Here is a 72089-nt window from a genome sequence, read left to right as displayed (position 1 = left end):
AAGATTTCAAAAAAAAAGTAAAGAAAGAAATTTGAAACATACAGAAATGCCTTGAAATGATTTTATTTAAAGAGGAGGATTTCTCTTGAGGGCCAAAAATAGGACCAATCTTTTCACTTCCTTTCTCACTGTCTCAATGGTGGCTATCACTCTTGCATCAATTGCTTGAGGTATGTTAGATGTCTAGAATCTTGAGTAGCTTCTTGGAGACAGATGGTATTGATTTTAACGTTTGTTCCGCCATGTCAGTCTCTCCCCAAATATTGCCATCAGGTTTTGACACGGCACTTTTGAAAACATTAGAATCAGTTTAATCTGTAGCTTAAAAAAAGATTTGATATTGTATTAGAAGAATGACAAATCATGGAAGTTTAAATGAAGTTTAGAAAAAAAATATTTTTCACATTTAACAATATTACACTGTTACCAACTCTGGTAAGAGGCACAGTGGTATGAGGAGGAATGGGTCATAATATAATATTCTCCTATAACACAAGATGTAGTGGGGGAAAAAACCTTCACTGGATTAAGAGATGGGAGGTGTGGGTCTTGTGACTCTGCTGTGTGATCATCTACCTAACTACTCTGGGCCTCTTTTTCCTACCTTCCTCAAATGGTTGTTATGAGGATCAAAAGAGCCCATGCAAAAGTATTTAGAAAAGTAAAAAGTATTTGAGTTCGGTATTATTAAGGACAAACTGGATTTCTTCATTAAAATAAGGGGGTTGGGCTAGATAAATGGTCTCTAAGTTTCTTTCTAGCTATAACAGTCTGTTGATCATCTGTTGTCTAATTGTTTCATAAATGTGAGCCTCTTTTCCCAATTATATTGTAAATTTCTCAGACTTAAAGGCTGTATCTGCATTCTTTTCAGTGGCTACACTAGGATCAGGCAGTCATTAGACTCTTGGTCAATGCGTTTTATTGATTGATTGATTTTTTCCTGCTGCTATGACAGGGGATACTTGAACCCCCATATATGCACTTCTTCTTTCTGATCACTGCTTTTTCTCAGCTCTTGACATTTTTCTAAGGTTGAGGCCTTGCTTTCCTTCAGGGGCAGAGAAGCCTAAAGGAGGCTAAGGAAGCCATGGGTTTAGAATCTTTGCCAGAGAGGCAAATTAGCCAAACTGCCCACAGTCTCCAAGGTGAAGACTGGGGGCTCGTCCAGGTAACAACTGCTTGGCAGCAAGGCAAGCAAACTGGGGTCCCCCAACCCCAGGCTGCCAGCCAGGCTGGCACGAGTCCTTTCTGGCATAACTAGCTGGTTTGGGTAGTTTGGAAAGCCTATGTGTGGGTTGGGCCAGGCAGGGGCCATGTTTCAGTATGAAAACTTGTGATCAATGAGCTTTATATTCCATTGAAACACTGTGCTACTAAGTTATGCTTGAAGGAATTGGAAAAAACAAACTTCAGAAATGGATGATGACTACACATATTCAGCTCAATTAAGAAAAAAGATAGAATTTAATCACCTTCTCAGCATCCTAGCAGAATCCAGGAGACAAAGAGGGAGATTTTTGCCCGAGGTCTCCAGTAGAAAACCCTGGAAGACAGCCTAGGAAACCTCCCCAATACCTTTCTAGGTGTTTAGCCCTTAACTAGAGAATCATTATAACCCCCTTCAATTAGTTTCCTTGACTCAGGGAAATCTGAAAATTCAGAGCCTCCTAAAGGCACTGGAAGAAATTGCCTTCGACAGGTGAGGTTTAGAGCTAGTTAAAAGGTCAAGCAATTTATACTGAAGAGGGAATGCCAAAGACAGGCTGAGTTGGCTGGCACATTCTCCCATCCCATTCTGTCTCCCTGTGAGAATAGTCCCCTGTTTGTAGAAGGCTGGCTCAGGCAAGTTGTGGAGAAGATCTTTTCGGAAGCAGCAGGAAAGTAACTTAATTCTTGCCTGTGCAGAGCCTCTTTGCAAACTCCACTGTCTTTTAGCAGCCTGGTTTTTACATTTCTATTTCTTAGCAACCCTGGAGATCACCACTTGGGCCAGTGCCATGGGCCACCCAAGCTCATGTTTTTGTCTCTGGAGAAATACAGAGCTGACCATCAATAGTTAAAGGTCAGGAAAGTTCCCTAAACAGCCCTTAGCTTCCCTTAATAATCCAACCTGCGACTTTTCATCCGTGGATTCAGAATTGAATGTATTTACAAATACTTCTGTTTTCATCCCTCCTCCCCTTTACCTCTGCTATCTCAAAACAGAAGTAGGAAAGATAAAGAAGAACCTAGGCCCTGAAAGCAAATCCAGATTCTCAAAGGTCAAAGAATGGAATGTTCTGTGTAATGTGTTATTGGTAAATGACAGCATACTTGCATTTTCATAATGTGGGGTATATTAATCCATATTTACATAGTGCTTTAATGTTGATAAAACATTTCACCTGCAACTACCCACTGCATTAGGTAGTGCAAATACTTTCTCTGTTTTACAGATGAGGAAGCCGAGGCTCGGAGAGGTTAAATGATTTGCACATAGTCGTATAAATACTAAATATTGCATGTGGAATGTGAATCCAGGCTTCCTGATTCCAAACAAATTTACAGGATCATAGATTACATGCTAGAAGGGAACTTTAAATCCAACCCCTTCGTTTTATATATACATATGTTTTTTGCAGGGCAATGAGGGTTAAGTGACTTGCCCAGGGTCACACAGCTAGTAAGTGTTAAGTGTCTGAGGTTGGATTTGAACTCAGGTCCTCCTGAATCCAGGCTGGTGCTTTATCCACTGCACCACCTAGCTGCCCCTGTTTTATAAATTTTTAAAAACAATTTAAATTGCGAACTTGCCAGCAACAAACATGAACATTTCTGAACAAAGAGGAAAAAAGATAGTATATGAATCTAAATGTTAATCATGCACTGCTTAATTTTTAATAAGTATATTAAATTGTTTTACAAACTTGCACATGTATAGCCTATATCTGATTGCTTACTGCCTCAGGGAGGGGAGAAGGGATGGAGGGAAGGAGGGATAGAATTTGGAACTTAAAACTTTAAATAAAAATGTTTATTAAAAAAGATAACATGATAGTAACAAAATTTCCCTGCTTATTTGTCTCTTTCTCAACTTCCTCTCCTTTTTCCTGTGTATTTTTAAATGTTTCACTGATACTCTTTTCTGTTTTTATATTGCTGCCAATCCTCTTCCCCTAGATATCTGTCCTCCCTTGTAACAAATTAAGTATAGTCAAGCAAAATTTGCTCCTTGACCATGTTTCATAATGCCTCATTCTCCATCTCTGTTCTATTGCCTCTTCATCCAGGGGTTCAAATCTTTAATTTTACAGGTGTGGAAACTGAGGCCCAGAAAGGTTAGGTGATTTGCCTAAAGACAAGTAGACAATAACTAGAAGAGCCTAGTTTCAAATCCAGGCCTTCTAACTCCAAAACCAGCACTTTGCATTATGCCATTTTTTTTGTTTAACCTCAGAGATAAGCCTGGTACAGGTGGCAAAGCCTACTCCCCAGGGACCAGGATTAGCCCCAGATATGATGCTGCACCTTAGGGATGAGCAAGTCTAAGGGATTAGCTCAGAGATGTCTCCCTAGTGTTCTTTCTATTACAATCATCTGCCTTAAATACCTAAGTCTTGCAATTCATGCTGAGAAGCTAGGCTTCTCAAGTTAACTGGTTTAACCAAAGCGGAGGGCCTTACTTAAAGTTTTTAATAAATGACATTTGGAAATAGAACAATAGTCACAGACCCATTTCATGAACATGACAAGAAGTTTGATCCTTATCTGTGACACATTTATAGTGCCATAGGATCAAAGGGTTGAGGGGAGGGGATGTAGGAGAGAGGATATGTATGTGTTATAGCATCACAAACAGAGCTGGAAGAGGACCTGAGAATTCATCTACTTTAACCCAATTATTTTGCAGATAATGAGCTGAGGTCCAGAAAAGGGCAACTGACTTTCCTGTGATCAGAGTTGGGAGTGAAATCCATGTCCCCTGACTCCCAGTCCAGCATTCTTCCTACTACATCATCCCATGCTTAACAACAATTGGGAGGCATCATGATGTAGCAAAAAGACTGGTGAGCTAAGGGACCTGAGTTTGAATTCTGAATCTACCACCTACCATATATGCTGCCTCTGTGACCTTGGGAGAGGCAGTCTATCTCTGTGACCTCTCTGGGCTTCAGTTTCCACATCTATAAAATGAGGGGTGGGATGAAATGTCTCCTAAGGTCCTTGCTCTTAAATACCTAAGTCTTGCAATTCATGCTGAGAAGCTAGGCTTCTCAAGTTAAGTGGTTTAACCAAAGCAGACGGCTCTAAGGCTCTAAGAACCTCAGGACTGATCAAGGCTAGCTGGTATGTACTAGAAGCCGGAGCAAGACAGGACACCACAGGGACTTGGAGCTGTCAATCACTAGGAAGAGAGAAGCCTGGGTCCTTTGAGGAGTTTTCCCAGCAGGAACCTTAGAGCCCTAGGGCTATGATCATGTGATCCAAGATCTGTGGCCTTAGATGCCTGATACTCTTCTGAAAACATGATTTCAAATCTGACCTTAGACATTTAGAGCTATGTGACCCTGGGCAAGTCACTTAACCCCAGTTGCTGTAAACATCCAGGGCCATTTCCAGTCATTCTGATATACGTCTTGCCACTGGACCCAGATGGTTCTGGAGGAGAGAGTGAGGTTGCTGACCTTGCACAGTCCTCCCTCACTTATATCCAATTCAGTGCAAGTCATGGTATCACTCTGACGTCATGGTCCTCTTTGGGAAAGAAGGACAAACAACAACAATGACAATCCTCTTGGAAAGCAAATCTCATCCTTGGCAAAAGGCAGTGGAGGGGAAGAAAAAGGCAGAGGGGAATCGGGAGGAGCTTCATGCTTGCTTTGAGATGAAATGATTCTTGACATGGTACAGTGACCTAGAGTGCCTCAGTACCAGTGAGAAGAAAACCAATGTGGTGCCAAAGGCCTATCCAATGGTGACTAGCATCAGGGCAATGCACATCACTGCTGCCTCCTTTGTTTTATGTTGCTCTATGAGACAATGCTGTTCGATGAGTGTAGTGACATTTGAAATACAAGACTACTGCAGGCCTTGGTGTGCTATGGCGCCTTAAATGCCACCAAAACAAATAGCCCTCTCACCTGAACTTTCCCCCTCAGGGCAGCTAGACTTTAACAAGCAGCTTGGTTGGGCTAAGCCTTCTGATGGAAAAACTCCTCAGAGGACCTAGGCTTCTCTCTTCCTAGCGATTGACAACTCTGGGCCCCTGTGGAGTCCTGCCTTGCTCTGGCTTCCAGTACACACCAGCTAGCCTTGACCAGTCCTGAGGAAGCTCAGTGCTAGAAGCAGACTCATTCAGCTGGGCCCCAGAGGCCAGTGGGCAGGAGGTGCACAGGGGCAGATTTCTGCGTAGCATGTAGAGAAACTTCTAATGTTTAGAGGTGTCCCCAAGAGGGATACTTGACCTCATGAGGCAGGGAGTTCTCTGTCCCTGCAAACCTTGGGGCAGAGTTGGGGAGGGAACTTCTCTTTGGGTAATGGGCTTGATGAGATGAGCCCAGAGGCCTCTTTCAACTTTGAGATACTATGCATCTGAGAAGAGTGTTTTGGCTCTAATGTAACCTTCCCCATCTATGCCAAAGTCCTGGGTGCTGGAAATACAGGCTGCCTTTTCAGGAGCTGTGGTCTGGTTTTTTGGACCTCTGCTGAATGAACTCTTGGGCCCTGAGTGATAGCAGCAACAACTTTTTAGAGTGCTTTTAAGGTTTTCAAGGGGCATCTAGGTGGTATAGTGGATAAAACACTGGAGTTGAACCTGAGTTCAAATCTTCCCTCAGATACTTACTAGCTATGTGACTCTGGGCAAGTCATTCAGCCCTCTTTGTCTCAGTTTTCGCATCTATAAAATGAGTTGGAGAAGGAAATAGCAGAAAATCCCAAATGGGATCACAAAGAGTTGGACATGACTGAAATGGTTGAACAACAACAAAGTTTACAAAACTACAAGGTTTCTCACAACCTGTTGAAATAGGAATTCTGTGGGGACCAATTTTTAATTGGGGAGTGCTAGCTAAGTGGCTCACCGCAATATTGGGGCAAGGAAGGAAACCGGCAGCTTCCCTCAAAACAGAACAAGATTTATTTTAACAAGAACGAACTTAAAAAAAAAAAACAAACCACCACAAACAGGATCAGTAGGATCAAGGGAAAGGAAATAAAAATGGGGAAAGGGAAATTATAATACCTGAAAAATACTACTGCCCAGGAATCAGCTGAAAATATGCAGCAGAACGCCTGTGGCTTTCCAGCTTCCACCTAGAATGCCCAATTCTCCTCCCCCAAACCTAGAAACACCCCACACAGTCCCAGCCAATGGGATGGCCGCTCTGACAGTCACATGACTGCCCTCACTAGGCTTCCAATCATTATAATTTTGCCAGGCCCATGTAGGCGTTGGCGAGTGGTGATGATGTGAGGTGCCAGAGCCCTGGCAGCAGCTATAACCAGTGGGTGGAGCACCGTGCGGTTTGCAGAGCCCCAGGGCAGTGTGTGCTGAGGCATAAAAACCTCAAATAACAATTAATTCTTTACAATTGTATCATTAATTATATGTGAAATAACGTGTTATTATAATGAAAAATAGTAATACTTAACATTATTATTGTTATCATTATTGTTGTTGTTGTATATTATTATTGTGGATATATTATTATCTTTTGGGATTTCATCAAGTCTGGGGAGAGCTCAGCGAATAGCTTAATTCAATCAATGCAAATCAATATCTTCTATGCAACTTAAAAGGTTTTGAGAGTTGTCTGGGGGCATAGATACATAACTATGGGACTTGAATGGGGGCAGGCAGATGGCCTGTTTAGAGCCACACAGCCAGTATATGTCAGAGGTAGAACTTGATTCCAGGTCTTCATGACTTTAAGCCAGATCTCTATTCATCATTCTGCCTTTCTTATTAATGTTAATGATTATAGGAGAATGTAATCTTCTTAAGTTAGGCATTGTTTTGTTTTTATCTGTATGATCCTAGGTCCAAGTACCTTTGGACCCAAGGTCCAAAGGCATTGCCAGTAGCAAAATGCTTACTAATGAGTTATTTTGTTAAATTGAGTTATTTAATTTTTTATTCTAAAACTGAGTTATTTTAGTCTTTCCATTCCAAAATTAGTAAATCAATAAAACAAATATTCAAATAAACATATTTTTAAATCGTTACATATAAAACAAAGTTTAAATTATTTACAATTTGTGAAAAAGCATGTTAGCTTAAAACAAAGTATATTTCAATATGATTTCTATTGACATCTTTTGTTTCCTTTTATCTTCATTTCTGAATATATCCTTCAGCTACCTTCCCCTCTCTAGTAAACTACCCCTTATAATAAAGATTTTAAAATTAAAGGCGAAAAAAGCAGTCCAGGAAAACAATTGACACAACAGTTGTGTCAATTATATGTAAGTAAATATGCAGCACTCCACACTCATAGTCTCTCTCCTTTTCAGAGATGAAAGGAGGTTCATTTTCCCAGAGGCACCTAGTTGACATATAGAATGAAGTGTTGGGCCTGTGGTCAGAAAGATGTGAGTTGAAATGTAGCCTCATACATTTATTAGTTGTGTGGCCCTGAACAAATCACTTAACTGGCTGCCTCAGTTTCCTCAAACTGTAAAATGAGGCTAACAACAGTACCTAACTCTGAGGATTGTTTCGAGGATCAAATGAAATCTTTGTGAAGTGTTTAACAAAGTGCCAGGCACATGGCAGGTTTTTAACAAATCACTTTCTCTCCCTCTCCCTCTCCCTTTCCCATTCTCTCTCCTCCTCTCCCTTCCCCTCCTTCCTTGCTTCCTTCTTTCCTTCCTTTCTTCCTTCCTACCCTGTTGTAGTCATTGTCCACATTGTTTTCCTGGCTTTCTTGTCTTTACTTAGCATCAGTTCAGGTAAGTTTTCTCATGCTTCTGTGAATTCTTTGTATTCATCATTTCTTATAGTGCAGTAACATTCCATTACATTAATATACTATAATTTTAAAAAAGCTATTCCTTAGTTCACCGACATTGCCTTTGCTTCTAGTTCCTGGATACCACAAAAACTGCTGCTATGAAAATCCTGGTGCATATTGGGCCTTTCTGTTAACTTTTTGGGGGGTATGTGTGTAGCTCTGGGATTTCTGGGTCAAAGGTATGGACATTTTAATCCCTTAAAAAAAAAAACAAACAAACAAGAATAGTTGTAGCAAGTCACTGTTCCACCACCAGCAAATTAACATGTCTGTTTTCTGAAAGCTCCATCAACTCTATCTCCTTTTGTCATCTTTACCACTTTGCTGGATGAGTGTTGAAATGTCAGAGCTGTTTTAATTTATATTTTTCTTTTTGTTTTTGTTTTTGGTTTTTGGTTTTTTTGGGGTTTTTTTGGCGGGGCAATGGGGGTTAAGTGACTTGCCCAGGGTCACACAGCTAGTAATTGTCAAGTGTCTGAGGCCGGATTTGAACTCAGGTACTCCTGAATCCAGGGCCGGTGCTTATCCACTGCGCCACCTAGCCGCCCCAATTTGTATTTTTCTTATTGGTGTTTTAGAACAAATTTCATATGGTTCTGATAGTTTGCAGTTCTTATGAAAATTGTTTACTCATATGCTTTGGCAACTTACTCATTTTGGGGAATGGCTCATTGTCTTATATCTTGGAAATAAGATTCCCTTATGGCAGACACCTAATGAAGTATTTTTTTGTTTTGTTTTGGCTTTTGGCTACCTCCCATTATTCCCAGTTGATGTTTTTACTTCTTATTCTAACTGCACTGATTTTGTTTGGGAGAAAGCTTTTCAGCTTCAGTCAGTCAACCAGTAAACATTTATTAAGCCTCTTTTTTTATGTGCTGGGCACTGTGCTAAGCGCTGAAGATACAAAGAAAGGTAAAAGGTAGTTCCTGTCCTCAAGAAGCTCACAGTTTTAATGGAGAAAAGAATATATAAATATGTATGAACATACAAGCTACATACTAGATAGATTAGAAGTAGCAAATAGGGAAGGAGACTAGAATTAAGAGGGATTGGGGAATGGAATTTTAGCTTTGACTTGAAGGATGGTAAGATGAGGAAAGAGAGCATTCTAGGCATAATGAACAGCTAGGAAGCCGGTGTCACTGGATTACAGAATATATAGGGGAGTATAATGTGTAAGAATACTGGAAAGGTAGGGAGGGGGCCAGGTTATGAAAGGCTTTAAGTACCAGGGGATTTAAAAAAATAATTTTTATCAATATTTTCTGTTTCTTATATCCCATTTCCCCCTCTCCTTTCCCCTCCCTGAGAGCCATCCCATATGACAAATAATGGATTGTGGGGTTTTTATTTGTTATTTAGAGAGTAAAAAAGTCAGCACAACTACTTGATACATTAAGAAAGTCCAAAAACATGTGTACTGTGTAATACTTGTGGACCTCCTACTCCCACAAAAGGATAGGTTGGAAGTCAAAGAATTTTATAATTCATTTTGGAGGTGATCAGGAACTACTGGAGTTTAATGAGTAGGAGGGTGACATGGTCACCCCTACACTTTAGGAAGATCTCTTTGATAGTTGAGTGGAAGACAGGCTGGAATCCATCCAAGGAGAGCCTTGAGTCAGGGAGAGCAACCAGCAGGTTATTATTATAATGGTCCAGGCATGAGGGGAGGAGCATCTGTCCCAAGGTGGCAGCACCGTCAAAATAAAGGTGCATAGGCCCCAAAATATTGTAATGGTAAATTTGTCAGGCCTTAGCAACAGACTGGATATAGAGAGTGAGAGTGAGGAACTGAGGATGACGCCTAGACTGGAAACCTGGGTGACTAGGAGGATGATGGTACCTTTGGCAGAATAACAAAAGTAGGCTGTTATCTTCCATGCAGAAGTATAATTGGCAAAATTTTCACCTGGGGCAAGTAAGTGACAGGTCAGGATGTAGATATTCACCTGGGATTTGGCTTGAGTGGGAAGGGGGAAGAAGTGTACCCTGGGATACACCAAAGTTTATAGGCAGCTGAAGGCATCCCTGCTACAGAGGGGACAAAGCATGCTGCTGATGCTGGGGGCAGAGTTGGACAGGGTGGGAAGAGATACAGTGAAGAAGGTTAGGTAGCCGCCTCTGCTGCCACTAGGGATGGGGCAGACAGGGAAAGAAGCCTTCCCAGGAAGGAGCTCTCAGTTTCTTCTAAATTTTCTACCTTGGGATGAAGCTCTTTCTTAACCACCCCAGTTACATCTCTATTTCTATGTCCTCTTCAGCATTGAATTATGAAGCTGGTATCATTTACATGCTCACTGTCAGTTTGCATATTCTCATGCTCATTTCTCTTTACTACAAATACTCTCATGTTCTCTTTCCTACAAATATCTTTAATAAGCCCAGTGCTTCAGTGGATCTGTTCTCACATGGACGTGGCTGTTCCTTCCAATAATACAGAGTGTAACCCGTTTGTGTTTACAGGTCTGCGCTCCTCTGTAAATTCTCCATGGGGTCCACCTAATATCCTAGGAGGCTCTTTCTAAATCTTTTGATATTCTGTACAGGGTATTAGTACAGGATACCTATATAGCATATAGGGTATACATCAGTTTTCTCATCTTCTTGGTGATATTTTTTACATTGCCCTTTTTGTATGTGTATAGGTGGCACATGTATTTTATCCCCATTGTGTGTATGAGGAAACTGAGGCTCAGGAAGCTAAAGTGACTTGCAGGAGGTTTTAGGGCTAGTAAGTGTCAAAGCAAGAGGTAGAACCTATGTCTCTTCACTCAAGGATCAGTACTCTGTCCACTGTCAGCTTGCCAATTTCTGTACATGATATTCCTTCTCACATCTGCATGACTTCGCATAGACCATTTCTCATGCTTGGAATTTTCTCCCTTCTCACCTCCACCTTGAGCAAACCTTCTCTTCCTTCAAGGCACAGGTCAAGTGCTACTTCCTATAAAATTTGGCTTTTCCTGATTCCCCCAGTTATTACTTTTTATTTTATACACATACACACACACACTATCTATATACACATCACACACATGTGTGTATTGCATTTACTTATCTGCACATTTGGCACATTTGTTTCCTTTTCAATAGAAAGTGAACTCCTTGAGGGCAGTATTTTCATTTTTGTCTTCTGTCCCTGGTGCCTCGCACACTGTAGGCATATAAGTTGTTGTTACTTGTTCAGTTGTTTCAGTCGTGTCAAACTCTTCATGTCCCCATTTGGAGTTTTCTTGGCTCCATTAGCACTATGATCTGATCAATAATCAACAACACAAAAACCCAAAGAAGAGTACAGTGCCCTAGGTAGTCTTTTTTTTCCTTCTCCAGCTCATTTTACAGATGAGGACCTGAGACAAACTGGGTTAAGTGACTTACCTAGGGTCACACAACTAGTAAATCAGATCAAATTTGAACTCAGGTCTTTCTGACTCCAGGCCCAGCACTCTATTTACTGTTCCACCTGGCTGCCTTAAGAATATACCATTATAGGGCAGCTAGGTGGCGCAGTGGATGGAGCACCGGCCCTGGAGTCAGGAGTACCCGAGTTCAAATCCGGCCTCAGACATTTAACACTTACTAGCTGTGTGACCCTAGGCAAGTCACTTAACCCCAATTGCCTCACTTAAAAAAAAAAAGAATATACCATTATCCCTTCCACATCAGAGGGGTTAGGGGCACAGTGTCACTACATCTAGAAAATCTGTATAAAATTTTTGGTTCTCCCTTCGTACCAGAGAAGAAGTCTAATTTTTTTTCTTTTTCTTTTATGGAGTGTTTACAGTACTTTGTTGTAAAATTTGGGTTGATATGCAATTATATAAATATATAAATATATATATATATATATATACATATACATGTATATATGCATTTTTTGAGTTCCTAAACTTTTTCTGCATCTGCTGGCTTTTGCTTTTTATCTGCAGTTTTCACAAAACTCCCTCCAAATTCCCATTTAATTTCTTATGCTGACCCATGATATATTGAAACTACAATGGGAAAATCATGATGTGGAAGAGATAACTGTAAGTACTTATTGAATTATATCATGTGGCTTCTGAGTCACCCCTTTGTCTAACTTCCCTGGCTTTTTTCAAGTCTCAGCTGAAATCCTGCCTTCTATGAGAAGCCTTTCCCAAATCCCCTTCAATGTTAGTGCCTTTCCTCTGTTGATGAGCTTCCACTTAGCCTGCATATAGCTTGTTTGTATGTAGTTGTTTCCTTTATTAGCCTGTGAGTTCTTTGAGAGTTTTTTATCCCCCCCCTTTCTATCTCCAGGCACATAGTAGGCACTTAATAAATGCTCATTGACTTGTCCTGTTGTTGCTCCCGACCTTTTGTACAAATGGCCTGAACTACTATTCAGGAAACTGAAGTCCATGTCTCCGTAGTTTGGGCTTATTTGCATGTGTATCCCTATTGTCACAGCCCTCCTAGACTGGAACCTGGGTGTAAAATATGTGCCTGACACCTTCAACTAGCTAAAGACACTGCCCTCTCCTTTGGGTTTTTGTGTTGTTGATTATTGCTCAGACCATAGTGTTAATGGAGCCAACATCATAGGCTTTATCTGAGTTGGGGCCAAGGAATTCTGTTCCAGGTCCACAGACTGTACTTCTCCATTACCACTCTTCCAAGGTATGTGGCAATAGTGACAGAAGGACTGGGAGAGTTTGGATGGCTCCATGCAAGCCATCCTGATTACAGAAAATACAAATCAAAGTGTGTGCTCTAATGATGTGAGTTCAGTAGCTTATACATTACAAAGGAAGGAAAATATAAGTAATAATTCTCAAAAGAGAAAACCAAACAAACTTAGACTTTCCTACGTGACTTCTTACAATGTGAGCTTTTTGAGGGCAGAGATTGTTTTGTTTTTGTATCACCAAGTACTTAATGTAGAGTCTGGCATATGTAATCTCTTAATATCTGCTTGTTGAAATTAAGATAAGCAAACTAAGTACTGAATTTAGAGCCAAGAGATATGCATCCAAATCATAGCTCTGATACTTTATATCATGATAGTCACATGCTATGCCATAGTTTCTGAAATGGGAATAATCCAATAAGAATACTTCTTTACTCCTCAATTTAAGTATCACTACAGGACTATTATGAGAAAAGCCCTCTATAAACCATAAAGGGCTAGGAAAATATTAGTTGTCATCATTAACATCTTCCTCCTCATTGCTCCACTCTACAAAAGCATCATTCTGGTGATTTCTTATCATCCGGAAGTGACCCTGGGTTCTCCAAGGTTATGCTGTCAGAGTATAACCTTTGGGGCCATCCATCAAACTGGAAAAGCTTTGCGCATGGTCTATCTACAGAATGTGGGTGGTATTCAAGGACCACTATAGCTAAAAACACAGAAACTCATCAACACTAGGGTGGCCATGAAGCGATGAATTATTTTGCTATGGTAACCCCTGAAGCTCAGGAAAAATACACAATGGCTCTCAGTCCTATACAGGCCCTTTCTATGTCTATAATGAAGGCAGCAGTGTGATGGGAAAGAAAAGCAGATAATGCTAAGAATCATTTATTTCTTAGCTGTTATACAAACTTTAAATTGTTGATATCTCAAGTGTGGGATCTTTGTTGAACAACCAGTGACTTGAAATACTACTCGAGGAATTGAACCATATCAATGTTGACATTCTCATTATAAGTACAATGATATAATTATATAAATGCATAAATCATGTAATTATATGATACAATATCTAATTTATGAATATAATTATAGAAATGATTGTATAAATATAATTTATGATTACAAAAATACAAATTATCTAAATATAGAATTTACATGCTTATATAAATGAAACCAGAAGATTTAAGGAAGATACTGTTAAATGGAAGGTTGACGCATAACCTTCCAGAGACAAACACAAGAGTTGAAATGTTTGTTTCATTCTATGCCCAAAGACAAGAAATATAATTTCAGAGGATACAGCCATCTCATAAGGAAAAAGACTACTATGGGAAAAGTGTTCCAGCATTTGTTTACCAAAGATGATATGAGGTAGAGTAATTCTGTGACATATTTGACAAGATCTTCTAAACCAAATCAACACACACACACTGATACTCAGTGACTTCAAAGTCAAAGTGGGAGTAGAGAAGACTGTTGCAAACTCTGTGTGTGTGTGTGTGTGTGTGTGTTGAACAGCACTATGGATGGACCCTGAGTCAGGCTCAGAATTAGAGAGTGGGCTGAAAAATTGTGGGAAATTGTTCAGTGCTTTAAAAAAAGTACAAGCAGTTTCTTGACACATTCAAAATTTTAGCTGACCTCAAGGGCAATTCAAAGACACATAGTGGGTGTAAGTGGACTGTAGAATATTACCAGTTACTTCTGGGGCACAAGAGGTGGCATAAAAGATAGCCAGAAAATATATGGTCAGAAACGGAGCTGAACTGGTTGCGTAAGAATAATGGACATGCAGCCAGAGTGATAACCACATAATGATTTTTAAATTAAAAAAATAAGTCTTTATTTCTTTCATGTTTTTACCATCTTAATTTCTGAATATATTCTTTTCATTTTTCCTACCCAGAGTTATCTCGTATAACCAAAAAAAAAAAAGAAAAGAAAAGAAAAGGAAAAAAGCAGTTCAGCAAAACTTACCATCCCATTAGTCAAGTCCGACAGTATATTCTGTTTTCTACCCCTGTAGTATCTTAACTCTGAAGAGAAGGAGGTGCTTTTTCTGTTGCTTGGCTAAGCTTAGTCATTTTCAGTATGTAGTATTCAGTTTTGATGCCCATTCTTCTTTATGTTTACACTGTTGTTATAGTATATCTTGTTTTCCTGATTCTGATTACTTCACTTTATATTCATTCATATATCTTTCCATGTCTCTCTGTGTTCTTCAAAATCATTGTTTCTTATGGTACAGTAATGCTCCATTATAGTAATGTAATTATAGTGGAACAAAGACTATTTCTCCCGTTGGCAGGTCCTATTTACTCAGTTTTCTTAGACAGAAAGGCCAGTTCGGGCAACAGACCCTATATAATACTTCTCCAACTATTTCAGTGTATGAGGTATCTATTTGTATATTATTCAAACACAAAGAAATGACAATGTGTGTGCAATTGAGCAGGATGTCATTAAGTGTTAACTTTTTCTAAGTATATAATTGGGACATTTTAAAGGTACTGAAACAAGACAGTTGCTGAAAAATTAAAACTACTTTGAGGTACCACCTCATACCTAATATGACAAAAAAAGGAAAGTGATAAATGTTGGAGAAAATGTGGGGAAATCGGAACACGAATGCACTGTTGGTGGAGCTGTGAACTGATCCAACCATTCTGGAGAACAATTTGGAACTATACCAAAAAGGCTTCAAAACTGTGCATACACTTTGACCCAGCAATATTATTACTAGGTCTATATCCCAAAGAGATCATAAAAAAGGGGAAGGACTGACATGTACAAAAATATTTATAGTAGCTCTTTTTGTGATGGCAAAAAATTGGAAATTCAGGGGATGCCCATCAATTGGGGAATGGCTGAACAAGTTGTGGTATATGAATGTAATGGAATACTATTGTGCTACAGGAAATGATGAGCAGGCAGATTTCAGGAAAAACCTGGAAAGATTTATATGAATTGATGCTGAGTGAAATGAGCAGAACGAAGAGAACATTGTACACGGTATCAACAACATTGTGGGATGGATGATCAGCTGTGATAGACTTAAGTCTTCTCAGCAATACAAGACAATGACAAAAAATTTAAGGTAGAAAATGTCCTCCACATCCAGAAAAAGAACTGTGGAATCTGAATGCAGATTGAAGCATATTATTTTCACTTTTGTTGTTGCTTTTTTGTTGTTGTTCTTGTTTATTATTTCTTGCATTTTTTCTTTTTGTTCTGCTCCTTCTCTTATAATATGACTATTGTAGAAATATGTTTAACATGATTGTAATGTATAACCTATAGCAGATTGCCTGCTGGCCTTGGGAGGGGGGAGGGACTGGAGGGTGGGAGAAAAATTTGGAACTCAAAAAATATCTTTACATGTAATTGGAAAAAAAATTTAAAATAAAAAAGACAGTTGCTGGAGCAAGAACAGGCACTTTAAAAGTCACCTGAGAATCCCTTAAGCTGACTTTGATAATTAGTTAACCCTTTTCCTGAGCATAGAAAAGTGGAACTTGTTATGTTATTAAAGAAAGGTAGAGGGGCAGCTAGGTGGTACAGTGGATAGATCACCAGCCCTGGATTCAGGAGGACCTGAGTTCAAATCTGGCCTCAGCTACTTGATACTTACTAGCTGTGTGACCCTGGGCAAGTCACTCAACCCCAATTGCTTCACCAAAAAAAAAAAAAGAGAGAGAAAGAAAGAAAGAAAGAAAGAAAGAAAGAAAGAAAGAAAGAAAGAAAGAAAGAAAAAAAGAAAGGAAAACATATTTATGAAGCATAGGAGAGAATCTGGTGTCACTCTGAGCCAAATGAGGGACAGTTTTAAAAATAAAAGTACTTAAAGCTAAGTTGGCTTATATAGTACCCACAGGGGGAAAATAGAGGAAAGCCTCCTAGCAAATACTACTAGAGACTACTCTGAGTAGATCCTTTGTGGAGCTTTTATGGGAGGACATGGAGAAGAATTCCATAGCATTAGAAAGTATAGGTAGGTTACTACATGTGCTCTTGAAGGGAGTGGACACATTGCTAAAATCAGAGATCCATTGAATTATTATGGCTCCAGAAGGAAAAATGATGCTCTATGAATCATAGTTGTCTTTGCTCCTTGGGTCTCTGTTTCCTCATATGTAAAATGGGATTGAGTGGGGATCAGATGGGATGATCTCCCTCCAACATGATCATTTGGGATATTAACTTTGGGGCTTTGATAACCTCAGTGAAACCTTAATCAGGGTTCCTATTCCTCAGGCAAGTTAGTAGGGCTTTCAAAGAAGGTTGACACTGCCCTGTACTGTAGGAAAAACTCCCAGCCCTACACTTCTTTGGAAATACTATGGAGTTTCATGGTCCTATTTAGCTCTAAACGATTATATAATTACATTTGTGAATGTAATCCTGTAGGGTATTATTCTAATTATAGACCACAATCCTTTTTAGCAGCTTTCAGGGAAATAATTTGTGTAATGAAATGAGGCTTTTCAAGCTGAGAGAAGGAAACCTGCCCACAAATGTCAGGAAATCCTCACCGTACTAAATTCTTCATTCATTCCCACCTGGAATCCCCATTGTTTTTGGTTATTCTCAGGATAAGATGCAGCATGATCTAACCCAGGAGAACCAGTTTTTAGGAGCAGAGGGAAGAGAAGGCATCGTATGTGTATGTACATACATATACACATGCATGCACACATATACACATATACATACATATAAATATTTCATTAAATATTTTCCAATTACATTTAAAATTTTTTAATTCATTTTAAACAATTTTAGTTCCAAATTCTCTCCCTCTCTCACCCCACCCCTTGAGAAGACAAGAAATATGTTATAAATTGTACATGTGAAGTCATACAAAACTTATTTGCATATTAGTTGTGTTACAAAAGGAAACACACGCAAAAAAACCCAAGTAAAGAAAGTTATATATATATATATATATATATATATATATATATATATATATATATATATATATATATATATATATATATACTTCAATCAGCGCTTAGAGTCCAATAGTTCTCTCTCTGGAGGTGGATGGCATTTTTAGAATTGCCTTGGATCATTGTCTTGATCAGAGTATATGCTATCACTTTAAATTGCAGATTCATAGGCCAAACGTTACTGCATACTCCTTCCTCTTCAGTCAACAAGCATTTAATAGGTGATTATTATGTGCCAGAAACTGTATTGGGTTCTGAGGATACAAAGTCAAACAAAATCATGGTCCCTGCCCTTAGGGAGCTCTTATTCTGAGGCTGGAGACAACAGGCCAATAATTCTGCACAGACAAGGTACATAAATATAAATGGGAGGGAATCTTAGAGAGAAGGTACTGGGTAGCGGGAGGGGTAGGGGAAGGTCTCTTGCAGAAAGTGGGGTTTGAAGTTAGTCTTGAAGGAAGCCAAGAAAGCTAAGAATCAGAGGTGGGGGAAAAGAAAATTCTACACATTAGAGATAACCAGTGAAAATGCATAGGTAGTTGGGAGATGAAGTATTGTGTATGAGGAATAGCAAAGCAGCCACTTTTATTGGATTGTAATGTGCATGGATAGGAGGAAAATGTAATACTAGACAGGTAAGAAGGGGGATCTGTTGTGAAGGGCTTTAAATGCTGAGCAAAGGATTTGATATTTGATCCTGGAGGTGATAGGGAGCTACGGGAATTTATTGAGTGAAAGGATGATATAGTCAGATTTGTGCTTTAGGAAAAACACTTTGGTATCTGAGAGGAGGATGGGGGAGATGAGTCAGGGAGACCAATTAGAAGGTTGTTGAAATAATCTGGGTGAGAGGTGATGAAAGCCTATGTAGGTGGAGAGAAGGGGATGTGTATACTAGAGAGGTTGTGAAGGTAAAAATGATAAGATTTGGCAATAAATTGGAAACGTGGGGTGAATATGAATGAGGAGTCAAGGATGAGTCCAAGGGAATAGAGGATGGTGGTACCCTTGACAGTAACAAGAAAATTTGGAAAAGGTAGAGGTTTGGGAGGAAAGATAAGTACTGTTTTGGGTATGTTGAGTTTGAGATGCTGATGGGGCATCCAGTTTGAGATATCCTACAGAGATCTGGAAGTGAGAGACTGGAACTCAGGAGAGAGACTAAGACTGGTTATATATATGGAATTATCTTCCTAGAGATGATAATTTAGATTGTACTATTTATTCATTCATCCATTCATTTATCCATGCATCCTTTCAAGGGTTTGACTCCTCTTTTTAAATGCTTAAAATTGATAATCACTGTAGGAGGTATAGAGAGGTATCAGTCATGGTCCCTCACTTTAGGGAACTTATAAATGGCTTGAAGAGGCAAGATATACCCAAAGGAAGAGTTAAAGGAGTGTTTAAGAGAACAATTTTGGATATGCTTATTGTTGTATCTGACTTTTCATGACCCCATTTGGGGTTTTCTTGGCAAAGTTACTGGAGTGGGTTGCCATTTTCTTCTCCAAATCATTTTGTAAATTAAGAAACTGACATAACAGGGGTAAGTGACTTGCCCAGGATCACACAGCTAGTAAGTGTCTGAGGCCAGATTTGAACTCAGGAAGATGAGTCTTCCTGACTCCAGGCCTGGAACTCTATCTACTGTACCACCTAGCTGCCCTAGCTGGAATATGTTACATATATAGGAAACCAGGTTGGTGAGGTATTTGGACAACATAGCTTACTGGGGATAGTTGAGACACAGATGATATTTGGTTTGAGAGAAAGTGGTTTTAGACCTCTCTTTGGAACTCCAGTGGTAAAGAATTGAAACTAATGAAGTTACTGGGAGGCAGATTTTGGCTAATTTTCACAAGGGGTTACCAATCAGAACTGCCCCAGGATGGTACAGTCTGCTTCACAAAGCAATGAGCCCAAGGTGTCACTAGAGGTTTCCAAGTAAAGGCTGGCTGGATCCCTGTTCTACAGAGGATTCATGCATTGGGTAGAAATTTGGACTAGATTTCTCCCTAGGTCCTTTCCAGCTCTATGATTTTATGATAAAGTTGCAAATGAAAGATATAGATCATAAGTGTTACGGGAATTCGGAAAGGAGTGAGCCAGGGATCGGCAAACATTATAGTGATCAGAGAAGGCTTTAAGGAGAAGGCAGGGCTTGGTCCAGGCTTTGGAGAATTTTGATTGGCAGAGATGAAAAGACATTGTAGACAAGGGATAACCTATAAACCAAGGCATCAAAGCAAGAATGAGCAAAGTATGTGGATGGAACAATAAAGGAACCAGTCTAGCTAGATCCATGGGTTTAAATTCAATTTAATTCAACAAACACTTATGAGGCCCTGATTCTGTACCAGGTGGGATCTTAGAAGCTGAGGCTCCAAAGACAAAAATGAGTCTCAAGGATTTTAATGTCTTCTGCTGAGCTGTTGAGTAATGAGAAATCAGAGTGAAGCCAGAAAGCCTTGAATGCTAGACTGAGCAGCTCTGTTATGGCCAAAATATTCCTAATGCCTTCTGAGTCAAGAAACTCAAAGAATAATTCTATCACTGACCTCCCAAGAAAATAAATGAGCTTTCTTCTCAACCTTTCCCAGAATAGAGGAAGAAAAACCAATGTAGACACTTAATTTCTGGTTGCTTTTAATTAACCAATCACTTGGTAAACATGTATTAAGTGCCTACTATGTGCCAGGCACTGTGTTAAGAAAACAGGATATAAAAAGAGGCAAAAGGAAGTTCCTGCCCTCAAAGGAGCTTACAATCTAATGGAGGAGACACTATGCAAACACATATATGCAAAGCAAACTGTAACAGGATAAAGAGGAAATAATTAACAGCAGGAAGGTGTTGGAATTGAGGAATTAGAGAAGGCTTCCTGTAGAAGGTGGGATTTTCATTGGGATTTAGAAGCTAGGGAGGTCAATAGTCAGGATGGAGAAGGGAGAGAGCACTTCAGGTATAGGCTACAGCCAGAAGGAATGCAGGGAAATGGAGATGGAGTCTTGTTTCTGGAACAGCCAGGAGGTCTCTGTCACTGGATCAGAGTATGTGTTGGGGAGTAAGATGTAAGAAGACTGGAAATGTATGAAGGGCTCTGAATGTTGAATAGAGCATTTTGTAATTTCTCCTGTAGGCAATAGGAAGTCACCAGAGTTTTATAAGTGTGTGTGTGTGTGTGTGTGTGTGTGTGTGTGTGTGTGTGTGTGTGTGTATGAGAGAGAGAGAGAGAGAGAGAGAGAGAGAGAGAGAGAGAGAGAGAGAGAGAGAGAGAGAGAGAGAGAGAGACTGGACCAGCATTTTAAATAAATCACTTTAGTGACTGAATGGAAGCTGGATTGGAGTGAGGAGAGACTTGAGGCAGGCATCTAGAGACTAATTTGGATAGCATACTTAAGGAGAACCAATGGCAGCTGATGGGAGGACTACAGTCTTTACTACCACTGCCAATATTGCTGAGTATGGGGCAGGGGCAGCCAAAAGGATTAGAGAGGGCTAGAGTATCCAGCCCTGAGGTTTGGAAATGGGATTAGCTTTGGAACACATTAGAGGAGAGAGAAATAGCAACCAGGGGAGATATTTCTTTGACTAGATGGCACAGAGTTGGAGAGAATGAAGGTTTTCCATTTCCAAGGTTAAATGATACTTTTGGATCAAAACCCTAAAGGATGCTGGGTACATGGAAACCACTAAAGTCTGTTCAGAATGTTGGGAATGTTGAATCTTGAAATATAGAAGAGAGTCATAAATTTAGAACTGGAGGAAATCTGAGAGGTTATCTAGTCCAATGTTTCTCTTTTTCAGAAAAGTATTTTATTTTCCAGTTACATGTAGAGATAGTTTCAACATTTGTTTTTACAAGATTTCTAGTTTCAAATTTTTCTCCTTCGCTCCCCTCCCTTCCCCCCTCCCCAAGACAGCAAGCAATCTGATATAGGTCATATATGTACAATCACATTAAACATATTTCTGCATTGGTCATGCTGTGAAAGAAGATTCAGAGCAAAAAGGAAAAACCTCAAAGAAGAAAAACAAACAAAAAAATAGAAACAGTATAGTTCAATCTGCATCTAGATTCCATAGTTCTTTTTTTCTGGACTTGGAGAGCATTTTCCATTATGAGTCCCTTGGAACCATCTTGGACAATTGTATTGCTAAGAAGAGTCAAGTCTATCACAGTTGATCAACACACAATGTTGTTGATACTGTGTATAATGTTCTCCTGGTTCTGCTCATCTCACTCAACATCAGTTCATGTAAGTCCTTCCAGGTTTTTCTGAAATCTGCCCGCTCATCATTTCTTACATCACAATAGTATTCCATTACATTCATATACCACGACTTGTTCAGCCACTCCTCAACTGATGGGCATCCCCTCAATGTCCAATTCCTTGCCACCACAGAAAGCCAGCAGCTATAAATATCCTTGTATATGTGGATCCTTTTCCCTTTTTTATGATCTCCCTGGGAAAAAGGCTTAATAGTAGTATTTCTGGGTCAAAGGGTATGCACAGCTTTATAGCCCTTTGGGCATAGTTCCAAATTGCTCTCCAGCATGGTTGGATCAGTTCACAACTCCGCCAACAATGCATCTCCAATGCTTCTTTTTTTTTTTTTTTTGAGGGGCAATTGGGGTTAAGTGACTTGCCCAGGGTCACACAGCTAGTAAGTGTTAAGTGTCTGAGGTCGGATTTGAACTCAGGTACTCCTGAATCCAGGGCTGATGCTCTTACCACTGTGCCACCTAGCTGCCCCTCCAATGCTTCTTAAACTCTGCTTTGTGACCTATTGAATGTGAAAAATCTGTCAACAGTAAGATTATGTATACCTATTTTATATACCTATATCCCTGGGGATTGTTAAAAATTTGGGGGGCAAAAAGTAGTGGCGAGTGGAAAATGTTTAAGAAGCCCTAGCCTAGTCCAATCCCCTAATTTTATAGATGAGAAAAATTAAGCTCAGAGAAATAAAGTGAATTAACCATGGTCACACAGGCCATAAGTGGAGAGGGGGAGAAATCCAACCTGAGACCTCTGCCTCTAAATTCTAAGGCTCTCTCTTTCCCCTGTGTCTACTTATAGTCAAGGAATTATACATTCATTTTATCCAACTCGTTAATTTTACAGATTGGGAAACTGAGATCAAGAGAGGGAAAATGAGTCACTTATGAAAATAAGGGACTTGGTGAGATGATCTCCACATTTCCTAAATCAAGAGCTGCTCCTCCATAGGAGAATTGTAGGAAGGGGTCCCATTACTCCTTGGGCCACAGAAAGACAAGAGTATACACCTTGATGTTATCTTAAGGCTTGACCAGTTCAGCTTGTCTTAGTAACTTGCTGGAGAACCAAGGATTTATTCAAACCTTTCAGAGACTCCTATAATGTCAGAGGTAGGAGGAACTTCAGAGATGATATAATTCAAACCTTTAATTTTTTACAGAGTAGGAAATATAAGCCAAAGGGTGGCATGGGGACTTATCCAAGGTCACATTATGAGGAAATGGCAAAGTCAAGACTAGAACCCAAGTCTCCTCCTTCCCTTTAGGAATACTTATATCATTCCCAACCCTGTAATGACAATAGTGATAATCACAATGATTAATAGCTGGGATTTCTATTGTGCTATACAATTTGCAAGTCTCTTCATATGTGTGTATATATACATATATATACACACACTTCACATACACACATGTACATATGTGTATATGTATCCATACACACATACACATATAATTTGATCCTTACAGTGAGCCTGTGAACTAGTTATTTTAGCCAGGTCCTGATTAATGTGAATAAAGAATCCTGAGAAATGGCCACTTTTATTAGAATTCACACTATTTTAAATCATAATTATGTAAAAGATGGCAATTCAAATGGAAACATGCAGTGCAAATTCAAATAACATAGCTCTTTTGGGGGTCTGGACCCATAATTTAATTGGTATTGGGAACCCTGAGGGAGTAATCTTCTACCAGTGCAGATCAGCACCTGCCATGCAATGTCTAGACTCAGAGTTGTCTGGGGAAATACTGAAAGAGTAAGCCCTTGCCTAGAGTCAGTCAGCCTGGATGATAGACAACCATGAGTACTGTTGTCTGGAGTTAGGATGACCTACCTGGGTTCAAATGTGGCCTCAGACACTTATTATGTGACTCTAGGCAAGTGTCTTAATTTATTTGCCTCAGTTTCCTCAGTTGTAAAATAGACATAATAGAATCAATTGAGATAATATCTGTAAAGTGCTTAGCATACATAGTATGTACTTAATGCTTATTTCCCTTCCTTCCTTCCTTCCTTCCTTCCTTCCTTCCTTCCTTCCTTCCTTCCTTCCTTCCTTCCTTCCTTCCTTCCTTCCTTCCTTCCTTCCTTCCTTCCTTCCTTCCTTCCTTCCTTCCTTCCTTCTAGTTTGGAGGAACATTATAGCTCTTTCAGTCTCCTACTATGAATATACTGCAATCTTCAGTTGAAGTATTATCTTTAAGTTTACATTAAACTCTGTTTTCCATATACTGGGCGTGCTATGATTCCTAAGCCTCTTTCCTGCTATTGTTTTCCTTAGCTAATTTTTTCAGTCAATGGACAAGAAGCCCTTTCCCTTAGCAAACCTGCAAAAGAAGGTGACAGAAGTCCAGGCTAAGATCCTATCTGCTATTCAAAGCCTTTTTAGAATTCTTCTGTATGACTCTGCTCTGAATGAAATTTTTCCATTAGCTTCTTTCTCCTCTTATTGCCTATTAGAGTGAATAGTGGCATGCTGGAAAGCATGCTACACTTGGAGTTTGAGGATCTGGGTTTAAATCCTGACTCTGCCAGAATTTAAGCACTGTGTGATCACATCAATTTCTTCATCTCTAAAATGAGGAGTTTAGGTCATATGACTTCTAAGGTCTCTTTCAGCTTTGATTATATGACATTATGATATTCTAAGTTCCTAAGTTCAACTATAAGCTGATTTCTGACCACAAATCCATTTTAATTCTTATCTCCTACCACACGCACAAGGCTAGGCAAATATCGATAGGCATCTACTTCCTTAAATGGAAAAAGAATTGAATGATACTACCCATGAGGAAATTATATTAACCTCCCTTGATAATGCTTCTCTGTTTCATGAAAATAGGAATGAATGTGTATTCTGGACAAGGTAGAAAAAAGCTGGTGACCCTTGTTTCTCTTCCTCCCAGAAATACATCACAGTTTGGTCTGTCCTAGGTCTTTCTACATATAGGTGAGGAATCTCAATTCCCTTCCATCTCTGACAGTCAGTGATTTGTGATTTTATAGTCTTTGGCCTCTTTTGCTCCCCCCCCTCCATTTTTCCCCTTTTCCTTTTTCAAAGGGTCTAAAAATTCACCCAAAGACAGAAAGTTTTATTCTTTTGTCTTGCTAGAGAAAGGTGCTGAATGTCAGAGATGTTCCTGAGCTCCTCTCTGGGAGGATTTAGCTTTTAGAAGGAAAAGAAGGGATACTGGTCAGTAGAAAAACAATGGAAAATGAATGGGTTGTGGGTTTTTTTTTTTTTTAAATAATGAGGGCTATTTTCCATTTTCCAGCAATTTACATAAATCTCATCCAACTGTCTGGTCCTCTTGATACACTGCCTTTGGTCACACCCATCACACAGTTTATTATGGTCTGTATTCAATTTCTTCCTGTCTTATTTAACAGTAAATTCCATTGCCTTCTCAGTCAATGAAACACCCTGACACCTAATCGTTACCCTCTCCTCTTCTCGTGAATCCCCCTGTAACACCTCCAAGATCATTCCCAACCAGAGAAATAAATCAAGCTTTCACTTCTTTGCAGTGGAGGGCCTGAGCCTTTGCTAAGTTTGGTTATGAGCTCTGATGAGCTCTCGTTTTCCATTATCTTATAAAATTCACCAGAGTAGATTGCATGTGGTTTGGCCCCATCCTTTGTTGGTGTGGAGGGTCATTGTACCAGTTTATAGGTTGAAGTTATAGCTGCATCATCACCATTACCACGCAGGTTATTGATATACTAGCTTTGGTTTATGAAAATAATAACCCCAAAGTAGAGAACTCTTGATGACTTATGTGGTGATTTATTTTCAATAGCCCTGTGTAGTAGGAAGTGTAGGCATTATTATCCCCATTTTACTGTTGGGGAAATTGAGTTTCAAAGAAGTAAAATGATTTGCTCAGGGTCAAATGGCTAGTAACTGGCAGAGCCAGTATTCAAACTCAGGTATCCTCTAGTGCTCTTTCCACTACATCTTCCTCTCTAAATAACATGCCCAGTTCACAGCCTGTATCACAGGTTCTTTGAGCTGTTTTTTCCAGTATTGGGAATAGGCTCACACTGAGTCATCTGTACTTTTTCATTAGTTTATTGACTTTTTTCTTCCTAATACAACAACCACTTATTTATTGCCTACTGTATACATAATGGCAGTCCCTTCTAATCCCCTTGGTGCTCTAAGGCATGCTTTTTTTTTTTTAAGTGAGGCAATTGGGGTTAAGTGACTTGCCCAGGGTCACACAGCTAGTAAGTGTTAAGTGTCTGAGGCTGGATTTGAACTCAGGTACTCCTGACTCCAGGGCCGGTGCTCTATCCACTGCGCTATCTAGCTGCCCCTTAAGGCATGCTTTTGAAAGATAATTACTTTGAGTTAGGGATGAGCAACACCTGAGTCCTGCTGCCCTGGGACGTGGATGACTATTTTGGAGAGCTTGAACCATTCAATCACCTGCCTTTAATCCTCCCTCAACCTCCTATCTATCCATTAACAATCTGCCTTGGTTCATTCTCCAATCACTGGAATACTCCCACCTTCTCTTACTCTTCTCACCCCAGTGATACTAAATCCTGGACTTCTGAGGAACAAAATTCTCCAACCCTGCTGCCTAACTCCCTCATCCCCATCCACTTCAACATTCCTCTCTCAGTGTCTCACCCCAGATCTGCTAACACCCTTTCCTGTGCTCTGAAACCCCCACATTGTAACCAATAAACTTCCTTTCATTGTAGGCTTTTTCCTCTCTGTTCTTTTCATCTTCTGGTACTCACAGAGACTTGGCTCCAGTGGATGACACTGTATCCTTGGACACCCTTTCCAGTACTGACTGTACTTTTGTATTCCCTGATTCACTGGCCCTCATGGGGAAGTCAGAATACTTCCTGGTCCTCGTTGCTATATTGAGACTTCCTCTACCATCATCACTCAGCAGCCTCTCCTCCTTTAACCAAATTTATCACCCAGTCTAGAGGCTGGTATCAGCCTGCTATCTATTATCTACTAATTCCCAAGATATTCTTTTGCCTTTCTTAATTAGTTCAGTGACTGGCTCATAGTCTCCCTCTCCAACTCAATGTCCACATTTATGCTGGAGGACTTTGTTATACATATTAGAGTTTCCTCAAATATCCTAACTTCTCAGCTCCTTAATTGCTCAGCTTCTATGTCCCATTCCTCTGCTCTACCTCACACAAGGGATGGTTGCTCCCTTTATCTTGCCACCACCCACAACTGTTCCACTTCTGAGTCCATAAACAATAAAATTCCTTTATGCAATCATAATCTTTTATCTTTACATCTCTCCCTATGTCTTACCATCTTACAATTGTAAACCCATTCTTTCTCCCCATGACCACTCATTCCTTCACCCCTGAGCACTTTCCCAAGGCCACCACTCCTGCCTTTTCTATATTCTTCTCCCTTCCTAAGTTTTGTAAATCAGTTTAACTCTACACTGTCCTGTAAGGCTCAAATTTGTCCATTTCCTGCCTTGTGCTTTGCCAAACCCCAGTCTGAGATTACTCCCACCATCTCTCTCCTCTGTTCTTTTTTTTTTTTTTAGAGAAATTACTTTTAATGACAATTTTTTTTGGGGGGTGAGCCAATTGGGGTTAAGTGACTTGCCCAGGGTCAGACAGCTAGTAAGTGTTATGTGTCTGAGGCTGGATTTGAACTCAGGTCCTCCTGACTCCAGGGCCGGTGCTCTATCCACTGCGCCACCCAGCTGCCCCTCCTTTGTTCTTACTCAAAAAGGAAGTCATGAAGCTGTTGATTGGATTCATTACAAATTTATGTTATCTAATCTGAACTGGGCCCTCAGTGTAGCATGGCAATCTTTCTTCACTTCCCTAATTAATTATTTATCTAATTACAAAGGCTGTTGTGAACATTGTCTTCTCTCCTCAAGCTTCTCACCCTTTCAGAGGGGAACTTTCCTTTCTATTTCATCACTGCCCCAGTGAATAAGAAAGGCAAGACTCAAGCTCAGCCTTTCTGACTCCCAGTAGATTGGTCCATTAACCAAAAAAGTTTTCATTCATTGTTTACCATATATTCAACACTGTGTTCAGCACTCCGGAGAGGCACAAGGGAAGAAAACACAGTTTATCCCTAGCTGCAAGGGGGCAATTCATCTGTATGGAGCAGAATCAAGTACAAGAAACGATTAGGCAGCAATGCAAGACAGTATAGACCTAAACGTTCAAATGCATAGTATGGGATCTGAATTACTGAGGGAACTCAGAGAAGAGTGACACATGGAGACTGGTGGATCTGGGGAGGCTTCCTGGAGGAGGTGGAGTTGTAGCCTTTGAAAGCTGGATGAAGGAAACAAATGGAATATCCTGAGCAAAGCCAGCTGGCTTCTGTGGGGATCCATATCTTTTCTAGCCTAAGGTCCTCTGACTTTTCCCCATCATAGAAGCTTAGAGTTGTAAGTACCCTCAGGTATTAGCTAGTCTAACCTGTACCTGAACAAGAATCTCCCTCCATAATATACTGAATGATAACTGACATTTCTGATATTCTTTAAGGTGTACAAAGTGTTTCATTAGCTGAGACAGCCTACAGCCCTGGGAGAAAGGAATTGTGGATATTGTGATCGATGTTTTCCAATGAGGAAACTGAGGCTCCAGAAAACTTCATTGAATCATTAAATAGACATTCATTAAGTGTATACTATGTGCTGGGCTTTACACTAGCAGATAAAAACAGTCTCTACCATTAAGGAGTTTATATCCTAACACAGACAAGTAAATGTAAAGTATCTGCAAAGTCATTTCCAAAGGTGATCCCCTAGAAGGGCAGCTAGGTGGCGTAGAGGATAAAGCACTGGCCCTGGATTCAGGAGGACCTGAGTTCAAATCCAGCCTCAGACACTTGACACTTAACTAGCTCTGTGACCTTGGGCAAGTCACTTAATCCTCATTGCCCTGCAAAAAAAAAAAAAAAGTGAGTCACTAGGGTCCAACCCATGAATGAAGGTCTCCAGGGAGGGGGAACCTACTATCTCCCTAGGCAGGCTATTCCACATAGGGATAGGTCTGATTATTAGGAAGCTCTAAATCTTATGATCAAATAAAGGCCACAAATGGCTGGCTATTCTTGGGAATGATAATGCCCCCAAAAACCAAAGGCATCCTCTGGAGGGCACTTTCCTTGTCTATTCTAGGCCTGAGGGTCCGTATACACTTTGTCTTCTAAGAAAAAGACAGACCCCAGGGACACCAACACCCATTGATCATGTGCGCAAAGAGTTGTTTGGGGGAAAAGATTCAGACAATGTCTGGATGCAGTGATTTCACAGAGGAAGAAAATGCTGTTTGGGACTACTCATTTAACTGTGAGTCTCCCCTGTAATGTGGTCCCTTGGGGAAAAGCCTTCCCAGCCTCTAGCACTGCCTGCCTTGGGTTTACAATCAATAGCTATTACTTCCCAGCCTGATAGATGTGAGAAGAAACTGTCCCGGTCCACATGAGTCTCACTTTTTTCCACAGACCTCCCAGTGCACACAAGGGTACTCTGGCCACTTTATGGGTTGAATTGTAAACTGCTTTTCCAAGTAGTATTTAGATTACTCCTGCTATAGGCCCTTATTGAACTCATCACTTTGTTTGCTCTCAGTGAGATACCATTTGGGCTGTGTTTGTTTCTCTTGAGTTATCAGAAACTTTCAGAAAAAATAGTTGTCATACGTGCATTTTTATTACCTAGAGGAAAAGAGTGGAGAGCTCTGGGCAGAGCTGCTTGGCATGGAATGGGACTGAGGAAGCTGTAGAGCACCAACACAAAGCCAGGACAAAGTGGTCACCAGGGCTCAGTGCCCAGCAGAGGGTCATCAGAATGGTGAGGAGGGCAAATCCAGAGGATGGCCATTTGAAGGAAACAAGAATGATTATTCTGCAGAAGAGAAGGCTGTTGGGAAGTAGAGGCTCCATCAATGGAAAGAACATTGGCTGTGGAATCAAAGGATCTGGGTTCAAATACCCCCTCCCATACTTATGACTTGTGTGACCCTCGGCAAGTAAGTAAACCTCCATGGGCCTCAGTTTCCCCCTCTGAGGGCCCCCTTGGGTCCCTTCCAGCTCTGAATCCATGAACAAGGTGGCTTTCCCTCATGGATTTGAAGAACTCTAAATTGGAAGGGATATTGTACTTGTTCTCTTTTTTCTTTAAGTACGGAACTAGGAGCAATGAGTGGAGGATGCAGAGAAGACTGAGGCTTGTGTTAGGAAGGCAAAAGCAAAAACTCTGAAATGGCTATTGAGAGGCGTGCTGGAGGCAGCTCATACAAGCCAGAGAGAGTAGCTGGTTTAGTTTTCAGCTGTAGCATTTACACCCTGGAAAACAGCAAACACCCCAAATCAGTGTTTGATTGATGTTTGGTTGATTGTCTAGATTTGAGAAAGGGGTAGAGAAAATGTGATTATTATAGGTTAAATGTATAAGTGTGTCCTGTGTATTTTTTTAAACAAGAATTTATATAGGTCTACTATATAGCCAGCAAGGTGGTGCAGTGGATAGAGAGCCAGGCCTGGAGTCAGGAAGACTCACTTGTGTGAGTGCAAATCTGGCCTCAGACACTATCTGAGTGACCCTGGGCAAGTCACTTAACCCTGTAAGCTTCAGTTTCCTCATCTGTAAAATGAACTGAAGAAGGAAATGGCAAACCACTGCAGTATGTTTGCTAAGAAATGGGGTCACAAAGAGTTGGATAGAACTGAAAAATGACTGAACAACAATATATAAACACAGACAGGCATTGTGATAAGCACTTTACAAATAAATATTATCTCATTTAATCCTCATAATATCCCTGGGAGTTAATTAACCTTATTTTACAGTTGAGAAAACTTAGGCAAAGGTTAAGTGATTCGTCTAGGGTTGTACAACTAGTAAAGTATCCAAAGTCATATTTGAACTCAGGTCATCCTGACTTTGGGCCTACTGCTGTATTCGCTAAGCCATCTATCTGTTTAAATGAGCTCTGGAGAGCCAGTTGTTAAACATTTACCAGCACATAGCTATAACTCTCCACAGATGGAAAGGGCCTCCTAAAGGTGGTGGGATTCTCAGTACTAGAGATCTGAATGACTCTTTTTTGGGGAGAGATTTTGTGGGGGACTATGGTTCAGGTATGGGTTGGATGACTTCTGAGTTACCTTCTTTATCTGTGATTTAGTATAAAGAGAGAATTTTTTTGAGGGGCTGCTATTGGAAAGTAATTTAATTTTAAGGGAGTGGGTGTTGGTGGTAGTGAGAGCATAACTTTTTTCTTTTTTATGTCAGAACAAAGTTAGTGATTTGAAGCCGGGGTAAGGGAATCATTCAAATGAAGAGAGTAGGGATTTCACTGGAAATTGAAGCAGATGTTGAGTTGAAATCACCATCTGGGGCCATTCACTGGGGTTTGAGAGGAGTGGTGTTGACCATCCATAGATTCAAGAAGAAGTATGTGTTACTGGAAAAGTCATCTTACCTCACTATGTCTGTTTCCATATCTGTTAAATGGAGAGAACAATGAGCACTTCCTTGTTTGGGGGATCTTTCCCTAGTCCCTCAGAACCATTTCAGAGATGCAGCAAATTCAAGGGCCCAGGAAACAATGAAGCTGCCCTGAGTATGGCGAAGCTCACAGGAATGTTTGGGTAGAGCCCCAGCCTCTCCTCTGCAGAGCCCCAGAACCTGTGATTCATGAGGTTTTTAACCCTTTGTGGAAAATGACTCATTCTTGAGGATTGTATTATTAGTTAATACCTATGTCATCTCTCAGGCAAGTCTGTCATAAATCATGATGGGAGCTACAAACACCACATGGGATTTGTCCCGTGTGAAAGTTGGTAGAAGCATGTCCAAGTGGGATCTGTCTACAAACTCAAAGTTCTTGCAAAGAGGGTTGTACTCTGGGGCCCCAGCTCATTGACACCTTCTACTCATTAAGCACTTCTTAGATTTTTTAACCCCTTTCACTAACAGTATTCACATTGTGTGAGCCATCACTTCCATTTAGTTAGCACAGATCAAGGCTATTAGAGGGGTCCTCTTTCCCCAGTCTTGTACATAAGAGATAATCCCCTTCAGTTGTGTTTGCTGTCCTTGGTGCTTCCCTGCAGACCAGAAACTCAGTTCTGGACTTTCTGGGAAGGGTCTCTATAAGAAATCTTAAATCTCAGCAGATTTGGATCTCCACTTTTCTAGCTCTTTGTTCCCTGAGACTCATGGTTTGACTTTATTGTGTATAAGAAATCAAGGAGTTATACTGAGATATTGCTTCTTTAAATATCTCCTGTGAATAGAGCACCAGTCCTAGAGTCAGGAGGACCTGAGTTTAAATTTGACTGTAGATATTTACTAGCATGCATCATCCTGTGCAAGTCATTTAACCCTGATTCCCTCAACAAACAAACCTCTCCTGTAATTGCTTTCTACCTGTTTCTCACGTAGATCCTTCTGCAGTCCACTAAGAGCAGCATCTATTTCTGTTAACATTCATACCATCCTCCCCTTTTTAACAAAGCAAAACAAATCAGAAACCATACCAACCAAATGAGTGCTCCATTATTAACCTGAGCCAGACACAGCCTAGGCAGGATAATTAAAAGTAATCAAAATGACTGATTGAACAAAATATAATGATTTGGGCATTCCTGTTAATTTAGCTCTTTCTAAGCAAATTTAGCTTAAATGCTAACAAATAAGACGCCCCTCCCAGGATAAATTCATTGCTTCTAAACTCACCATCATGCTGCCAACTCAAGCCTAGATTAACACCACCTCCCTCAGCCTCCTCTCCCTTCTGGAGGGCAGAGTACCAAACTCCTCCCAATGCCTTCCTTTACAGAAGCCAGAAACTGGACTGTAAGATTATTTTACTTTGTATCAGCTGCTCTGCCTGATTTCTCTTCCATGGAACAAGATGCCCTTGGGCTGGATACCCCAAGGTGTCTCTTCCTTCCTCTCTCTCCCTACTTTCCTGTCTGCTTTTGTTTGTTGTCTCTCTTTCAATTGTAAGCTTTGTGAGGGCAAGGACTGTTTCCCTTTTATGAATTATATCCCCAACATTTATCATAGTATCTGGCACAGTTTTTGTCATGCTGTTGTTGTCAGTTATGTCTGACTCTCCATGACACCATTTGGGGTTTTCTTGGCAAAGACACCAGAGCTCTTTGCCATTTTCTTCTCCAGCTCATTTTATAGATAAGGAAACTGAGGCAAATAAGGTTAAGGGACTTGCCCAGGGTCACACAGCTAGTAAGTGTCTGAGGCAGTATTTGAACTCAGGTCTTCATGATTCCAAGAGTGTCACTCTATGCACAATGCTACTACCTGAGTATTGTTTTCACACTATCCATAAGCTTCCCCTTTTGTTTTTGGTTTTCTTGGGCATAGGGTTTTATCCCTTTGTAGTTCCTCTCTTCAGAAATATGGAGCAGTTGATAAGTGTCAATAGTGGCAGAGAGCTCAGTGAAATTGAGAATAGTGAAAAGGTCATCAGATTCAGTAGGTAAAGGAGTTTTGGTAAGCTTGGAGGGATCAATTTTGGTAAAATGATGGGATTGTAAAGCAGACTACAAGGGTATGAGAAGTGAATGGATCATGAGGAAATTATAGGCACGAAGTGTGGATGTCTCTTTTTAGGAGTTTGGCAGTGAGAAGGAGGAGATATAGGACGATGGCTTGAAGTAATGGAAGGGTCAGATGAAGGATTTTTAAGGGATGAGGGAGACCTGAGCATATTTGAAGGCAAGAGGAAGGAAACAGTTGAGAGAAAGACTGAAGATGAGGAGAGAGAGAATGATTATTAGGTCAAGCTCCTGGATAGGATATAAGGGAGGTGACTATAGCACCTTGGTATGGAAAAGGACTACCTTTCCCTTTGTTTCTTTAGAAACTAGAAATGAAGACAAGAATAAGGAGAGATATAGAGGGGTTTTGAGTTGTGTAATAGGGAAAATCAGGGGACTCACAACATATGGTCTCAATTTTCTCATTAAAATAGGAGGCAAGGTTATCTTTAACATAAAACAATGTATAGTAATTTGAGGAGAGAAAAGGTTCAGGAAATCTGCTGAGGGGAGCACAAGAGGGAGCTAATCAAGGCAGAATGAAGGGATTGCTGTATAGCAGTAGTGAATGGCCAGTTGATTTTAGATACTGGGAATTTTCAGTGGACCCGATTGGCACTGTTGTATGACTTTCTCTAACAATGTTCAGCAGCGTATGAGTAGGGTCATAGAAAGTAGATGATAAATGATTGTGGTAGTTATGGGGCAGGGTGGTCTATAAGGGATGATCTAATGTTTAGACTTGGCAGAGGGAGAATAGCATTTGAACAGAGACAAGGTATATAAAAATAAAAGATGTATAATTGAAATGATTAACTAGGCAGGGGTACTTACCTTGGTATCTGTGATTAAAAACATTTGATAACTGCACTTTTAACATAATTGGTTTCTTTTATAATATTTTTGTGTTTACTTGATTTGATGTTTTGTTTTTGTTTTTTGCGGGGGCAATGAGGGTTAAGTGACTTGCCCAGGGTCACACAGTTAGTGTCAAGTGTCTGAGGCCAGGTTTGAACTCAGGTCCTTCTGAATCCAGGGCTGGTGCTTTTATCCACTGCACCACCTAGCTGCCCCTACTTGATTAAAAAAAATATTGTGTGACCCTGGGCAAGTCCCTTAACCCTCAAAACAAACATATATATATATATATATATATATATATATATATACATACATACATACATATACATATATTCTGAAGAGTCCATAGGCTTTACCAGACTGTCATGGTTGGGGTAGAGGAGTGGGAGAGACTGTTGGGATTCATGATGCACAAAAAGGTTGAGAAGCTTTGTTATAAAATCAGAACTGTGAAGAGAGAAAAATCAGAAGAATTAGCAGGTGATATTAACCTTAGAAAGGTCTTCTCTCTTCCTGTGACATATATCTAAGATGTGAGAAAGACCATCCCAGCACTTTAAAAAAAATGGTTGACTAATACCTACTTCTGGAAATCAATGTGGACACAAATGATACTGCAAAAAGGAAAGTAGAAAGTATTAATTAAAGACCTTAGGGTCTTGCACCTTAAAGATGTATGTGGTGTTTTCATCACTGCTGTTCATGAATGGCAAATGATTCAGAAGAAAAAAAGGTTTCAAAAGTGGACAGGTAGCTAACCATATTGTATCTGAGAAAAGATGTATTTGACCATAGCTTAAAAAATAAGAATACAAGGCTCCTGGCTAGGAATGGAGTGCATCTAAGGAGGGCTAGTAAGAATGTGTTTAGGGGCAGCTAGATGGCGCAGTGGATAGAGCACTGGCCCTGGATTCAGGAGTACCTGAGTTCAAATCCGGCCTCAGACACTTAACACTTACTAGCTGTGTGACCCTGGGCAAGTCACTTAACCCCAATTGCCTCACTAAAAAAAAAAAAAAAAAAAGAATGTGTTTGATTTGAATCTTGCAAATCTAACCAAAGCTGCAAAGGGAAGGAAGGGAGAAAACTATTCATGTATATTCACCAAACTAGACAGAAACTTACAGTATATGAAGAAAAATAGCATTTATAATGGCCAGAAATCCAAAGAAAATAAAATCCAAAGAATGAATTAGTAACAAAACTCATGACCTTCATGTCTATATATGAATATATAAAGAATGGGTATCAAATGAGATGAATTAGAGATACAAGGAGTCAAATTCATTATCCTATATCACTGAATGAGACCCATCACTCAAATGTGTGTCTGCAAGTGTATCCTTTAGTAAAAGAAACAGTCTATATAAAAGGAAGGGTTTGGTAGCTTTGCACATTAGAAAATAAACACATGTGATGATGAAAAACTCAGAGAGGAGAAACATGATATAGAGTATTCAGTTTAAGGCCAAATAGAAGCCATATTGTCATCAGAAGACATTGCAGAACTACTTGGACAGAAAGAGGAAATAGATAATCACATAATCATAGAATTTTAGACCTGGAACAACTCTGAACAGTCATTTAGTCCAAATTGTACTGTAAAAGAAAACACTGCAATGTACCTGACAAATGTTTGTGAAGATGCTGTTTAAAGACCTTCAGTAAGAGGAAACCCACTGCCTCCCAAAGCAGACTATTCTACTTATGAATAGTTTAATTGTTAAAAGTTTTTCCTGATATCAGACCTAAATGTACCTTTTTGAAATGTCTACCTATTGCTCTTGGAGTCAGACAGAAAAAGTCTAATTCTCTCTTCCATGTGACTGGCTTTCAAACACTTGAACATAACTATTATGCCCTTTTCTTAGTTCTTTCAATTGATCCTCATATGTCATGGACTTAAGACATTTCATCATCCTGGTTGCCCTCCTCTAGACACTTTCCAGTTTAATAATATTGTTCTTTTTTCTTCTTCCCTTATTTTGATCATTCATTCATTCGTTTGTTTATAACACTCATTTCTTAAAATTTTGAGTTTCTAATTCTCCTATCCCTTCCACACCCATTAAGAAGGCAAGCAATATAATATTAACATGTCATCCAAAGTCATCCAAAACATATTTCTATATTAGCAATGCTGAAAAACAACAGCAAAAAAGTCTTTTTAACAAAGCGGTTAATTGTCTTTATACTTTTATTGCATCACTTTCACTTCTTTTCCCATTTTTTTGTCTACCTCTCTGATTTTGAAAATCATCTTTAGCTTCCCCCAGGAATTCTCATTGGGCTTGTGTCCAATTTACACTATTTCCTTTGAGGCTTTGCTTATAGCTATTATGACATCATTGTCTTCTGAGTTTGAATCTTAAGCTTCCCCATCACCACAGTAGCTTTTTATGGTCAGATTCTTTTGTTCGTTCATTTTCCAGCCTATTTCTTGACTTTGAACTTTATGTTAAAGTTGGTCCCTGCTCCCAGGTTGAGCATAGTGTTGGGGGTGAGGAATGTCCTAAGCCTCAGGCTGTTTTCAGAGCTAGTTTTAGGGCTTTGGAAGTTTTAGGAGTTTCCAAGATGGTGTGATCCAGGAACAGGTATAGTCTTTTCAGTTCTGTGCTCTGGTCCTTATCCAGGAAGGGCCCCTGGTCCCTTGTAGACACAAGCATTATTGCTCCTCAGGGACCCTGCTCCTTTGCAATAGCGATACTCTTCCTCAGGCCCCTGTTCTCTTGGGACTAAAGGTAATATTGCTTCCTAGGGCCTCTGATTTTTGTACTCAAAAGCACTCCTTTCTCATCTGGAATTGAGACACAGAAGTGGGTTTGGGCAATGGAGTTGCCAAGCAGTGCCTGGTCCTGCACCCAATACTAGCATAGGGGTCCCCTATAATCTCTTTCTGACTACTTGCTGGATCCTGTTACTGTCCCTGGGCTGAGAGATCCTGAAGCTGCTGCTGCTTTGAAAGCCCACAGCTGGTTTTCCTGCCAGCTAGACTGCAGGCAAGCCCTTACCCTACTGTTATTGACATTTCCTTCCTACCTCCTAAGTTGCCTTGGGCTGAAAAAATGTCTCACCCTGACCTTTTATTGTTTTTATGCTCTAGAACTCTATTTGAGGCATTATTCTAAAGTTGTTTGGAGGGGAATGTTGGCAGAGCTCAGCTATAGTGCTTCCTCTACTCCAGTGTCTTGGCTCCACCCCAACAATATTGTTCTTAAACACTCCAGATATGATCTGATCAGGCCAGAGTGTAGTGGAACAACCACTTTCTTATTGTAGGAAGCAATATCTCTCTTATTATTTTCTTTTGGTGAAGCAATTGGCGTTAAGTGATTTGCTCAGGGTCACACAGCTAGTAAATGTCAAGGGTCAGAGTTTGGATTTGAACTCAGGTCCTCCTGAATCCAGGGCCAGTGCTCTATCTACTGTGCCACCTAGCTGCCCCAGCAATATCTCTCTTAATGCAGCTTATTATATTATTATATTAGCTTTCTTTTGACTATCATATCATACTACTGACTCATATTGACCTAAACCCCAAGGTATTTTTCAGAAAAACTGCTGTGTAACCATACTGTCATCTTCCTCCATTTATGTGGTTATTTTTTTGAACCCAACTATAAGACTTCACATTTTTCTCTACTGAATTTCTTTTTTTTACATTCAGCTCTCTATTCTATCCCATGAGATCATTTTGGATCCCAGCTCTTAGCTATCCCTCCCAGCTTTGCATCATATGAAAATTTGATAAACATGCCTTCTATGCCCTTATCCAAGACATTGAAAAGAAATGTTAACTAGCACAGGGTCAAACAGAAATCCCTGGAGTACTTCACTTCAGACTCTAGCCATGTTGAGGTTAAACAACTAATGGATCACTCTTCAAGTCGGCCATTTGACCAATTTGAATCAATTGAATTGTAGTGTCAATTAGCTTAAGTCATTCCAGCTTGTCCACAAGGACACTATCTGGTACTTTATCAAATGCTTTACTAAAATCTAGTTAAATTAGATCTACAGAATTCCCCTGAAGTATCAGTCTAATAATTCTGTCTAAAAAGGAAACAAGCTTAGCCTGGCATGGCCTGTTCTTGATGAAAACATATTAATGCTTTCTATTCACTGCTTCCTTTTCTTAAGGATTAACTCTCTAACAATCCATCCTTCCATTCTAGAATTTTACTGAAGATCAGTCAAGCTCACTGACCTATAGTTTGCTGATTCTTTTGGTATCTTTTTTTTTAATTGGCACATTTGCTTTTCTCTGGCCCAATGGTAATTCCATTCTCCATGATTTTTCAAATTCCTTGAAGCCCAACCATCACAAAGGAAATGAGAACATTTCTTTTAGTCCCCGAGGGTGTAGTTCACCTAGGTCAGGTGATTTGGGTTTGTCAAGGGCATCCAGGTACTTCCTTCCTTTACCCTTTCTTGTCTTAAATATTAATTCCCTATCAGACCTTTTCCTTCTATTTTTTTTTCCATGGCAAAGGTCATTCTTTTTGGCAGAGAAATGAAAATAATTAGGTGGTTCTTCCTTATTTCTGCTCTCAGTTATAATCATCCCATCTTCTCCAGGAAGTGGTCCTGTCTCTTCTTTGATTTTCCTTACCCTCCTTCCAATGTAGCTACCCCACATTTTTGTTGTCCTTAGTTTTCCCTCATGGCTTTAGTACTCTTGAAACTATTATTATAGGACCATGACCATGACCTTGTATTCATCCTTTGTTATTTGCCCTTGCTTCCATCTTCTACACCTATGCGTGTGTGTATATATGTTGATGTCTGTGTCTGTGTCTATGTCTATGTCTATGTCTATGTGTATGTGTATACATATATAAGTGTGGCAGCTAGGTGTCACTGTGCATAAAGTGCTGGGCTTAGAGTCAGAAAGACTTCTTGTCCTGAGTTCAAATCTGGCCTCAGACACTTTCAAGCTTTGTGACCCTGGGCAAGTCACTTCACCCTGTTTGCCTTAGTTCTCTTGTATGTAAAATAAACTGGAGAAGGAAATGGCAAACCACTCCAGTATCTTTGTCAAGAAAACCTCAAGTGAGGTCATGAAGAGTCATAGACAACTGAAGAATGGACAACAACAAACATGTATGTGTATATGTTTATATATATATATATTCATATATATACATGTATATTTGCATGTGAGTATACATATATGTGTGTATTAATATACATATATACTCTAAGTTTATTGATGAGTTCCCTGTGTATTTAGATCCATTTCTTCAGATCATGCCCTTTGTGCTTTCTGAATTGTTGAGTTTCCCATTCCTCTTGAAGTTCTGGAAATATAATACAAGGTTGGCACAAAAGCCTGACAATAGTAGTGATGGGAGAATTCAATATCCAGACATCTGCTAGAGCTCTCTCTGCTAAAAATAGAGCACTTAATAACTTCTTGGACTTCATTAATGATCTTTTTTTCTTTGAAAGGTGAAGGAGGCTAGGTGTGGTAGTGTATGCTTATAACTCCTACTGCTGGGGAGGCTGAGGCCTGTGGATCACTTGAGTTTGAGAGTTCTGAACTTCAGAAGGGCTAAAGCCTATCAAGTGCCCACAAAATATGGTGAGCATTGGGAGTAGAGGGCTACCAGACTCCCTAAGGAGGGCTGAATAAGCCCAGGTGAGAAAAAGGGAGCAGGTCAATGCTTCTGTGCTAATAAGTATTGAGATTGGGCCCATGAGTGGCTGCTATACTTAACAAATCTGAGTGAGATTCAGAGGCTTAGTCAAAAGAAAGAATAAGATGAAGAAAGAAAGAGAAGTAAAGTAAAACAACAAGGGAAAATTATGTATATGATTCTTACCAACAGGATGGCACAGATATACATAGGCTCTAGATTAGGGACCCAGCCTTTGGGGAGGGGGAGTGAGCCATTTTAGCAGTGGACCCTTTCTCAGAATGTTTCTAAATGCATAAAATCAAATACATCAGATTACAAAGAAAATCAGTCATATTAAATGTAGTTTATCTATCATCTATCTATCTATCTATCTATCTATCTATCTATCTATCTATCTATCTATCTATCATCTATCTATCTATCATCTATCATCTATCTATCGTCTATCTATCTATCTATCTATCTATCTATCTATCTATCTATCTATCTATCTATCTATCTATCTATCTGTCTGTCTGTCTGTCTGTCTGTCTGTCTGTCTGTCTGTCTGTCTATCTATCTATCTATCTAATCTATCAATCTGTTCTTGGCTCCTGATGTACACATCACCTTGGGCTGTTCTGGGGATGGTGCTAGGACTCTGATAGGAAATTTGAAATCATCAAGACCTCCCCTGGGCAAGTTGAGGGGGGTGGGATGGACGAGGCCAGAGTCCTTTTCCTCCTCTCACTCCCAATCAGTTTCTTCTCAAGGACTTGGTTCTCTCTCCTTTCTTCTGCCATACATTTGAGGTTCTGAATGAGCTCAATATTTTCTATGTGACCCACAAGGGTTGACCAAATGTCTTCAACTAATCCATATACACTTCTTCCAGTTCATCTAGTGACTTTCTTTTTTTAGGCTATACATTATGATCATGTAATGTGTAATATTTCCACATTAGTCATGTTGTAAGAGAAGAATCAGAACAAAAGGAAAAAAAACACAAGAAAGAAGAAACAACAACAGCAACAAAAACAACAACAACAAAAGTGAAAATAGTATGTTTCCATCTGCATTCAGACTCCATAGTTCTTTTTCTGGATGTGGAGAGCATTTTCCATCATGAGTCTTTTGGCATTGTCTTGAATTATTGTATTGCTGAGAAGAGCTAAGTCTATCACAGTTGATCACCACACAATGTTGCTGATACTGTGTACAATGTTCTCCTGGTTTTGATTGCTTCACTCAGCATCACTTCACGAAAGTCTTTTCTTGTTTTTCTGAAATCTGCCTGCTCATCATTTATTACAGCACAATAGTATTCCATTATATTCATATACAACTTGTTTAGCCATTCCCTGATTGATGGGCATCCCCTCAATTTCCAATTCTTTGCCACCAGAAAAAAGCAGCTATTCCTGTGGGTTTTGTACATGTGAGTTCTCTTTCCTTTTTATGATCTCTTTGAGATACAGACCAGTAGTGATATTGCTGGGTCAAAGGGTATGCAGTTTTATAGTCTTTTGGGCATGGTTCCAAATTGCTCTCCAGAATGGTTGGATCAGTTTACAATTCCACCAACAATGCATTAGTGTTCCAATTTTCCCACATCTTCTCCAACATTTGTCATTTTCAATTTTTGTCACATTAGCCAGTTGGATAGCTGTGAGGTGATATCTCAGAGTAGTTTTAATTTACATTTCTCTAATCAGTAGTGATTGAGAACATTTTTTCATGACTATGGATCGCTTTAAATTCTTCATCTGAAAACTGCCTGTTCATATTCTTTGACCATTTCTCAATTTGGGAATGACATGTATTCTTATATATTTGATTCAGTTCTCTATATATTTTAGAAATAAGGCCTTTATCAGAAGCACTGGCTGTAAAAATTATTTCCCAGCTTTCCGTTTTCTTTCTAATCTTGGTTGCATTTGTTTTGTTTGTGCAAAACATTTTAAATTTAATGTAATCAAAATGATCCATTTTGTATTTCATAATGCTCTCCTTCTCATCTTTATTAATAAATTATTCCCCTCTCCATAGATCTGACAAGCAAACTATTCCTTCCTTTTCTAATTTGCTTATGGTATCACCCTTTATGTCTAGATCATGTACCCATTTTGACTTTAATTTGGTGTACAGTGTAAGATGTTGGTCTATGCCTAGTTTCTGCCATACTAATTTGTGAGTTTTTGTCAAATAGTAAGTTCTTATCCCAGAGGCTAAGTCTTTGGGTTTATCAAACAGTAGATTGCTATATTCATTTACTGCTGTGTTTTGTGTGCCTAACCTATTTCACTGATCCACCACTCTATTTCTTAGCCAGTACCAAATAGTTCTGATGTTTGCTTCTTTATAATATAGTTTTAGATTTGGTACAACTAGGCTACATTGCTTTGCATTTTTTTCCAATAATTCCCTTGATATTCATCCAGTAACTTTCAAGGACATGTAAATTGACCAAAGACTTTCCTTACAGCCTATAATAGATTGATTCAGTAGAAAAGTATTCTCACCTGGTTAAGGTATTAGGGCATGGCATCTAGACACTTAAAGTGGGATGGGATGATTTACCCAATTGACTTCCACTTTTACAGAGGTTAGAGGAGGAATACAAAAACCTGGAACAGTGCTATGAGAATAATGAAAAGACTGCTCAAGGTAGCAGGGATGATGAAAATTGAAGTAGTCGCTCCATTCTTATTTTGATCCTGTCTTCTTTCCTAAGGAGAATGACTTTGGGTAGTAAAGGACAAAAGTAATATAGCTTCTAGGGAGTTGATAGCGAAGCTAAGTAAAGAGGTAATAAAAAGGCACCCAACTGTAGTGATGAATTCAATTCACTTGGTCCTGATAAACTACAAGATCCTATAAGATACTATGAGAATACTATAAGAATTAGTAGATGTGATTGCTGAGCCATTTTCAGTGATCTTTGAAGGGGCATAGATAATGAGATAGGCACTACAAAGAGTAGGGCCTGAAGAGTACTCTCTTCATGTAACAGATAACAACAACAACAACTTATATATGTATGTGTATACATATATATATGTGTGTGTACATATATATGTGTATACATATATATGTGTGTGTATACATATATATGTGTGTATACATATATATATACAGATAACAACTTATATATGTGTGTATATATATATCAGATTTAGTGCCTACCCTGAAAGACATGAATGACCAAAATGATATACCTTGATTTTACTAAAATAAACTGAAAGATGAAATCCCCATATTACAAATTCAACTACAAAATATCCTTGAGAATTCAACAGATACACTGTACAACTGAAAAATACCTTGCTCATATTTTATATTATATATATATACATAGACACACATTTACATGTATATATGTGCATATATATATAAATCTATATGTACGTGTATATGTACTTATGCAACCATGCTTTGAACAGGACATATATAAAGCTGACCTTCCTGCTTCCAGTGACATGTGACTCAGTGCTAAACGAAGTTTTAGGGGACAACAAACTCCCTTTCTTCTTCTAGTTGGTCATGCATGTGACTGTGCTTGGGTTCTTTGAGATGATAAAATAATCTCTTTATTGGCCATTGACCAGGAAGTGCTAATGATTTAGTGAATCTTTAAAATGAATTGATGTTGTCCTGATCTATTTCTCTTCCTTAACTTTCCAGGGAGCATCATGTGGCTGTGGAACATCTTGTGAAGGAGAAGGGGAAGGGCAGCACACTCTACCCCTCACTCAGTTCATCATGTAGGCCATGAATAAGTGATATCTAAAGTCCATACTCTGCTTAGGTGAGCCCAAGCCTGGGTTTGGGGACACCTCTTCTGTATTTGTTCTTTCCTGATCTTAAGTGAACATGTATCTATCCAGAGATTGATGTGTCCGCATTTCAAGGTCACCTTGTAATTCCTTGGTCTTTTGGTCAGAGCCAACTAGTGGCAAGAGGATGGTTCCCAGACAACTACTCTAATAATTCTTAGAGAAAATGACCAGTAGCATGACAATGAACCTAATACCTGGCCTGGCTTGTGAGAAGATATAGACTCAGAGGGAGATAGCGCAGAGCTAAGGTGAAAGGGAAAATGCCTAATCAGTTGTTTGATTGAAATGCATCATGTTTAGATGGTTTTAAGTATCAGCCTCCTGGCAGAGTATAACAATAGTTAATACTGCCATTTGTTTATTTTATTCAAATCCTTTGGTCAATACATGCCTGTATTTTGTGTAAAGTATTTCTTTTGTTTGTGGGAAATAGATACTTGTCCCGTTACCTGATTCATATTGTACATCGAGTACTTTTGTATCCTCTTCGGGGCCCCAAACCTGGTCTACAAGTTTTCCTTGGGGTGCCAGGGTTGAGATATAATAACCTAACGTGTGAAAATGTAGTAGAACTCATTTTCTTACAGGCCTGGACCCAGTCCAGATCAAGTATATAGGTCTAGAACAGAAAGGCCCTTTAGTGGAAAGCTAGAGGGAGAGGGAGAGGAAGAAAGAGAGGGAAAGGGAGAGGGAGATGGAGAGAGGGAGATTGTCCCAGGCCCTGCTGGGCTTACTAGTGGTACTAAATGTTAGACTTTTATATGTATGGGTTGTTTCCCCCATTAGAATGGAAGCTTTTTGAAATGATGGATTGTTTTGCTTTTGTCTTTGTATTCCCAACATATAGCCATACTTGGCACATAATAATCATTTAATAAATGCTTACTGATTGATTGTTTGGCTGGAGATGTTTGTGGCCCAACCAGTAAGTTTGGGGCTATTATTTATATTCTATCTTCCCATCCTCCCATACAGATTCCCAACTGGACAGTTTAGCAATAAGGATTCATGGGACTGCCAATGACTAGCATTGTGATACTGGACAAGTGACTTATCCTCCCAGGGATCACTTAGTCCAACATCCTCTTTTTATGGATGAAGAAACTGAGGTTTAAAGGTTCCTTCTGGATCTGACATTCTACAGTCTGTGTTTCTTTGGTGCCTCCCTCCCCAAACTGGTGCCTAGTTAATTGTAGTGATCCCCTTTGTCTGTTGTAAATCTGGAATAGGGAAACAGCCTACATGGTACCATGGAGACGTGCTAATTAAATTAATGTTCTCCTTATAAAAGGTTGAGGCATATTTTGGTGGAGTGCAGGGGGATATTTGCATTGAATCATAATGAGGTCTATATTTGATTTTGAGCAAATATTGACTAAGGTCCCACAGGGAGCTCAAGGAGCTATATTAGGTAAGGGCCACATCTTTAATAATGGGATTTGTGTACATAATTCCTCCAGCCAATCTCCTGAAAATTCACCCTGAGTTCTTCTTAATAGAAAACCTAGGATACTGAAGAAGGCCCTTTACTAATTGCTTTTTAATTAATTAATTTTTTTAACTAATTGAGAAATAGTTGACTATAATGGGAAATCCACTAGATTCAAACCTGGGTTTTGTGTTACTTGCTATTTGTATGTCCTTTGGCAATCTTTCTGAGATTTAGTTTCCTCATTTGAAAAATGGGAGGGCTGGAGTCTATGGCCACTGAGGTACTATCCCCCTGTAGATCTGTGATTCTTTAACCCTGGGAGGTCAAAGGTTGGCCTTAGGTTTTGAGATTCAAGTGGGACAAACTGCTCCCTCTTTGCCCAACTAGAGGATTTACATTTGACTGTCAACTGTCTACAAGTTTAATTTTTGCCTCATTTTGCTTGGGGCTAACTTTTCTTTTCCATACAGAAGTGTGATCTATTATGTGCAACTCTCACTACTGAGAGAGAAATAGGGTATACCCCTTGCCACCAAAATCTGCCACTTGGTGCCCCATAGTTCTCCGATGGAAATCACTGGCCTGATTCAAGGACAATCACTAAGCCTTACAACAGGAGTAGGCCCTGGTGCTCCTCAGGCAAGGACACACAATACTTGGGCCAATAAAATAAGAATGACAAGCAAGGGAGACATAGTAGTGAGGCATATGGCCTTGCTACGGGGCTGTCACCTTCGCTGTCCCCTTAGGGGTTAGAGGCTAGGGATACTCCCCTAGAAACTGAAGCATTAAAAATGTACTTATATTTTGGTGGAATGATTCAGTGCAAAATAAAATCAGCCTCCATCAAAACCAATTTTGAAAAATGAGGAGAAAAGCCCCCTTTGCAAGCATCAAAATGTATTGACTTTCCAGAGAGAAAAATAGGAAGAGAGACACACAGACTGAGAAAGAGAGTCAAAGACAGAGGACGGCATGGGGGAAAAGAGAGAGATGAGAAGAAGAAAAAGATGGGGGAGAAAGAGAAATTCAGGGGAGGGGGAAGGAAGATGAGACAAGGGGGGAGGAAGGTGAGAGAGACAGACAGAGATGCAGAGAGACAGGAGAGAAATGAGGAGAAAAAGACAAGGAAGATGAGGATGAAGAGAAATTCAGGGGAGAGGGGTAGGAAGAGGAGGCAAGGAGGGAGAGAGGCAGAGATGGCAAGAGAGGGACAGAATGAGACACAGAGATGGGGGGGACAGGAGTGAGAGATGGGAAGGAGAAAGATGAGGGAGTTGGGGGAGAAAAAGAAATTTAGCGGAAAGGGAATCAGCAAAAGGAGGAAAGAAGGGAAGGAGGAAGGGAGAGACCGATGGAGACACACACAAAGACAGAGAGAGAAAGAGAGAGAGAGAGAAGCCCACCAGCAGTGAGCTCAACCCTGGTGTCCAGATGAGGAACTAATTCGCCTCAAATGTCTTGCCTCAAATATCTGCCCAGAGCACTTGTTGTCCATGTCACACACTCCAGTACTTAATGGCATTTAATTAAGCACTTGATAACTCACTGTTCTCTAATTGTTTCACGCTTCTAAGACAGTAGAGCCCTGTGTGCCTAACCAGGCCCTGAGCTCTTCCTGGGCAGCCCTGAGCCTTCTGCTTTCTTGTTCCTTCACAGATGAGGCCAGATTGCAGTGAGGCACACAGTAGGTGTTCAGGAAAAACACGCTGATCCATTCCAATCCTCCAGGGATAACCAGCTGCCTGCTTTGTTTAAGTTCACAGTGGTGGCCTTGGGTTCTTGATGTCTGTCCTCCATTGTACTTTTTCTTCTTATTTTCCTCGTTCAGGATTTGGGGGATCCTGTTCTGTCTCCCTGTGGTTGTACTGAGAGACAATTACAGTGTAGTCTGGGCTTTTTTTCAGAAGGTGTTTGTCCTGCGGTTGTTTCTTCTTCCTCCTACAGATGGGTACAGGAACTCCAAGGAGGCTGGCCAGTCATGGGGCTGTGGGCTGTGAAGGCTGATAGATGGTTTAGCATTTGGCCGCAGCTCACTTCATTTAAGGCTAATGGTTCTGTGACAGGTTTGGGCAAAGTGGAAAATGCACTTGGCTTCTGCTTGGGCTGGTTGGTTTCCCCTACTTTGTGCTTGCTGGGATCTGCTTTCCACCAATGCTACTCAGTGCCTGTGGGAAAGGAAAGGAGAAGAAAAGGGAGAGGAGAAGCCAGGAAAAGAGGGGAGAAGGAAAACAAGAGAAAGAAAAATTTCAGTTTCATTGTACCTTTATTTTTACATTTACTTTGAAACATTTTTATCTAATGTATGTAGAACCCTGTTAGGTATTAGTAGCAATAGGATGTTTAGATAAGACATATATAAATATATATGTGTGTGTGTGGTATGGCATATACATACATATATACATACACATGTATGCATACATGTGTGTATGTATGTGATATTCAGGGAGAACTAACACCTCTGGTGTGAGGGCTTGCTGAACCATTTTCAAAGCTGTTCATCCACCTTTGGTATCTACCTTTCAACCAACTCTTACTTGTTGCTCTATGTGAAGTGGCCACACTTGGGTTAAATAGTCCTGGCAGGCAGGCCAAACCAGATTGAGGGTAACCAACAGGCCTCAAACCTGTCTGTGACTTAGAAGAATGTCTCCTCCCACCCCTTTACTACCTCCTCCCCCAAGGGAATAGTCGAACAAGAACAATTTGTTCCAACTGCCATGAAAATGGCTGAAGCAGGGACTGTGGAGCACTTAGAGCTTGGTCAGATATTCTGGGCCATTGTTGTTTATTATCTTCCTTGAAAAAAGATTAACTAGGTCCCTTCTAGAAAAGGGATTCAATGTACAAAGTAGATATCTGATATAGGACAGCTATTTATTTCCTCCAACACAAAAGAAATAGTTAAAATATAACACTCATAAGTTTGTATTAATAATACACGAAACAATAATCCATCACCTATTCTTCTCTTCCAGGAGGCAAAGAGAGCTTTGTAGGAACTGCTGAACAGGTATTTCACTTAGAACTTTAACCTGCACTGTCTATACAACTCATAATTCCCTGACATTCCAGCTCATGGTTTTGAACTTTTCCTAGTCCTTTTAGCTGTTGCATTCTTCTGGCAATTTCTCTTGACAATGCTGCATGTTCTCCTCTAAGAAACAGAAGAGTCACAGGAAATACTGGCACCTACTTAGATATTTGTGACCTCTCAAACTCATGACATACCCACCAAGAAGGGAAACACCCATCTCTCAGCATCATGGTTTGGTGACCATTGTGCAAGGAAAGAAACACAAAGCAGAAGAGGCAGGAGGAGATCTGAGATCCCATCTCAGGTTTGCATGGGCAAGCCCATGTATGTTCTCATATGGCTTGTACTGGCAAGCCCACATGTGTCCTCAGACTGCAGACTGCCATAATCAGTGCAGGTAGAAAGGGAAGTCTGAAGGAGAACTGGCATTGGCTGTGTTCCAACAAAGAGGTATCATTGAAAGAGATTGGGAGCCATGCCTCCTCATTCCTAGCCCACAGAAAGGGTGGATCTTCTGATCCAGTCACTAGTTTTCTTTGACTCACCCTCAGTCAAAGGAAAGTCAGGCACTACATCTCATTTAGCAAGGGCCTAGAGCCCAGGGGCCAGAACATATGATTGGTTCCATGAGATGTGCTCCAGCCCATCCACAATACACTCCATGGGCCAGAGTATAGGTCTCTGTTGGAAGGGACCAGAGTGCATGCCTGCTTCCATGAGAAATGTTCCAGCCCTGCTCTGGCTAAATATATAAATAGCTATAAGACATGATAAAATGTGATCCAGACATTAAAAGAGAATACAATCTTGGGGGAACGGATTGGTTTGTTTTTGTCTTTGTATGCCCAGCATCAAGCACAATACCTAGAGCCAAAGATAACACCAAGCTTTCTCAAGGACAAAGAAGGAAAATAAGAGATTGAAGAAAAACATTTTTTAAAAAGATCGGTGCCAGTTATTGCAAATCACCCATCTCTTCTCCATTTTGTTTTGGCTTTATAGACACAAACTGAAGAAAAAAAGTCACTGTTTATAGTTTTTCCAAGACCAAAGGTCTCCATCCCACAAAGATCAGCATCTAAGCTGGGTCTCTTCCTGGGGAGGCTCTGAATTGGCTAAAACTCATGAGCACAGATGATGCAAACTCCCTGTTCCTGGCTCTACCACCTGGACAGTTTGTGTGAGGGAGAGCCTACAGAGTTGTTTCACACCTCGCAGGGAGAGACTGTGTTTAGACATAATTCTAGAATTCTATGAAACAGTTCTCCCAAAGATTCTTTAAACTAAACTGAATTCTGTCGAGGCAGTGTGGGTAGAATGGATACAGAGCTGGCTTCTGAGTTAGGAAAGCTGGAGTTCAAATCTGCCTTGACACACATGATGTGATAGTGTGACCCTGGGCAAGTCACTTAATATTTTACAGCCCCAGGCCACTCTATAAGGTTATAAATTGCAAAGAAAGTTCTAAATCTGAACTGATAAAGGAAATTCTGTAAGGGAAATTTTGTACACTGATAAAAACCACCATTTGGGTTAAAAAAAAATTCCCCAGAGGTGGGTTTAGTGTGAACCAGCATGGGGCCTCTAATGCCTAACACATAGCCTAGACTCAATAAATGCTTGTTGAGGAGGCAGGGAAGTAGTGCAGTGGATAAAGCACTGGCCCTGGTTTCAGGAGGACCTGAGTTCAAATCTGGCCTCAAACACTTGACACTTACTAGCTGTCTGACCCTGGGCAAGTCACTTAACCCTCATTGCCATGCCAAAAAAATAAAAATAAATGCTTGTTGAATTGAACTTAATTGACTCATAAAGTCATGAGGCCAAGATGAATTTCATTTGATGGACTTTTGCCTTATCATTAAAAGGAAATTGTGGGAGGCAGCTAGGTGGCGCAGTGGATAGAGCACTGGCCCTGGATTCAGGAGGACCTGAGTTTAAATTCAGCCTCAGACACTTGACACTTACTAGCTGTGTGACCCTGGGCAAGTCACTTAACCCCAATTGCCTCACCAAAAAAAAAGGAAATTGTGATGTTATTAATTCCTAAATTTAGATTGTTAATATGTTTATCTTAGTATGGAAGTGAGTATAAGAGCCTCCATATGACAAGAGAACAGGATTTGGGCCTGGAAGGGACCTCAGAGATGATCTCATCTGATTCACTGGTTTTACAGAGGGGAAAACTGAGGCCTAGAGTAGCATGGTATAATGGAAAGATCCTTGAAAGCTAACGGATTTTCTTGTTGTTCAGTCCTGTACAACTCTCTGACTCCTTTTGGGGGTTTTCTTGATAAACAAACACACTGAAGTGGTTTGCCATTTCCTTCAGCTCATTTGACAGATGAGGAAATGGAGGCAAACAGGGTGAAGTGACTTGCCCAGAGTCACATAACTGGTAAGTTTCTGAGGCAAAATTTGAACTCAAGTCCTCCTGACTCCAGGCAAGACATTCTATGCATTGCACTGCCACTTAGCCACCCTGATAATTAACTGTGTGTAAGTCATTTAATCTCTGAGGCAGTTTCCTCCATTGTAACGTAGAATAATGATGTTTTCACTAATAATGATAGTAGCAGTTGATTTTTAGATAGCTCATTAAGGATTGCAAAATGCTTTGCCTACATTGATGCTCAGAATCTTTCTGCTATTGTTATCTCCATTAAGTGTTGGGAATATTGACAACAACAATAACAATAGCTAACATTTATATATAGCTTATTATGTGCCAGGTGCTGTGCTAAGCACTTTACAATCATCTCCGTTGATCCTCACAACAAACCTGGGAGGTAGGTGCTATTATTATCCCCATTTCACAGATAAGGAAACTGAAGAAGAGGTTAAGTGATGACTGGGAATTCATAGCTAGGAAATGTCTGAGGCTGAATCTGAACTCAAGTCTTCTTGACTCTTGGCCTGGCTCTCTATTCACTGTGCCACCTAGCTGAGATGATGATGAAGAGGAGGAGGAGGAGGACGGTGGTGATGATGGTGACGATAACTACAACTAACATTTATAAAGCACTTAGTATGTGCTAGGCATTGTGGTAAATACTTTACAATGATCTCATTTGATCCTTGCAACAATCCTGGGAGGCAGGTGCCATTATTATGCCCATCTTACAAATGAGGAAACTGAGGCAAAGAGAAGTTCAGCAACTTGTCCAGGGTCACACAGGTAGTGCCTGAGGTCAGATTGAACCCAGGTCTTCCTGACTCCCAGCCTGGCACTCTATTCACTTTGCCACTTAGCTAAGAAAGAATAGTTTCTTCCCTCTAAGATCTTAGAGCCTAATAGGAGAATACAACTTATGTACAAACAAGTATGATACCGGGTAAAATGGGGAATGTGATAAAGGTAAAGGGGAAGTCAAGATGAACGAAAATTTGAAGGGGAGATGAACACTTTGAACTTGGGGTGGGTTAGAGAAGGTTTCATGGAGGAGGAAGTAGTAAGCAAAGTAAACCTTGAAGGAAAAGGATGATTTCTCTAGGTGGAGAGGTGGAGGTAGCAGTGCCTTCCAGGGACCCCTTGGGGTATTCCAAGTGTATAAGTGAAGATGAAAAGACAGGAAAAGTTGGGGAATAAGTAGTGGCCTAGTTTGGCTGGAACATGCTGTTGATGAAAGGGAAAAACAGGAAACAAGGCAGAGCAAGTGGCCAAACGGTGGGAGACTCAAGACCAGGCTGAGATTACATTTTCTACTCTGGGCAGAAGGGAGCTTCTGAAGGGTTTCATCAGGGGTGTGACATGATCAGACCTAGACATCAAAAAGATTATTGTGTGGCCATGTGAAGGATTTGATTGGAGAGAGTCCACACTGGCAGCAGGAAGACAAGTTATCCAGGGGACAATTACACTAGTCCAGGCAGGAGGAAACAAAGACTTGAACTTCTTTCTTTCTTTCTCCTTTCTTTCCTTCTTTCCTTCTTTCCTTCTTTCCTTCCTTCCTTCCTTCCTTCCTTCCTTCCTTCCTTCCTTCCTTCCTTCCTTCCTTCCTCCCTCCCTCCCTCCCTCCCTTTTCTTTTTCTTTCTTTCTGTCTTTTTCTTTCATTCTTTCATTCCTTCCTTCTCTCCCTCCCTCCCTCCTTCCTTTCTTCCTTCCTTCCTTCTTTCCTTCCTTCCTTCCTTCTCTCTTCAAGGTTGGAGGGGAGGAAGTCATGGCTCCCAGTGTCCCAAACATTGTCTGCAGGATTCGTAAAACTTGCCTTTCCTGAATCCCCTACCTGGCTGTTCCTCTCCAATGGGAATAAGCCTCCATCTAGCACCTATCCCACCCCATCCCCTAATAGAATCATGCCTGAGTCACATTACTCTGGGTGCATTTGGCTGCCTTTTTACACCTGCTAGGGCAATCTTCTGCCCAGGTTGGGGCAGGAGTAGTGGAGGGTGGGGTGGGAGGGGGAGGCTCTCCTATATCACCTACTCAGCAGCCCTTTAAAAGCTGTCACTTATGGGGTTAGCAGTGTAATTTCTGTGATCTCTGAAATTGAAAGGGCACAAATGTATTTTCTCTATTGCTACCTTCTTGGGGGCAATTTCTCTTTTATCATATTGGTAAACTTTCTTTCTGAGAATTGCTGTCAGCAGGCAGCCAGAGCCCATCAGTGAAACATTACTGTCACGAATGAAGATAGAGCATCTATTTTTCGCTGCCCAGTAAGGAACGGAAGGAGGGGAAGCGTCTGCCTCACAAGGAAATTGCTCCAGCCTGAGCGGTTTGGCAGCTCAAGGCTCAGGGGACCACATTGTGATTCTGCTCAGTGCTCAAAGCACCCGTGTGATCATTAATTTTTCAAGGTATTTTAATTAAGATGCTGGATCAGAGATTGTACTGTGGCAGTGGCCAGGAGTGGGGGGGTGGGGTGGGGAAAGGAGTGATTCTCTGTAGGCCTCAGTGCTTGGCTTGACTGTCCAAATGCATGCTCACTGGGCTCATTCTGACCCGTCCACACTTCTGACCATTCCCATTTCACTTGACTGGAATGCTCTCCTTTCCAGGTCCTCAACACCATTCACTGAGGTCTAGCTTAGCTCCTATGTCCTCTGTGCCTTCCTGGACTTGTCTGGTCCGCACTGATCTCTTACTTCTTTGGATGATGTAGTAGAGAAAAGACTGTATCTGAAGTTAGAAGTCCTGGGTTCAAATTCTATCTCCATCACTTACCACCTCTATGAGCGTCTTTATCTGTGAAATGAAAGGATGGGGAGGCTCCTTCCAGCTCTCCATCCATGATCACTATGATCCTCTGAATGCCTATAGCACTTAGCATTTATGCTGCATAATCCAGTACTCTAGTGGTTTTGTGTGTGTTTCACTTCCCTAACTAGATCAAGTGAGAAAGCATAATGAGAAATAACATCAAAAAAAAGAAAGACCATCTAAATAGTGTTCTAAGTACACAAATCACTCCCCATGCCTTATTTTATATGATCTTCAAATAACTGTGTGTTAGTCACTATAGATATTGTTATTTCCATTGTGTGGATGAAGACGTTTAGATATAGAAAGCTGGTGACTTGTCCATGGTCACTCAGCTAGTAAATATGTTGGTGATGGACTTCAAACCTAGGTCTCTCTACTACCTCTAGGTCCAGTGTTCTTTGTACTATAGTCGTGACTCCCATTTAGTGGTTCTCAAACTCTTGTGGGTTGGTGCCAATGGTGTAAAAGGTTTGTGCTAAAAATGCTTTAATAGTACCATAAGCAGTAAAGAATTTCAGAAAAATATGGGTAGCATATTAACTTACCCTGGGGTTTCATAACATATTTGATTTTGTTAAAAGGGCTTCACAGAAGAAAAAACCATTGGAAACCACTGTACTAAACTGTTTTTCCATATATGTAAAACTTAAAAGCATTATGAAATGTAAGCCATTAGTGGTTTTACTTTTAATCACAAATTATTATTAGACTGTGGGCCTGACCTCTTTGGTCATGTTTCCCCATCTGTAAAATAAAAGGGGATTCTCTAAAAGCTCTTTCATTTGTGATTTCCAACAGCAGGATTTTGTTTTTTTCCCCCTTTTCCTGTTCTTAATGCACCTAGCAGAGTGTTGAGCACACATTAGGTGCTCAATAACTATTTATCAATCAGTTCTCTGACAGTATTGAGTACACAGTGGATGCTCAATGAACACATTAATTGGTTCATTGAGAGGGCACAGATGGGGCAGGAGATAGCTTCTATTTTAGGGAGAAGAAGAAGAGTCTGGTACTGGGGATGGGGAAAGTGAGTCATCATTTTCCATGGGATGGCTTCTATGAACCAATTCAACCTCTTCTGTACAATAGAGTCAAACCACAGGCCACAAGGAAGGGCCGTTCATGGCTAAAGTTTTTCTTTGACTATCTAATATGTATTAGTTGTGTCTTTCCAAACAGACTGAGAGAGATAGATCTTGCATTTATAAGGATTTTGTCGCTTTTTCCTTTCTTCTCTCTCTCTCTCTCTCTCTCTCTCTCTCTCTCTCTCTCTCTCTCTCTCTCTCTCTCTTATTTTTTTTTGTGGGGCATTGGGGGTTAATTGACTTGCCCAGGGTCACACAGCTATTAAGTGTCAAGTGTCTGAGGCCAGATTTGAACTCAGGTCCTCCTCCTGAATCCAGGGCCAGTGCTTTATCCACTGAGCCGCCTAGCTGCCCCATCCTTTCTTCTCTACATTCCCTAGCATAGAACCAAAACTCAGTTAATAACAATAGATAGCATTTACATAGTGCTTTAAGGTTTTCAAAGTATTATTAACTCATTTGATTCTTACAACATCTCTGAGAGGTAAGTGCTATTATTATCCCCATTTCATAGATGAGGAAATGAAGGTAGAGAGAGGTTAAATAGCTTCCACTGAGTCACATAGCTCACAAGTGTCTGAAATGGGATTTGAACTCAGTTCTTGCTCACTCCAAGTCCAACACCCTGTCCATTATGTTTCCTAGCTGCCAAATAATAGCTACCTCCCTAGGTTGCTGAATAAATTTTACAATTGAGCTGCTGAAAAGACCAGTCAGTTAAATTGGTCAATAAGTATTTATTATACACTGACTGCTGTTGGGCAGCTAGGTGTCACAATGGATAGAGTACTGGGCCTGGATTCAGAAAGGCTTATCTTTGTAAGTCCAAATCTGGTCTCAGATACTTACTAGTTTTGTGACCCTGGGCAAGCCACTTAATCTTGTTTGCCTCAGTTTCCTCACCTGTAAAATGAGCTGGAGAAGGAAATGGCAAACCAAGCCAGTATCTTTGCCAAGAAAACCCCAAATGGGATCATAAAGAATCAGACACAAGTGAAAAAAACTAAACAACAACAAAATGCACCTACTATATTCCAGGCATTGTACTAAACTCTGGGGAAGGTAACACTCATGACCCTCCATCAGAAGAGTATATGTCAAAAACAATCCAAGTCTTTTTTTCTAGGTACAATCATTTCCCTTTTAGAGGTCTTTCAAGAAGCAGTCTAGAATAATTTGAATAATCACCCCCCAAAAAATTGAATAACCCAAACTAGCCTCCCCAGAAGAGGAAGAGTAAGAGAGAGCTAACATTCTGCCCACCAAGACTCATTTGAGAGGTCCTGACATGAACAGAAAGCAAGTTACTTGTGGTCTCACCATGGGAATGAGAGATATATATTCAAATGATTCAAGAAGTAATCATTGTCATAGCCAACTGAAATGACCCTTTGTGTGTAGGAAGGTGGACTTTGGTTCCTGGGTGTGAAAGAACACTCACTAGCTCCCTGTATTGCTCAGGCTGCAAGTGCAATAGCCAACCACAGGTCTGATTCCAATACTCATGGACATGGAAACTTTAAGCCTTTCTGTTTTTCTGACTTGGGACCATTCACCCCTTCTTAAGAAGCATGGTAGCTCCTTAGTCTTATATGCTAGACAGTGTAGATACTCACTAGGTGGTAGCCCTACTGCAACAGCAGCTGAGAATTCCTGAATTCAAATGCTGGGGTGTGCTGGAGACAGCTCTAACTCCTTTTGAGAACAATTGTTAAATTTTTCAATGTGAGCATTTACACCTGAAACATCAGCAATCTCTATAAATCAGGGCTCAATTTATTGCATTGTTGATTGTCTAGACTTAGGAAAGTGTTAATAATGCAGATTTAACTCAAAGGTGCGTGCATACATTTCCCCCTTCAAGAGCCAGGTTGTTAAATATTTACCAGCACACCATTGTATTGCTCTAAAACATTGTTTGAGCTCAGCAGAAGTGCAGGAGAAGGTTCAGGGAATGAAATCCTCATTAGACTAGAGACCTGGTGACTGGAGGCTGATGATGACAATGATGACGACTGGCATTTATATAGTGCTTCAAGGTTTGTAAAGTGCTTTACATCCATCATCTCATTTGGGCCTCAGAACACCCCTGCTCAAGTGACCCACTAAGCCTTGGCCTCCCCTTCAGCAGGAATTCCAAGTATGTACCACTACATCTGGCCAACAGAGATTGGAGCAGAGAGTAGTGACCAGAGGAGACCATTAGGAGGTCTTAGCATTAGCACTATATCTGATACCTAGTTGTTGACTGGTTATTGACTGATAGTACCTTTTGATTGAGTGCCTTATATAATGACTGATGCCCACTTTGGCAATTGAGGTGCCCCTGATGTTCAGGCATACCTCATTTTATTTCACCTTTCTTTATTGTGCTTTGTAAGATATTATGGTTTTAAAAAATAAAGGTTTGTGGGAACCTTGCATCAAACAAGTCTATTGGCATTTTTCCAACAGCATGTATCCCCATCATGTCTCTGTGTCACATTTTGGTGATTCTTGTAATATTTTAAACTTTTTCATTATTATTATGTTATAGTGATCTGTGATCAGTGATCTTTGATGTTACTATTATAATTGTTTTAGGGTACCACAAACCATGCCCATATAAGACAGTGACTTAATTGATGATTATGTGTTCTGACTGCTCCACCCAACCAGCCATTCCCTGTTTCTCCCCCTCTCCTCAGGCTTCCCTATTCCAAGACACAACAGTATTGACCTTAGGCCAATTAATAACCCTACAATGGCTTCTAAGTGAAAGGAAGAATCAATTAATGAGGCAAATTTCATTGTCTTATTTTAAGAAATTGCCACAGTCACCCCATCCTTCAGCAACCATCACCCTGATCAGCCAAGCAGCCATCAATATTGAGGCAAGATCCTCCACCAGCAAAAAGATCATGACTCACTAATGGCTCAGATGGTGGTTAGCATTTTTAGCAATAAAGTATTTTTAATTAAAGTATGTACTTTTAAAAGATATAATACTATCGAATACTTAATAGACTACAGGATAGGGTAAACGTTAACTTTTACATGCACTGAGAGACCAAAAAACTTGTATGACTCACTTTATTGCAATATTTACTTTATTGTGGTGGTCTAGAACCAAACCCACAATATCTCAGAGGTGGGTCTATCTGAATTTTTGCCCGTATAACCAAAACTAAGTGATGGACAAAGCTCTCGTGTGGGACTAGACACATATGTATACTTACAAGCCCTATTTTGGGAAATTTACTTTCTAAGTAGATAAAACACTTGTATTAAGCAGAGTATAACACTTTTCACTTGTACTTTAAGAGTTACTAGTTTTCCAATAAACACAATGAGTACAACAATGTAAATGGAAAGTAGAACAACAAAAGAGTTGAAATTGAATGTCCTGAAATTAGAGGGACCAAGTTTAGCCCCAGAATAGGTAAGAGAGACCCCTCTCTCCTTTACAGAGGTTGGAAACTATAGATGTGGAATACTACATATAACATCAGAATCTTTCAATATGTTGGGTGGTTTTGCTGAACTTTTTTTTGTTTTTAAAATTCTTTATACTATAAGTTATGGCTCTCTGAAGAGGGAGGGAAGATGTATTGGAAAATAAAGGTGAAGTAGAAGCAAAAGATGGCAATATAATTTTATTTTTAAAAGAGTTGATAGCTATTTTTTTTAAGAATATGATAGCTTGGAAACTTTTAGCTTGCTTCCTAATGTTCCAACTATTATTTCTCCCTATTGAGAGAAGCTTTAATGTGCTGGATTTGTTACTCACTTCTAAAATAACAGTAGTTTCTCTTATATGATTCTCAGGATAATTATTTGAACTTACCCTGAGTAGGCTACCCACCTTAAAATAAAAGCTACTTCTTAGAATTGTTGAATGTATTCCACAGCTTAGCTCCTTAAAAGACCCACAAGGAGTTCAGAAAGACTATCCATGGGCTTAGTCAGCACCCCCAAAAGCTTCAATGTCAAATTAAAAGTGTTAAAGTACGTTAGAAATAAGTCTTTTTCTCTATATAAGCAAAATAATCCAGTTTCAGACCTTACTAAAGATGAAGATTCACTGCTTCCAGATTTTCTTAGACATGGAAACTCTTAGCTTATATGAAAACATGAAGGCATTACAGACCTGGGATAAATGATGGAAGCAATAATATTTCAGCATCCTTTATCATCTTGGGATCTGGCAAGCTACACTGTATCCTTCAACACTCCCCACTTTGATATGTAAGCTGTCAGGTTCTGCTTTATTTTTTTAAAGTGGTATGTTGATCCTGCTTATCATATAACCACCCATTCAGTAAGCATTTGCTGATAAATGTTGGGAAATGGTCAGGAGACTAAGTACCTCCCCAGCCTCTGAAATTTTATCCTTGAATCTGGGATGCCTTGTGATTGAGGTCACCTGTTTACAATATGGGAGACCAATGTTAGCGGGATAGACTGTAGACATAGGTCCAAAATAAAGCTGAATGCCTGCCATAAAGATCAAACATATAATCTTGGTCTTATTAGCTCTAGCCCACTAGACTAACAAGCCATGGCTTTATAAAGCACATGAGGATACAGTGGGTCTGGCTGAAGAAGTAATGAAATGTATGAAATAAATTCCAGATATCCCCTGTGGAGGTCATAGATTTGGAACTGGAAGATATCTTAGCCATTATCTAGTCCAGCCCCCATATTCTACAGATGAGGAAACTGAGGTTCAAAGAAAGACTTGAGACTTTCTAAAGGTCATACAGTTAGCAAGAGGCAGAACAAATCCTTTACATTATCTGCATCTTCAACATATTTCCTGTTTAACTTATGACAATTGGAGTGATGGCCCCTGCTGGAGAGATACTATAGGAAAGCTCTGCCATGAGGAGAAGGCATCTGAGGGCAAGCCATGTGGCTTGGAAGGTCAGTTCCTAGGCGTCAGGGAATGATGTTTGATGTTTCCGGTTTAGACAGGAGGCTTGTGGGACGAAGAAGGGGAGAGGCTCTCTCTCTTTCCTCAGGACTCGGGTGGAGAAGAGAGCTAGAAATGCACTCTCCCTTTAATAGATAGATGAATCTAGGCCTTCTCATTCTCTTCACCAAATTCTTATTCTCCTTAATAAATGCTTAAAAGTCTAACTCTTGCTAAAAGTTATAATTTATTGGCGACCACTCATTAGAGATTTTAGACAGACTAGCTAGAATTTTAGCCCCTTATAAACTCAAGAAGAAACATGTTGAATATGGATGCAGGTAGGACTAAGGGAGCTAGATCCTTGTAAAGGATATGAGGGAGTCGTTGCTTTCTATAGCTTAGAATTATACTCTGGTCATCTGGTAGTGCTAGATTGTTAAGAGCCTTAAATGTTAGACAAAGACGTCTGGACTTTAGTGAGGGAGCCTAGTTTGGTGGAAATAGCATTGGATTGAGTCAGAAAACCTATATTTGAATCCCTTCTCTGCTACTTATACCCTACCTGCTCTCAGGTAAGCGATTTAACCTCTCTTGCCTTCATTGTCCCCATTTATCAAATGATGGGATTGTGCTAGATAAGCCCTAGGTTCCTTTCTAGCTGGAAAACCTCTGAGCAGCAAGGAGGGTTTTAGTTTTAGTTTTAATTTTGCTCTAGACCCATGATTTCATTGATATAGTGAACTCATTGAGGATACTCTCTACCAACGCATATCCTCAGTCTTTCTATAACTTTGACAACATTGACAGTTGCCTGGGGAAACTGAGATGTTAAGTGACTTTGCTGTAGTCACATAGCCAGTATATATGAGTCAGCTCTTCTGACTCCCAGACTAACTCTCTTCCCTATAGGGAACAAAGCTTAGGGATTTATTCTCTTATAAATTCATTCAATCAATCAACAAGCATTTAGTAATAATTTACTGTGTGCTGGGCACTATGCTAAGTGTTGGTGATACAAAGCAAAAAGAAAGGAGCTCATATTCTAATTAAGAAAACATGCGCATAAATGGGTATAAATTAGTGCTTAATTGTTTCCTTAATGTTTCTCCTGTCTCTTCAACTGGACCAAGGATAGTGACAGTACCTTTCTCTCATCTCCTTGGCAGTGCCTAGCATAGAGCTGGGCATGCTATGAAGACTTCATTGATTGACTGATCTGAAATGGTTACCTCTTATCCTGTGAGCCTGGCCCATACACCAGCAGTTGCCACCAGCATTTCCCTTTCTCACTCTATCAGTATTGTTACGCAGAAATTAAGAAAGCTTCTGTAGAGTGAGGGCATCCATAAGGATACTAGAATCACCGAATCTCAGAGTTTGGAAAGACTCTCAGAGGCTGTCTAGTCTAGGCTGCATCTGACCATGAATGCTCCCTCCATTATCCCTCCAACGTGATTCCCCAGTCTTCTGAAGATGTCTAGTGAGGGGAGCTCAGTATGTCCTCTGAGCGCCAAGAATTCCTGTCCCTTGGAACATTGTCTGGATGGGCTTTGGAAGAAAAAGGGCTCCCATTCTGAGTCAGGGAGAAAAATCAACAATGCACAGATTTCCCTCCTCCCTCTCAGTCCCTTCCAGCTTTCTACTTTATTATCTAATAATACTACTGTGAGCAACAGAGTGGTCTCTCCTTTATTCCCAATCTGAAGTCAGACCAATGTGGATGCAAGAATGAATTAACTTCTCAGCAGAGCAGCGGTAGGGGAGAGGTCTGGTGAACAGAAGGAATAGAGAATGTGAGGCCAGGCCAATGAAAAACCCAATTTTCTCCTCGTCTGGAGGCGCCAGCTTCTCTAGCATGGACTGAATTTCTAACCAGAGCTGAGGCTCCCCTAGAGAGATGGAGCTGAAACTATCTGCAGCAGGCAGACTGGGCAGGGAGACTGCTGCAGTGTTAGGTGGGAGAGAGGGCTTTTTCAGGGTCATTTTCCACCCCAGTGGATGGGCACTGGGGCTTTTTGTCTTCTTTTGGATGACATAGCCCTGGATTCAGTCAGTCAGTAAACAAGTACTTAGTAAGCAATTATTATGTGCCAAGCACTGGACACTGGGAATACAAATAGGCCCATAAGGAAAAACAATCCCTACACTTCCCTCAAGTAGCTTTCATTCTAATGGGGGAAGACAATATAAAAAGGCATCTGAAGGGGGAGGGGAAGAAGAGAGGGAAGAAAATGCTGTGGAAATGAGTCGGCAGTGCATTCTGTAGAGAAATGGATACAGCTTTGGCCTGAGACTCCTCTTTGAATGGGAAGTTCTGTGGGGAACTAGCCAATCAGAAGGTGGGGCCTCGGGAATGGAGACTATTTTGAACATGAGTAGTCTTGAGGAGGAGATTCCAGGGTGAAGATGTTTCCATGGCACGGTAGAGGAAGTCCTGTGGAAATGAGAGAACATGGCAACATGGAGAGGAAGGAAGACTGTTGGAGAGTTTTAGGTCATGTCTGTCACTGAGGCCTTGTTGTTCTGCTTAGTTCATTTGGGACAAAAGCTTTCTTCATGCAAAGCTCCATGCTTAGTGATTGTTAATGAGGATAATCCCATACTTCTGGCAGTGCTTGTCACTGTTTCCAGAGCCTTCACCCACACTCTCTAGGTAGATCCTCAGAACAACTTTGTGAAGTTGGCTAGGGCAAAGTTTCTTAAACTGTGGGTTGCAAGGCCAAATGGGGTCATGTAACTGAATGTGGGAGTTGCGAAAAATTTGGCAACAGGAAAAGATTATGTATACCACCTATTTTATATACCTATGTACCCTGGATTGAGTCAAAATTTCTTAGGCAAAAAGGAGTTGCAAGTGGAAAAAGTTTAAGAAGCCCTGGGCTAGGGCAGTTAATTTTCTCCTCATTTTTCAGATGAAGCACAACTGGCTAAGTGTCTTGTCCAGTTACCCATAGTGACAGAGCCACTGCAACTCAGGACTCCTGATTCCTATTCCAAGGCTGTATCCACTCCGACACATCAGTAACAAGGTCATGGATTGATCCCTCTCTGGGCCTACTAGTTTTGCTCCATTTTATACCCATAGAGATAGTGGCCTCAGTGCTGGCCAACCTAACAGATATTGGCTGTTGGTCAGGGACTGGGGATGAGAGAATGTGGATGGTTCAGAACAAACCCAACCCTACTAAGTTGACACATCACCCAAAGCACATGAATATTCTACAGATGGAGATGGGGAAGGGTGGTGTTCAGAATATTTTTCTGTGGGAAGGATAGCACACCATTACTCAACTGGAGGAACCAGAGTAGTTACAGGGACTAAGAATTTTAATAATCATCCTGAATTCTTAATTAGAACCCGATCCCTTTCCCTTATCCCTGATGTTTAATCACATTGTAAAATAATATTATTGGTTGGCTGTCTGCTTGTCAGGTTCTCCCCATTTCTGTGCCCTAAATCTCTGTATAGACCACTAGAGAAAGCAAGAATTAAGAGAATACTAAGAATAACTGACATTATATATGGCACTTTCAGGATATAAGGCACGTCACATACATTGTTTGAGTGCTACCATAAAACTCTGAGGTAGATATTTTTATTTATTTTTTGAGGTGGATGTTTTTATTTAAGCCTATTACACAGCTCAGGAGACTGAGGGTCAGAGACATTGTGACTTGCTCCTGGTTCCACAACTAATAATGGTCCCACAGGTCTTCCGTACTCCAAGTCCAGAGTTCTATCTACTCCACATGTGTTTTGATCATGTAAGATGAGATATAAGCCTGGTGTAAGATATTGTTGAATACTAAAATTTGGGAGCTTGAATGTCTGAATATCAGGAGTTTTTTTCTCTCTCTACCTTCTCTTTAATCCTAATATATTGTCATACAGTGTGTTGGTATGTGTGTACAGGTCAACATTATTATTGTTAATAAAAAGCTGAATTTGGAGAGCACTTCATTAAACCATCTTATATACATTATTTCATTTTGTCCTCACAACAACCCGATGAAGAGAGAGAGAGTATGAGTATTATTCCCAATTACATATCTAGAAACTTAGGCCCAGAAAATTTAAGTGACTTGCCAAGGCTCATACAAGTATATGGCAGTGAGTACTTGAAATGCAGACTTTCTATCTTCATAACTACTATTCTTTCCATCACAACTGACTGTCTCCTATAAGGTCTCTAGGAACCAAGATCCTATAACCTGTCCTAGTAGCTCATTCCTAGGTGTGGTTCGCCTAACAATCATGAAGAAATAAAAAACTCTTCAAAATGCTGCCGAACTCTTATCAATTACATTTACCAATGAAAAGAGGAGGAAACGGGGCAGCTAGGTGGCACAGTGGATAGAGCACCAGCCCTGGAGTCAGGAGTACCTGAGTTCAAATCCGGCCTCAGACACTTAACACTAGCTGTGTGACCCTGGGCAAGTCACTTAACCCCAACTGCCTCACTAAAAAGCAAAACAAAACAAACAAAAAACAAAAAAAAGAAAAGAGGAGGAAAAATACTTGTCTCCTCTTGATATAAATGTGAAACTATGGATACAGAATGATGCTCCTAATGTCAGTCCCTCTGTTGGATTCTGCTGAACATTTTCTTTGTTACAAGGAGGGATTCATTGTAAGGGTGGAGGACAAAAAGTATATTGGGAAAGGATTCTGATATAAAAAATTGTTAAATGGGGGAGAAATCCCCTTTTGAAATCTGTCTGCTTCTCTTTTAATCTTGCTTATAGCCCTATGAAGGGCTGCTGTGATACTATAGAAAGAGCACAGTTCTGGAGTCAGAGGACCTATGTTTATGACCTAACCTAAATCACTTAGCTTCTGTGAACCTTATTTTCTTTATCTATAAAATGAGAGGTTTAGACTAGATCACATCTAAATTTGGGGCATCTAGGTGGTTAGAGCACTGGTCTTGGAATTAGGAAGTCTCATCTTCATAAGTTTAAATCCAGCCTCAGACACTTACTAGTTGTGTGACCCTGGGCAAGTCACTTAACTGTTTCCCTCAGTTACCTCATCTATAAAATGAGATCCAAGATCCTCCTATGATTCTACCTTTCTGGGCCCAGTTTCCTCATGTATAAAATGTGGGGATCCCTTAGATTCCTCCCAGCTCTTGATCTGTGATCCTGTGTCCCACAGGACTGTCCTGGAAGAGGGTAATTGTCCCTTAGGAGGGTGGGGAAGAGGGAGTTGAGATCATACTCCTCTTATTGATTCAGTTTGCCCTTGGTGCCTCACAGCAAGCTCTCTTGGATGAAGGGATGCTCTCCTAATTCATACAATGGACATCTCCCTCCCTTTCCCAATCTCTGGAGCTCTTCCTGGGGGCACACTTTCGGACATGGCCCAGTTGCTTTTGCCCAGCTTCAGACTCCCCCCAGTAGCAAACATGTTTTCTGAGAGGAGGATTATTGACGTCACCACAAAGCCTCAGCTGTAATAGCTGTCTCAATCAGTAATCACGGTCTTTGCTCAATCCTGGCCGATGCTTTACGCTGGTAGTTTAATTCATTGTACACCAATTTTGCTTGTGCATTAATTACAGGCTGCTGAATAGTAATTAACTAATCACCATGTCACTCCTTCCCCGTTAGGAACAACCTCATTAATTCGAGTCTGTGATGCTGCTGGTGTCTTTTGCCATCTCTCCCTTACTCTCCTTTTTTTTTTTTTTTTGGCCTGTTCTTGACATATAATCAGATATGAAATTCATGTATTTTTAAATACATCAGCTGGGTTTTTTTGCCACTAAAAAATTCATTGTATCACACCATTCCATTAAATAATGTGTATTAATTATCTGTTTCTTGTACATCGATGCTCAGTAGACCATTCTCACTTTAAAGCTGATTCTATGTGTGGAGGTGCTGCTGGATATATAGAAGTCCAGCGTGGCACCACCAGTCATTGGGTTTAGGGTTTTCTTGCTTCTTCCCGTAGGCTTATTTTGTGGGGCTAGAGATCTCAGCTGTTAATGCAAATGCATCTCATTCTCAGAACCACAGGACTGCTTTTCTGGGCAGCTCTTATTTAAGTAGGTCAAGGCTCCTGACTGGCAAAGACTTTTCCTCTTCCCAGTCAAAGATTACCAGTCCAATGTTTCAGTCCTTTAGGTGTATGTTCATAAATTGGAGGGGGAACACTTGATCCCCTTAACCCTTAACACTTAACCCTGTAAGGGTCAGGTTTTGTTTCCTAGGAGCTGGAGGGCTAAAGGATCACTAGAAATCTTAGAGTCAGAACTTACTATCTGGATGTCTGGTTATAATTGATCTGGCCTTCAGCCTTACTGGGAAGCAGGTAGTCACCCATCCTGGTTGTCCTATGATGTGCTCCAACTTTTCAACATCCCTTTTAAAATGAGGTGCCTAAAACAGAACACAATGCTTCAGATGTGGCCTGACCATCACAGACCTATCACTGCTCTCATATGTCTACAGATGAAACCTAAGATCACGTTAGTTTTTGTTTGTATGCCTGCTCTATTGCACCATCAGCTAATTTGGGGCTTAGAAGCAGCTAAATCCCCTGGATCCTTTTTCTTATGAACAACAGCTCATAGGCTCCCCTATCTTGCACTTGGGTTGTTGGATTTTTTACTTTTTTTTTTTAAGTGGGGCAATTGGGGTTAAGTGACTTGCCCAGGGTCACACAGCTAGTAAGTGTTAAGTGTCTGAGGCCGGATTTGAACTCAGGTACTCCTGACTCCAGAGTCAGTGCTCTATCCACTGCGCCACCTAGGTGCCCCTGGTTGTTGGATTTTTTAACCCAAGTGAAAGACTTTGGTTCCTATTTCATCTTATCTCATTAGATTCATATGATCATTCCATTCTACTGAGGTCCTTTTGGATTTTAATTCTAAGGTCCGATTTGTTAGTGATCCCTGCTAACTTTGAATCAGCTGCAATTTTGATCAGCACATTTCACAGTCAATGAAGCATTATCGAGCAGGGCTCTGCAAAAATAGAAGAGTGCATACTAAGGACTCCCACAACATCCCCAAGCTCAAAAAATTGTTATAAGTTGCCATTCACTTGTGTGCTTTCCCCTCCCTGTTTTTTTTTTAAACTTTGCTTTATTGAAATATATTTGTCTCTTCTAGCAGAGGACACATGTCCTGTTAAATCCCTTTGTACTCTTTGGCAGCACTAGATTGAAAGTTGGCATCCCAGCACAAATCACTGTATTAGAACTGGCTTCCAGGTGCAGAAAGCTTCTGCAAGAACATATGAAAAAACAGCTCCCAGCTGGCATGAGATGGAGCCGAATAAGTCCCTCCTAGGGCTGCCACACACAGACTGGATGCGGCTGCTTGTGTCAAAAGTCCCAAGAGCTCTGGGTCCCGTGGCAGTCGAGAATCCTGAGTTTTTGGTGACTGCTGAAGTGTGATCTTGGACACATTCCTTTATTTAACAATGAGAAAAGTGAGTCCCAGAAAGTGAATGGGCTGGGCTAACTGGTCTTTATGGTCCCTTCCAGATTTAAAATCTGATAAGTATAGATGGACTAGGTAATCACTCATATAATGTAATTTGAAGAGCCCTGAAATTCATTTTGTAAAATTGTATTTTTAATTTATGGAATAAAATAAGCATTTCCATAACATAGTATAATTTTTTAAAAGATGATTGCACATGAAACTACAAATCTATTATCTATAACTTGCTGTTCCTTTTAAATATATAATAAAATTATCATGCAAATTTTGGGCTTTTCCTTTTTTTTTCTTTCCCCCATATTTCTCCCCTAATAATAGAATATGAGATTGATAAGCTTTGATTCAGGGAAGAGAAGGGTGCAACCGCAGTTGGAAGCACTATCTAGACTGTTAGGTCATCTCTGGTAAACATACTCATCTCTTATTCATCTTTGAATGTCCCTCAGGTGTGAGCATAGTGTTAAAGTACACAATTGGTGTTCAATAAATGCTTGTTATTGGATTTTTATTTGCCCTTTGGGGTTTTTTTCAATGATTGTCAGGGCCATAAATTAATAGCTCATGTTTCTATGGTGCTCTAAGGTCTATAAAATGCTTACAACCTCTGTGATGTCAGTGGGGGAGATATTTATTATCTCCATTTTATAGATGAGTCTTAGAAAGGTTAAATAATTTTTTTCTGATGACACAGCTAGGAAACGTTTGACTTGGGATTTAAACTCAGGTGTCCTGACACAAAGTCTGGGGCTTTTTTCACTCTGCCTTTCTGTCATAACCTTTCAACCCAATTCAATTCAATCAGCCCATGAAGATTAAGTGACTTTTATATAGCTCCCAGTACCAGTCAACCCACAAGACTAGTGTAGGCATGAAACCTTTTGAGGCTTTTTGGGTAGATTCAATTTCAGGCAAGAGAGGAAGGGCAGAGAAAACTCTCATAAATGAATGCAAAAGTATTTCTTAGGTACCTTTTATGTGCCAAGAACTGTGCTGACTGCCAGCCATAGAAATACAAAAGAGAGTGCCTGCTGTCAAGAATGGAAATGGGCACCCTCTGCATAGTGTGGCCCCTTTCCACTTTTCCAGACTTCTCACATTTAACTTTCCTCAATGGTCCAGCCACACTGGTCTACTTGTTGTTCCTCATACCAGATACCCTATCTCCCAACTCTGTGCCTTTGCACGTGCTGTGCCCCATGTTTGGAATGCTCACCTCCCTCCTCCCTTCTACCTCTTACTTTCCCTGGCTTCGATATTCTACTCAAGTGCCATCTTCTACAGTAAATCTTTCCTCCAGCTGCTGGTGCTTTTTTCTCTATTACCTTCTGTCTACTTTGTATCTACCTTGGTATGTACTTAGTTATTTTTCACATTGTTTCCCTCATCAGAATGTGAGCTCCTTGAGGGCAGGGACATTATTTGCCTTTCTTTGTCTCTCCAGGGTTTAGTATATAGTAAGTGCTTAATAAATGCTTGTCAACTGGCTGACAAGTTACAGTAAATAAAGGACTTTGGAAGTTGAGAGGGTAAGTCAGGAGTGAGCTTCTGATTTCTTGCTAAGAGTGGCTATGGGATGCCCAGCCTTGAATGACTGTAACTGCCTATGTAAATAGGTCAAGTCAGTGAATATGGCAGGTGGAGGCCTGTTGGGGCAAAGAGACAGGTGGAACCACAAACAGCAACAACTGTGACCTCCTTTGTCCTTCAGTTCCTGTTAGAAACCTCCCTAGGGAAGCAAGAGGGCTGCCAGCTGAGAGTCCTCCCCACCATTGGCTCTCCGGGAGGTGGAATTCAAACTGGGACCATTTCCTGGTGCAGGGAGCTAATTTGCCATGGTTTATGCAGAATGGAGTGTGAATGAAGGAGTGGAGCTCCCTCAGGCTCACAGAGGTCAGCTTGGTGAAAATTGTCCTGGTGATAAATGTGGCGGCCTTCCAGTGTTATAGATTGCTCCACGGATCTATGCAGCCGTGTGGTGGCGGGATATTTGTGTTGTGACATATTGCAGGAACAATTGAAATCTGAGTCACTGCTTAAAACTGACAAAAGGGATTTCATCCCAAACCTCCCTGGAGGTGTTCAGAGAGGAGGTATTGAATACTGGGGACTAGGCACATTTTTTTTTAAATGAAGAAAGCTTTGATTGAGATCAGAGGTGGCCTAGTCAGCCCAGAATTTCAGTTGTTTTTCAGGGGATCTGTATAGCACCTCTGTGGCCCCTTCAGATGGCCTAGTCCTCAGGGTAGCTGGCAGGGGAAGCATAGGTCAAGAGACTTAGTAACACTGAGATCTCTAGGTCCAGTGCAGACCTCTAGCCCCTTTTCCTTCAGTGCTAGCTTCCAACTTGTCTTGGCTGCAGTGTGGGCCAAATGAAATCTGGATAATTTTTTTTCTGTCCTCCCATGATTCTACAAAGGCTTATTAAATTAATATATTCTAACCTTTACACAGCTTCCCCAGCAAGTGCCTTTATCTTGTTTTGTCTGAATACCCGCCTGCGATTCTTTATATCTCTGCAGAGCTCCTTGGGAGGTTGGATGAATGACTCCCCACATCCCATTAAATCACTCTCAGAATGTGCTAATGTGCCCTCTTCCCACCCCATCCCCCCATTCTCATACTGCCAGGCTGTTGTACCCAGGCCTTGGAACAATTAGGAGGAGCCAGGCCTTAATGGTGATTCAAGATCTCTATTGGTAAAGAAAAAAAAATACCTGTCAGTGATTTAGCTCAGCTCTACTGCTGTGCATTGGATTCTAGAGGTGGGATTTGTTTCTTACTACCTTTATTTTTGTTGTTATTTCTTTTTCTCCACTCATGTCTTGTTCTGATTCCTGGTAGTAGCATTGTGATGTCCCTGGGTCCTTGAAGGATATCATAGTAGAGCACAAACCTGAAGGTCCTAATTGGAGAGGTCTTTGTTGCATAGGCCCCAACTCCTCTGCAAACCAGATAGTCCTGGAAGATCTTCTGTCATGGAAAAATTCCTTTTCCCACAGTTACCCCGATGATGAGGCTCTCCAGCCCTTTTTGCTAGGTCAGTAGTCACTGAACTGGCATTGGAAGCCTTTCCCTGTGTATGTTTTTTTTTAGTGAGGCAATTGGGGTTAAGTGACTTGCCCAGGGTCACACAGCTAGTAAGTGTTAAGTGTCTGAGGCCGGATTTGAACTCAGATACTCCTGACTCCAGGGCTGGTGCTCTATCCACTGTGCCACCTAGCTGCCCCCTCTGTGTGGTTTTGATCAATCAGCAAGCATTTATTAAGCACTTGCTATATACAGGGCATTGGTCTAGGCCCCAGAGATACAAAGATAAAAAATGAAACATCTTCGTGCTCAAAGTTTACATTCTATATTGGGAGGAGCTTGTATTGGCTTCTGAGAGCTTGCCAGAATAGTTGGATTCTAGGACAGCCTTCAGTAAGGTAAGGGCACCTCTGTGCCACTCTGTGGCATTAGAGTAAGACTTTGATGGATGATTAATGATCAATATTAATATAATTAATAACTCAGTCATGTGGCACTTTATGGTTTACAAAGCACAAACAACCTGGGAAATGGATAAAAACAGTTGACCTTTATATAGTGGTTTAATTGATTCCTCAGAACAACCTTGTAAGGTAAGTAGGAAATTTGTACATGTGTATGATGAGGGGTGGGGGAATCAGGAGTGGCAGAACTTCTAAGCCTAGAATTTCATTGGTATGGAGACTCCCAATGAGAAGATCCTTTCTGCTAATGTACATCAGCAACTGATTCATAATTTATAGTCTTAGGGACTTGTTTGGAGGCACCTAGAGGTTAAATGACTTGCCAGAACCATTGGTATATATCAGTAGGTCTTATTGACTCTGAGGCCAACTCTCTATACACTGTGCCTTACTGTCTCACTATTATTATTATACACATTTTACTAATGCAAAGTGAGTTGATCAGGGGAACCCCTGTTAAATTTGATGAGTGTCCTGATCAATCCTATGAAACTTTAAGATATGAGCCTTTATTTGGAGGTATTTGAGAGGCATTTCTCCAGCAAGTGTCAATATGCCCACTGACATCTTTACATAGGGTATAGAGAACTCAAGATAATTTATTGACTGAGATTTGAGAAGGGAGACAGAATCTCTTAATTTCCCTCTCCTTCTCTCTCTTCTTTCCCCTCTCCCTCTTCCTCTTCCCTTTCCTCTCCATCTTTTCTTCCCTCCCCCTCTCCTTCACTCTTGCTTTCCCTCTTCTTCTCCTCTATCTCCCCCTGACCCATGTTTAAAAAAAGACCAATGTTCAACAGCATATACTCGTATTTGGGAAAGAGGAAGATGAGGAGGAAGAATTTGAGACCATGTGAAATTCTTTCCTTTCCAGGAACAGTTGATGATGACTTGTAGCTGAAGTACAAAGCAGAGGTAGACATGCTTATGTGCATCTTGAGAGAAAAGATCCTGAGAATGAACTTTCCCAGTGTAACAGATAGTAGTGACTAGAGCACTGATATATTTTTCTGCAGAAGTATATGGTAGAGGAAGACCAGTGAGTGCCTACTTGACCTGAGAGGGTCTTGTATGGAAGAAAAGTATTTTGAATTCCTATACTTCATAGTCCTGCAATTAAACCTTCCATCCAGAGAAAGGGGATTTTATGGGAAATGACTTGTGTAAATTCTTGCACAATGTCCTATTTGGAGATCAAGGTCAATAGACTTGAACTGTGGAGGTCTGATGGGAAGGGGATTACTTTATTCAATACTCCCCTAAGTATGTTTACCTTCTGGGAGAACTCTAAACCATAGAGTGGTATTATCAGTCTTAGGGTGGTGGTGAAGATGTGTGAGGCAATTTGAAGGCTTTATAAGGTTTTGGTATCTATTCATTTGCTCCTGTGAGTCTTTCATAATTTGTATAAGACTGTCCTTCTCAATATGCATTCATTACCCTTAGTGCTTGTATAAGACGTGGGTACCCTTTGAGTCATTTAGAAGACTGCAAATATATTAGGAATATTTTCTGGAGTAACTTCAACAGGGGTGGGGTAGTAGAGTACAAGACAAAGAAAGAAAATTACCCTTAGGGGCAGCTAGATGGTGCAAGTGGATAGAGCACTGGCCCTGGATTCAGGAGGACCTGAGTTCAAATCTGGCCTCAGACACTTAACACTGACTAGCTGTGTCAGAAAGAAAAAAAGAAAGAAAGAAAGAAAGAAAGAAA

This window comes from Dromiciops gliroides, chromosome 2 (genome assembly GCF_019393635.1).
Source record: "Dromiciops gliroides isolate mDroGli1 chromosome 2, mDroGli1.pri, whole genome shotgun sequence".
In the NCBI taxonomy this organism is placed as follows: domain Eukaryota; kingdom Metazoa; phylum Chordata; class Mammalia; order Microbiotheria; family Microbiotheriidae; genus Dromiciops; species Dromiciops gliroides.
The sequence above is the reverse complement of the archived record's forward strand: the minus strand, read 5'-3'. Positions refer to the sequence as shown.